Genomic DNA, 72089 nt, shown 5'->3' on the forward strand with positions numbered 1-72089 from the left:
TTACAGAATGACACCAGATTTGCTTCGGAAACTACTACGGGTTTTCCAGAAGTCGATTAAAGCGTGTACACTTTGAGACATTATTCCGATGGAGAATAGCCCACAGGGTGCCTGTTGTATTCAATTCTGATGCGATTTCTGTGTTTCATCAACACTCTGAAGGTCCACAGATTACAGAACGCCTTCAGATGTGCTTCGGAAGCTACTACTGGTCTTCCAGGGAAAGATCAAAGCGTAGACTGTTTCAGACATTACTCCCATGGAGTAAAGTCCGCATGGTGCCTGTTGTATTCATACCCGATGCAATTTCTGTGATTCATCAAGACTCTGAATGTATACAGATTACAGAGCGCCTCCAGATGTGCTTTGGACACTACAACTGGTCTTCCAGAAATCAATCAAAGCGTTGACAGATTGAGACATTACTCCCATGGAGAAAAGTCCACATGGTGCCTGTTGTATTCAATCCCGATGCAATTTCTGTGTCTCATCAACATTCTGAAGGTCCACAGATTACAGAACACCTACAGATGTGCTTCGGAAACTACTATTCGTCCACCAGAAATCAATCAAAGCGTAGACAGATTGAGACATGACTCCCATGCGGAAAGGTCCGCGTCGTGCCTGTTGTATTCAATCCCGATGTAAATTCTGTGTTTCATCAACACTCTGAAGGTCCACAGATTTCAGAATGCCTCCAGATGTGCTTCAGAAACTACTACTGGTCTTCCAGAAATCAATTAAAGCGTACTCAGATTGAGACATTAATCACATGGAGAAAGTTACCCATGGTGCCTGTTGTGATCAATCCCGGTGCAATTTCTGTGTTTCTTCAACACTCTGAAGGTCCACAGATTAGAGAATGACTCTAGATGTGCTTCGGAAACTACTACTGATCTCCCATTGAACGATCAAAGCGTAGACAGTTTGAGACATTACTCCCTTGGAGAAATGTCCACATGGTGCCTGTTGTATTCAATTCCGATGGAACTTCTGTGTTCCATCAATACTATGAAGGTCGACAGATTACAGAATGCCTCCAGATGTGCTTCAGAAACTTCTACTGGTCTTCCAGAAATCAATCAAAGCGTAGACAGATTGAGACGTTACTCTCATGGAGAAAGGTCCGCATGGTGCGTGTTGTCTTCAATCCCATTGCAGTTTCTGTGTTCCATCAACACTCTGAAGGTCCACAGATTACAGAAAGCCTCCAGATGTGCTTCGGAAACTACTACGGGTTCTCCAGAAATAGATCAAACCGTATACAGTTTGAGACATTACTCCCAGAGAAAAAAGTCAGCATAGTGGCTGTTGTATTAAATCCCGATGCATTTTCTGTGTTTCATGAACACTGTGAAAGTCCACAGATTACAGAATGCCTTCGGATGTGCTTCGGAAACTACAACTTGACTTCCAGGGTACGATCAAAGCGGAGACAGTTTGAGACGTTACTCACATGGGGGAATATCCGCATGGTGCCTATTGTATTCAATCCCGATGCAATTTTTGTGTTTCATGAACACTGTGAAAGTCCACAGATTACAGAATGCCTCCAGATGTGCTTTGGAAACTACTACGGGTTTTCCAGAAATCGATTAAAGCGTATACAGTTTGAGACATTACCCCCAGGGAGAAAAGTAAGAATGGTGCCTGTTGTATTCAATCCCCATGCATTTTCTGTGTTTCATCAACACTCTGAACTTCCACAGATTACAGAATGATCCAGATGTGCTTCAGAAACTTCTACTGGTCTTCCAGAAATCAATCAAAGCGTAGACAGATTGAGACATTACTCCCATGCGGAAAGGTCCGCGTGGTGCCTGTTGTATTCAATCCCGATGTAAATTCTGTGTTTCATCAACACTCTGAAGGTCCACAGATCTCAGAATGCCTCCAGATGTGCTTCAGAAACTACTACTGGTCTTCCAGAAATCAATTAAAGCGTAGGCAGATTGAGACATTAATCACATGGAGAAAGTTATCCATGGTGCCTGTTGTGTTCAATCCCGGTGCAATTTCTGTGTTTCTTCAACACTCTGAAGGTCCACAGATTAGAGAATGACTCTAGATGTGCTTCGGAAACTACTACTGATCTCCCATTGAACGATCAAAGCGTAGACAGTTTAAGACATTACTCCCTTGGAGAAATGTCCACATGGTGCCTGTTGTATTCAATTCCGATGGAACTTCTGTGTTCCATCAATACTATGAAGGTCGACAGATTACAGAATGCCTCCAGATGTGCTTCAGAAACTTCTACTGGTCTTCCAGAAATCAATCAAAGCGTAGACAGATTGAGACGTTACTCACATGGAGAAAGGTCCGCATGGTGCCTGTTGTCTTCAATCCCGATGCAATTTCTGTGTTCCATCAACACTCTGTAGGTCCGCAGATTACAGAACGCCTCCAGATGTGCTTCGGAAACTACTACTGGTCTCCCATTGAATGATCAAAGCGTAGACAGTATGAAAAATTACTCCCATGGAGAAAAGTCCACATGGTGCCTGTTGTATTCAATCGTGGTGCAATTTCTGTGTTTCATCAACACTCAGAATGTCCAAAGGTTACAGAATGCCTCCAGATGTGCTTCGGAAACTACTACTGGTCTTCCAGATGACGATCTAATCGTATACAGTTTGAGACATTTCTCTCAGGGGGAAAAGTCAGCCTGGTGCCTGTCTTATTCAATCCCGATGCATTTTCTGTGTTTCATGAACACTGTGAAAGTCCACAGATTACAGGATGCCTCCAGTTGTGCTTCAGAAACTACCACTGGTCTTCCAGAAATCTATCAAAGCGTAGACAGATTGAGACACTACACACAGGGAGTAAGGTCCGCATGGTGCATGTTGTATTCAATCCCGATGCAAATTTTCTGTTTCATCAACACTCTGAAAGTCCACAGATTAAAGAACGCCACCAGATGTGCTTCGGAAGCTACTACTGGTCTTCCAGGGAAAGATCAAAGCGTAGACTGTTTGAGACATTACTCCCATGGAGTAAAGTCCGCATGGTGCCTGTTGTATTCATTCCCGATGCAATTTCTGTGATTCGTCAAGACTCTGAAGGTATACAGGTTATAGAATGCCTCCAGATGTGCATCGGAAACAACTACTGGTCGTCCAGAAATCAATCAAAGTTTAGACAGTTTGAGACATTACTCCCATGGAGATAGGTCCTCATGGTGCCTGTTGTATTCAATCCCGATGCAATTTCTGTGTTCCATCAACACTCTGATAGTCCACAGATTACAGAATGCCTCCAAATGTGTTTCGTAAACTACTACGGGCTTTAGAGATATCGATCAAAGCGTAAACAGTTAGAGACGTTACTCACAGGGAGAAAAGTTAGCATGGTGCCTGTTGTATTCAAACACGATGCATTTTCTGTGTTTCATCAACATTCTGAAGGTACACAGATTACAGAATGCTTCCAGATGTGCACCATAAACTACTACTGGTCTTCCAGAAATCAATCAAAGCGTAGACAGTTTGAGACATTACTCACATTGAGAAAGGTCCGCATGGTGCCTGTTGTATTCAATCCCGATGCAATTTCTGTGTTTCATCAACACTCTGAAGGTCCACAGGTTACAGAACGTCTCCAGATGTGTTTCGGAAGCTACTACTGGTCTTCCAGGGAAAGAACAAAGCGTAGACAGTTTGAGACATTTCTCCCATGGGGATAGGTCCGCATTGACACTCTCAAAGTCCACAGATTACAGAATGCCTTCAGATGTGCTTCGGAAACTACTACTGGTCTCCCACTGAACGATCAAAGCGTAGACAGTTTGAGACATTACTCACATGGAGGAAAGTCCACATGGTGGCTGTTGTATTCAATCCCGATGCAATTTCTGTGTTTCATAAACGTTCTGAAGGTACACAGATTAAAGAACGCCTCCGGATGTGCTTCGCAAACTATTACTGGGCTTCCAGGGAACGAGCATGTCGTAGACAGTTTGCGACATTACTCCCATGGGGAAAATTTCGCATGGTGCCTGTTTTATTCAATCCTGATGCAATTTCTGTGTTTCATCAACACTCTGTAGGTCCACAAATTTCAGAATGCCTCCAGATGTGCTTCGGAAACTATTAGTGGTTTTCCAGAAATCGATCAAACCGTTAACAGTTTAAGACATTACTCACACGCAGAAAAGTCCGCATGGTGCCTGCTGCATTCAATCCCGATGCAATTTCTGTGTTTTATCAACACTCTGAAGGTCCACAGATTACAGAATGACTCCAGATGTGCTTGGGAAACTAGTACTGGTCTGCCATTAATCGATCATATCGTAGACATTTTGAGACATTACTCCGATGGTGAAAAGTCTGCATGGTGAACTTTGTAATCAATCTGGACGCAATTTCGGTGTTTCGCCAACACTCTGAAGGTCCACAGATTACAGAATGAATTCAGATGTGCTTCGGAAACTACTACTGATATTCCAGGGAACGGTCAAAGCGTAGACGGTTTAAGACTTTGCCCCAATGGAGAAAAGTCCGCATGGTGCCTGTTGTATTCAATCGCGATCCAATTTCAGTGTTTCATCAATACTCTGAAGGTCCACAGATTCCAGAATGCCTCCAGATGTGCTTCAGAAACAGCTACTGGTCTACCAGAAATCATTCAAAGCGTAGACAGATTGAGACATTACTCAAATGGAGAAAGGTCCGCATGGTGCCTGTTGTATTCAATCCCGATGCAATTTCTGTGTTTCATCAACACTCTGAAGGACCACAGATTACAGAATGCCTCCGGCTGTGCTTCGGAAGCTACTACTGGTCTTCCACAATACAATAAAAGCGTACACAGATTGAGACATTACTCCTATGGAGGAAGTTCCGTGTGGTGCCTGCTGTATTTAATCCCGATGCATTTTTTGTGTTTCATCAACACTCTGAAGGTCCACAGATTAGAGAATGACTCTAGATGTGCTTCGGAAACTACTACTGATCTCCCATTGAACGATCAAAGCGTAGACAGTTTGAGACATTACTCCCTTGGAGAAATGTCCACATGGTGCCTGTTGTATTCAATTCCGATGGAACTTCTGTGTTCCATCAATACTATGAAGGTCGACAGATTACAGAATGCCTCCAGATGTGCTTCAGAAACTTCTACTGGTCTTCCAGAAATCAATCAAAGCGTAGACAGATTGAGACGTTACTCTCATGGAGAAAGGTCCGCATGGTGCGTGTTGTCTTCAATCCCATTGCAGTTTCTGTGTTCCATCAACACTCTGAAGGTCCACAGATTACAGAAAGCCTCCAGATGTGCTTCGGAAACTACTACGGGTTCTCCAGAAATAGATCAAACCGTATACAGTTTGAGACATTACTCCCAGAGAAAAAAGTCAGCATAGTGGCTGTTGTATTAAATCCCGATGCATTTTCTGTGTTTCATGAACACTGTGAAACTCCACAGATTACAGAATGCCTTCGGATGTGCTTCGGAAACTACTACTTGACTTCCAGGGTACGATCAAAGCGGAGACAGTTTGAGACGTTACTCACATGGGGGAATATCCGCATGGTGCCTATTGTATTCAATCCCGATGCAATTTTTGTGTTTCATGAACACTGTGAAAGTCCACAGATTACAGAATGCCTCCAGATGTGCTTTGGAAACTACTACGGGTTTTCCAGAAATCGATTAAAGCGTATACAGTTTGAGACATTACCCCCAGGGAGAAAAGTAAGAATGGTGCCTGTTGTATTCAATCCCCATGCATTTTCTGTGTTTCATCAACACTCTGAACTTCCACAGATTACAGAATGATCCAGATGTGCTTCAGAAACTTCTACTGGTCTTCCAGAAATCAATCAAAGGGTAGACAGATTGAGACATTACTCCCATGCGGAAAGGTCCGCGTGGTGCCTGTTGTATTCAATCCCGATGTAAATTCTGTGTTTCATCAACACTCTGAAGGTCCACAGATCTCAGAATGCCTCCAGATGTGCTTCAGAAACTACTACTGGTCTTCCAGAAATCAATTAAAGCGTAGGCAGATTGAGACATTAATCACATGGAGAAAGTTATCCATGGTGCCTGTTGTGTTCAATCCCGGTGCAATTTCTGTGTTTCTTCAACACTCTGAAGGTCCACAGATTAGAGAATGACTCTAGATGTGCTTCGGAAACTACTACTGATCTCCCATTGAACGATCAAAGCGTAGACAGTTTAAGACATTACTCCCTTGGAGAAATGTCCACATGGTGCCTGTTGTATTCAATTCCGATGGAACTTCTGTGTTCCATCAATACTATGAAGGTCGACAGATTACAGAATGCCTCCAGATGTGCTTCAGAAGCTTCTACTGGTCTTCCAGAAATCAATCAAAGCGTAGACAGATTGAGACGTTACTCACATGGAGAAAGGTCCGCATGGTGCCTGTTGTCTTCAATCCCGATGCAATTTCTGTGTTCCATCAACACTCTGTAGGTCCGCAGATTACAGAACGCCTCCAGATGTGCTTCGGAAACTACTACTGGTCTCCCATTGAATGATCAAAGCGTAGACAGTATGAAAAATTACTCCCATGGAGAAAAGTCCACATGGTGCCTGTTGTATTCAATCGTGGTGCAATTTCTGTGTTTCATCAACACTCAGAATGTCCAAAGGTTACAGAATGCCTCCAGATGTGCTTCGGAAACTACTACTGGTCTTCCAGATGACGATCTAATCGTATACAGTTTGAGACATTTCTCTCAGGGGGAAAAGTCAGCCTGGTGCCTGTCTTATTCAATCCCGATGCATTTTCTGTGTTTCATGAACACTGTGAAAGTCCACAGATTACAGGATGCCTCCAGTTGTGCTTCAGAAACTACCACTGGTCTTCCAGAAATCTATCAAAGCGTAGACAGATTGAGACACTACACACAGGGAGTAAGGTCCGCATGGTGCATGTTGTATTCAATCCCGATGCAAATTTTCTGTTTCATCAACACTCTGAAAGTCCACAGATTAAAGAACGCCACCAGATGTGCTTCGGAAGCTACTACTGGTCTTCCAGGGAAAGATCAAAGCGTAGACTGTTTGAGACATTACTCCCATGGAGTAAAGTCCGCATGGTGCCTGTTGTATTCATTCCCGATGCAATTTCTGTGATTCGTCAAGACTCTGAAGGTATACAGGTTATAGAATGCCTCCAGATGTGCATCGGAAACAACTACTGGTCGTCCAGAAATCAATCAAAGTTTAGACAGTTTGAGACATTACTCCCATGGAGATAGGTCCTCATGGTGCCTGTTGTATTCAATCCCGATGCAATTTCTGTGTTCCATCAACACTCTGATAGTCCACAGATTACAGAATGCCTCCAAATGTGTTTCGTAAACTACTACGGGCTTTAGAGATATCGATCAAAGCGTAAACAGTTAGAGACGTTACTCACAGGGAGAAAAGTTAGCATGGTGCCTGTTGTATTCAAACACGATGCATTTTCTGTGTTTCATCAACATTCTGAAGGTACACAGATTACAGAATGCTTCCAGATGTGCACCATAAACTACTACTGGTCTTCCAGAAATCAATCAAAGCGTAGACAGTTTGAGACATTACTCACATTGAGAAAGGTCCGCATGGTGCCTGTTGTATTCAATCCCGATGCAATTTCTGTGTTTCATCAACACTCTGAAGGTCCACAGGTTACAGAACGTCTCCAGATGTGTTTCGGAAGCTACTACTGGTCTTCCAGGGAAAGAACAAAGCGTAGACAGTTTGAGACATTTCTCCCATGGGGATAGGTCCGCATTGACACTCTCAAAGTCCACAGATTACAGAATGCCTTCAGATGTGCTTCGGAAACTACTACTGGTCTCCCACTGAACGATCAAAGCGTAGACAGTTTGAGACATTACTCACATGGAGGAAAGTCCACATGGTGGCTGTTGTATTCAATCCCGATGAAATTTCTGTGTTTCATAAACGTTCTGAAGGTACACAGATTAAAGAACGCCTCCGGATGTGCTTCGCAAACTATTACTGGGCTTCCAGGGAACGAGCATGTCGTAGACAGTTTGCGACATTACTCCCATGGGGAAAATTTCGCATGGTGCCTGTTTTATTCAATCCTGATGCAATTTCTGTGTTTCATCAACACTCTGTAGGTCCACAAATTTCAGAATGCCTCCAGATGTGCTTCGGAAACTATTAGTGGTTTTCCAGAAATCGATCAAACCGTTAACAGTTTAAGACATTACTCACACGCAGAAAAGTCCGCATGGTGCCTGCTGCATTCAATCCCGATGCAATTTCTGTGTTTTATCAACACTCTGAAGGTCCACAGATTACAGAATGACTCCAGATGTGCTTGGGAAACTGGTACTGGTCTGCCATTAATCGATCATATCGTAGACACTTTGAGACATTACTCCGATGGTGAAAAGTCTGCATGGTGAACTTTGTAATCAATCTGGACGCAATTTCGGTGTTTCGCCAACACTCTGAAGGTCCACAGATTACAGAATGAATTCAGATGTGCTTCGGAAACTACTACTGATATTCCAGGGAACGGTCAAAGCGTAGACAGTTTAAGACTTTGCCCCCATGGAGAAAAGTCCGCATGGTGCCTGTTGTATTCAATCGCGATCCAATTTCAGTGTTTCATCAATACTCTGAAGGTCCACAGATTCCAGAATGCCTCCAGATGTGCTTCAGAAACAGCTACTGGTCTACCAGAAATCATTCAAAGCGTAGACAGATTGAGACATTACTCAAATGGAGAAAGGTCCGCATGGTGCCTGTTGTATTCAATCCCGATGCAATTTCTGTGTTTCATCAACACTCTGAAGGACCACAGATTACAGAATGCCTCCAGATGTGCTTCGGAAGCTACTACTGGTCTTCCACAATACAATAAAAGCGTACACAGATTGAGACATTACTCCTATGGAGGAAGTTCCGTGTGGTGGCTGCTGTATTTAATCCCGATGCATTTTTTGTGTTTCATCAACACTCTGAAGGTCCACAGATTAGAGAATGACTCTAGATGTGCTTCGGAAACTACTACTGATCTCCCATTGAACGATCAAAGCGTAGACAGTTTGAGACATTACTCCCTTGGAGAAATGTCCACATGGTGCCTGTTGTATTCAATTCCGATGGAACTTCTGTGTTCCATCAATACTATGAAGGTCGACAGATTACAGAATACCTCCAGATGGGCTTCAGAAACTTCTACTGGTCTTCCAGAAATCAATCAAAGCGTAGACAGATTGAGACGTTACTCACATGGAGAAAGGTCCGCATGGTGCCTGTTGTCTTCAATCCCGATGCAATTTCTGTGTTCCATCAACACTCTGTAGGTCCGCAGATTACAGAACGCCTCCAGATGTGCTTCGGAAACTACTACTGGTCTCCCATTGAATGATCAAAGCGTAGACAGTATGAAAAATTACTCCCATGGAGAAAAGTCCACATGGTGCCTGTTGTATTCAATCGTGGTGCAATTTCTGTGTTTCATCAACACTCAGAATGTCCAAAGGTTACAGAATGCCTCCAGATGTGCTTCGGAAACTACTACTGGTCTTCCAGATGACGATCTAATCGTATACAGTTTGAGACATTTCTCTCAGGGGGAAAAGTCAGCCTGGTGCCTGTCTTATTCAATCCCGATGCATTTTCTGTGTTTCATGAACACTGTGAAAGTCCACAGATTACAGGATGCCTCCAGTTGTGCTTCAGAAACTACCACTGGTCTTCCAGAAATCTATCAAAGCGTAGACAGATTGAGACACTACACACAGGGAGTAAGGTCCGCATGGTGCATGTTGTATTCAATCCCGATGCAAATTTTCTGTTTCATCAACACTCTGAAAGTCCACAGATTAAAGAACGCCACCAGATGAGCTTCGGAAGCTACTACTGGTCTTCCAGAGAAAGATCAAAGCGTAGACTGTTTGAGACATTACTCCCATGGAGTAAAGTCCGCATGGTGCCTGTTGTATTCAATCCCGATGCAATTTCTGTGTTCCATCAACACTCTGAAGTTCCACAGATTACAGAATGCCTCCAAATGTGTTTCGGAAACTACTACGGGCTTTAGAGATATCGATCAAAGCGTAAACAGTTAGAGACGTTACTCACAGGGAGAAAAGTTAGCATGGTGCCTGTTGTATTCAAACACGATGCATTTTCTGTGTTTCATCAACATTCTGAAGGTACACAGATTACAGAATGCTTCCAGATGTGCACCATAAACTACTACTGGTCTTCCAGAAATCAATCAAATCGTAGACAAATTGACACATTACTCACATGGAGAAAGGTCCGCATGGTGCCTTTTGTGTTCAATCCCGGTGCAATTTCTGTGGTTCATCAAACCTATGACGGTCAACAGGTAATAGAATGCCTTCGGATGTCCTTCGGAATCTACTACAAATCTACCATTGAACGATCAAAGCGTAGACAGTTTGAGACATTACTCCCGTGGAGTGAACTCCACATGTTGCCTGTTGTATTCAATCTCGATGCAATTTCTGTGTTTCATCAACATTCTGATGGTCCACAGATTACAAAATGCCTCGGGATGTGCATCAGAAACTACTACTGGTCTTCCAGAAATCAATAAAATCGAAGACAGATTGAGACATTACTCACATGGAGAAAGGTTCCCATGGTGCCTGTTGTGTTCAATCCCGGTGCAATTTCTGTGTTTCATCAGACCTCTGATGGTCAACAGATTATAGAATGCCTCCAGATGTCCTTCGGAACCTACTACTGATCTACCATTGAACGATCAAAGCGTAGACAGATTGAGACGTTACTCCCGTGGAGAAAAGTCCACATGTTGCCTGTTGTATTCAATCCCGATGCAATGTCTGTGTTTCATCAACATCCTGATGGTCCAAAGATTACAGAATGCATCCGGATGTGCATCAGAAACTACTATTGTTCTTCCAGAAAACAATCAAATCGTAGACAGATTGCGACATTACTCACATGGAGAAAGGTCCGCATGGTGCCTGTTGTGTTCAATCCCGGTGCAATTTCTGTGTTTCATCAACACTCTGAAGGTCCAAAGATTACAGAACGCCTACGGATGTGCTTCGGAAACTACTACTGGTCTTCCAGATGACGATCAAATCGTATACAGTGTGAGACATCCTCCCAGGGGGAAAAGTCAACCTGGTGCCTCTTTTATTCAATCCCGATGAATTTTCTGTGTTTCATGAACACTGTGAAAGTCCACAGATTACAGAATGCCTCCAGTTGTGCTTCAGAAACTACCACTGGTCTTTCAGAAATCAATAAAAGCGTAGAAAGATTGAGACATTACTCACAGGGAGTAAGGTCCGCATGGTGCCTGTTGTATTCAATCCCGATGCAAATTCTGTGTCTCATCAACACTCTGAAGGTCCATGGATTACAGAACGCCTCAGGATGTGCTTCGGAAGCTACTACTGGTCTTCCAGGGAAAGATCAAAGCGTAGACTGTTTGAGACATTACTCCCATGGAGTAAAGCCACATCGTGCCTGTTCTATTCAAACCCGATGCATTTTCTGTGTTTAATCAACATTCTGAAGGTATACACATTACACAATGCCTCCAAATGTGCATCATAAACTACTACTGGTCTTCCAGAAATCAATCAAATCGTAGACAGATTGAGACATTACTCACATGGAGAAAGGTCCGCATGGTGCCTGTTGTGTTCAATCCCGGTGCAATTTCTGTGTTTCATCAAACCTCTGAGGGTGAACAGATTATAGAATGCCTCCAGATGTGCTTCGGAAACTACTACTGATCTCCCATTGAACGATCAAAGCGTAGACAGTTTGAGACATTACTCTCATGGAGAAGAGTTTACATGATGCCTGTTGAATTCAATCCCGATGCAATTTCTGTGTTTCATCAACATTCTGATGGTCCACAGATTACAGAATGCCTCCGGATGTGCATCAGAAACTACTACTGGTCTCCCAGAAATCAATCAAAGCGTAGACAATTTGAGACATTACTCACATTGAGAAAGGTCCGCATGGTGCCTGTTGTATTCAATCCCGATGCAATTTCTGTTTTTCATCAACACTCTGAAGGTCCACAGATTGCAGAATGCCTCCAGATGTGCCTCGGTACTACTACTAGTGGACTCCCATTGAAATATCACATCGTAGACAGTTTGAGACATTACTCCCATGGAGAAAAGTCCACACGGTGCCTGTTGGTTTCAATCCCGATGCAATTCCTGTGTCTCATCAACACTCTGAAGGTCCACAGATTACAGAACGCCAATAGATGTTCTTCAGAAACTACTACTAGTCTTCCTGAAATAGATCAAAGCGTATACAGTTTGAGACATTACTCCCATGGAGAAGAGTCCACATGTTGCCTTCTCTATTCAATCCCGATGCATTTTCTGTGTTTCATGAACACTGTGAAGGTCCAGAGATTTCAGATTGCCTCAGGATGTGCATGAGAAACTACTACTGGTCTTCCAGAAATCAATCAAACCGTCGACAGATTGAGACATTACTCACATGGAGAAATGTCCGCATGGTGCCTGTTGTGCTCAATCCCGGTGCAATTTCTGTGTTTCATCAACACTCTGAAGGTTCACAGATTACAGAATGCCTCCTGATGTGCTTCAGAAACTACTACTGGTCTTCCAGAAATCGATCAAAGTGTAGACAGATTGAGACATTACTCACATGGAGAAAGATCCACATTGTACCTGTTGTGTTAAATCCCGGTGCAGTTTCTGTGTTTCATCAACACTCTGAAGGTCAACAAATTAGAGAATGCCTCCAGATGAGCTTCGGAAACTACTAATGATCTCCCATTGAACGATCAACGCGTTGACAGTTTGAGACATTACTCCCATGGAAAAGAGTCCACATGGTGCCTGTTGTATTCAATCCCGATGCAATTTCTGTGTCTCATCAACACTCTGAAGGTCCACAGATTACAGAACACCTTCAGATGTGCTTCGGAAACTACTACACGTCTTCCAGAAATCCTTCAAAGCGTAGACATATTGGAACATTACTCCCATGGAGATAGGTCCGCATGGTGCCTGTTGTATTCAATCGCGATGCAATTTCTGTGTTCCATCTACACTCTGAAGGTCCACAGATTACAGAATGACACCAGATTTGCTTCGGAAACTACTACGGGTTTTCCAGAAGTCGATTAAAGCGTGTACACTTTGAGACATTATTCCGATGGAGAATAGCCCACAGGGTGCCTGTTGTATTCAATTCTGATGCGATTTCTGTGTTTCATCAACACTCTGAAGGTCCACAGATTACAGAACGCCTTCAGATGTGCTTCGGAAGCTACTACTGGTCTTCCAGGGAAAGATCAAAGCGTAGACTGTTTCAGACATTACTCCCATGGAGTAAAGTCCGCATGGTGCCTGTTGTATTCATACCCGATGCAATTTCTGTGATTCATCAAGACTCTGAATGTATACAGATTACAGAGCGCCTCCAGATGTGCTTTGGACACTACAACTGGTCTTCCAGAAATCAATCAAAGCGTTGACAGATTGAGACATTACTCCCATGGAGAAAAGTCCACATGGTGCCTGTTGTATTCAATCCCGATGCAATTTCTGTGTCTCATCAACATTCTGAAGGTCCACAGATTACAGAACACCTACAGATGTGCTTCGGAAACTACTATTCGTCCACCAGAAATCAATCAAAGCGTAGACAGATTGAGACATGACTCCCATGCGGAAAGGTCCGCGTCGTGCCTGTTGTATTCAATCCCGATGTAAATTCTGTGTTTCATCAACACTCTGAAGGTCCACAGATTTCAGAATGAATTCAGATGTGCTTCAGAAACTACTACTGGTCTTCCAGAAATCAATTAAAGCGTACTCAGATTGAGACATTAATCACATGGAGAAAGTTACCCATGGTGCCTGTTGTGATCAATCCCGGTGCAATTTCTGTGTTTCTTCAACACTCTGAAGGTCCACAGATTAGAGAATGACTCTAGATGTGCTTCGGAAACTACTACTGATCTCCCATTGAACGATCAAAGCGTAGACAGTTTGAGACATTACTCCCTTGGAGAAATGTCCACATGGTGCCTGTTGTATTCAATTCCGATGGAACTTCTGTGTTCCATCAATACTATGAAGGTCGACAGATTACAGAATGCCTCCAGATGTGCTTCAGAAACTTCTACTGGTCTTCCAGAAATCAATCAAAGCGTAGACAGATTGAGACGTTACTCTCATGGAGAAAGGTCCGCATGGTGCGTGTTGTCTTCAATCCCATTGCAGTTTCTGTGTTCCATCAACACTCTGAAGGTCCACAGATTACAGAAAGCCTCCAGATGTGCTTCGGAAACTACTACGGGTTCTCCAGAAATAGATCAAACCGTATACAGTTTGAGACATTACTCCCAGAGAAAAAGGTCAGCATAGTGGCTGTTGTATTAAATCCCGATGCATTTTCTGTGTTTCATGAACACTGTGAAAGTCCACAGATTACAGAATGCCTTCGGATGTGCTTCGGAAACTACTACTTGACTTCCAGGGTACGATCAAAGCGGAGACAGTTTGAGACATTTCTCTCAGGGGGAAAAGTCAGCCTGGTGCCTGTCTTATTCAATCCCGATGCATTTTCTGTGTTTCATGAACACTGTGAAAGTCCACAGATTACAGGATGCCTCCAGTTGTGCTTCAGAAACTACCACTGGTCTTCCAGAAATCTATCAAAGCGTAGACAGATTGAGACACTACACACAGGGAGTAAGGTCCGCATGGTGCATGTTGTATTCAATCCCGATGCAAATTTTCTGTTTCATCAACACTCTGAAAGTCCACAGATTAAAGAACGCCACCAGATGTGCTTCGGAAGCTACTACTGGTCTTCCAGGGAAAGATCAAAGCGTAGACTGTTTGAGACATTACTCCCATGGAGTAAAGTCCGCATGGTGCCTGTTGTATTCATTCCCGATGCAATTTCTGTGATTCGTCAAGACTCTGAAGGTATACAGGTTATAGAATGCCTCCAGATGTGCATCGGAAACAACTACTGGTCGTCCAGAAATCAATCAAAGCTTAGACAGTTTGAGACATTACTCCCATGGAGATAGGTCCTCATGGTGCCTGTTGTATTCAATCCCGATGCAATTTCTGTGTTCCATCAACACTCTGATAGTCCACAGATTACAGAATGCCTCCAAATGTGTTTCGTAAACTACTACGGGCTTTAGAGATATCGATCAAAGCGTAAACAGTTAGAGACGTTACTCACAGGGAGAAAAGTTAGCATGGTGCCTGTTGTATTCAAACACGATGCATTTTCTGTGTTTCATCAACATTCTGAAGGTACACAGATTACAGAATGCTTCCAGATGTGCACCATAAACTACTACTGGTCTTCCAGAAATCAATCAAAGCGTAGACAGTTTGAGACATTACTCACATTGAGAAAGGTCCGCATGGTGCCTGTTGTATTCAATCCCGATGCAATTTCTGTGTTTCATCAACACTCTGAAGGTCCACAGGTTACAGAACGTCTCCAGATGTGTTTCGGAAGCTACTACTGGTCTTCCAGCGAAAGAACAAAGCGTAGACAGTTTGAGACATTTCTCCCATGGGGATAGGTCCGCATTGACACTCTCAAAGTCCACAGATTACAGAATGCCTTCAGATGTGCTTCGGAAACTACTACTGGTCTCCCACTGAACGATCAAAGCGTAGACAGTTTGAGACATTACTCACATGGAGGAAAGTCCACATGGTGGCTGTTGTATTCAATCCCGATGCAATTTCTGTGTTTCATAAACGTTCTGAAGGTACACAGATTAAAGAACGCCTCCGGATGTGCTTCGCAAACTATTACTGGGCTTCCAGGGAACGAGCATGTCGTAGACAGTTTGCGACATTACTCCCATGGGGAAAATTTCGCATGGTGCCTGTTGTATTCAATCCTGATGCAATTTCTGTGTTTCATCAACACTCTGTAGGTCCACAAATTTCAGAATGCCTCCAGATGTGCTTCGGAAACTATTAGTGGTTTTCCAGAAATCGATCAAACCGTTAACAGTTTAAGACATTACTCACACGCAGAAAAGTCCGCATGGTGCCTGCTGCATTCAATCCCGATGCAATTTCTGTGTTTTATCAACACTCTGAAGGTCCACAGATTACAGAATGACTCCAGATGTGCTTGGGAAACTAGTACTGGTCTGCCATTAATCGATCATATCGTAGACACTTTGAGACATTACTCCGATGGTGAAAAGTCTGCATGGTGAACTTTGTAATCAATCTGGACGCAATTTCGGTGTTTCGCCAACACTCTGAAGGTCCACAGATTACAGAATGAATTCAGATGTGCTTCGGAAACTACTACTGATATTCCAGGGAACGGTCAAAGCGTAGACAGTTTAAGACTTTGCCCCCATGGAGAAAAGTCCGCATGGTGCCTGTTGTATTCAATCCCGATGCAATTTCTGTGTTTCATCAACACTCTGAAGGACCACAGATTACAGAATGCCTCCAGATGTGCTTCGGAAGCTACTACTGGTCTTCCACAATACAATAAAAGCGTACACAGATTGAGACATTACTCCTATGGAGGAAGTTCCGTGTGGTGCCTGCTGTATTTAATCCCGATGCATTTTTTGTGTTTCATCAACACTCTGAAGGTCCACAGATTAGAGAATGACTCTAGATGTGCTTCGGAAACTACTACTGATCTCCCATTGAACGATCAAAGCGTAGACAGTTTGAGACATTACTCCCTTGGAGAAATGTCCACATGGTGCCTGTTGTATTCAATTCCGATGGAACTTCTGTGTTCCATCAATACTATGAAGGTCGACAGATTACAGAATGCCTCCAGATGGGCTTCAGAAACTTCTACTGGTCTTCCAGAAATCAATCAAAGCGTAGACAGATTGAGACGTTACTCACATGGAGAAAGGTCCGCATGGTGCCTGTTGTCTTCAATCCCGATGCAATTTCTGTGTTCCATCAACACTCTGTAGGTCCGCAGATTACAGAACGCCTCCAGATGTGCTTCGGAAACTACTACTGGTCTCCCATTGAATGATCAAAGCGTAGACAGTATTAAAAATTACTCCCATGGAGAAAAGTCCACATGGTGCCTGTTGTATTCAATCGTGGTGCAATTTCTGTGTTTCATCAACACTCAGAATGTCCAAAGGTTACAGAATGCCTCCAGATGTGCTTCGGAAACTACTACTGGTCTTCCAGATGACGATCTAATCGTATACAGTTTGAGACATTTCTCTCAGGGGGAAAAGTCAGCCTGGTGCCTGTCTTATTCAATCCCGATGCATTTTCTGTGTTTCATGAACACTGTGAAAGTCCACAGATTACAGGATGCCTCCAGTTGTGCTTCAGAAACTACCACTGGTCTTCCAGAAATCTATCAAAGCGTAGACAGATTGAGACACTACACACAGGGAGTAAGGTCCGCATGGTGCATGTTGTATTCAATCCCGATGCAAATTTTCTGTTTCATCAACACTCTGAAAGTCCACAGATTAAAGAACGCCACCAGATGTGCTTCGGAAGCTACTACTAGTCTTCCAGAGAAAGATCAAAGCGTAGACTGTTTGAGACATTACTCCCATGGAGTAAAGTCCGCATGGTGCCTGTTGTTTTCAATCCCGATGCAATTTCTGTGTTCCATCAACACTCTGAAGTTCCACAGATTACAGAATGCCTCCAAATGTGTTTCGGAAACTACTACGGGCTTTAGAGATATCGATCAAAGCGTAAACAGTTAGAGACGTTACTCACAGGGAGAAAAGTTAGCATGGTGCCTGTTGTATTCAAACACGATGCATTTTCTGTGTTTCATCAACATTCTGAAGGTACACAGATTACAGAATGCTTCCAGATGTGCACCATAAACTACTACTGGTCTTCCAGAAATCAATCAAATCGTAGACAAATTGACACATTACTCACATGGAGAAAGGTCCGCATGGTGCCTTTTGTGTTCAATCCCGGTGCAATTTCTGTGGTTCATCAAACCTATGACGGTCAACAGGTTATAGAATGCCTTCGGATGTCCTTCGGAATCTACTACAAATCTACCATTGAACGATCAAAGCGTAGACAGTTTGAGACATTACTCCCGTGGAGTGAACTCCACATGTTGCCTGTTGTATTCAATCTCGATGCAATTTCTGTGTTTCATCAACATTCTGATGGTCCACAGATTACAAAATGCCTCGGGATGTGCATCAGAAACTACTACTGGTCTTCCAGAAATCAATAAAATCGAAGACAGATTGAGACATTACTCACATGGAGAAAGGTTCCCATGGTGCCTGTTGTGTTCAATCCCGGTGCAATTTCTGTGTTTCATCAGACCTCTGATGGTCAACAGATTATAGAATGCCTCCAGATGTCCTTCGGAATCTACTACTGATCTACCATTGAACGATCAAAGCGTAGACAGATTGAGACGTTACTCCCGTGGAGAAAAGTCCACATGTTGCCTGTTGTATTCAATCCCGATGCAATGTCTGTGTTTCATCAACATCCTGATGGTCCAAAGATTACAGAATGCATCCGGATGTGCATCAGAAACTACTATTGTTCTTCCAGAAATCAATCAAATCGTAGACAGATTGCGACATTACTCACATGGAGAAAGGTCCGCATGGTGCCTGTTGTGTTCAATCCCGGTGCAATTTCTGTGTTTCATCAACACTCTGAAGGTCCAAAGATTACAGAACGCCTACGGATGTGCTTCGGAAACTACTACTGGTCTTCCAGATGACGATCAAATCGTATACAGTGTGAGACATCCTCCCAGGGGGAAAAGTCAGCCTGGTGCCTCTTTTATTCAATCCCGATGAATTTTCTGTGTTTCATGAACACTGTGAAAGTCCACAGATTACAGAATGCCTCCAGTTGTGCTTCAGAAACTACCACTGGTCTTCCAGAAATCAATAAAAGCGTAGAAAGATTGAGACATTACTCACAGGGAGTAAGGTCCGCATGGTGCCTGTTGTATTCAATCCCGATGCAAATTCTGTGTCTCATCAACACTCTGAAGGTCCATGGATTACAGAACGCCTCAGGATGTGCTTCGGAAGCTACTACTGGTCTTCCAGGGAAAGATCAAAGCGTAGACTGTTTGAGACATTACTCCCATGGAGTAAAGCCACATCGTGCCTGTTCTATTCAAACCCGATGCATTTTCTGTGTTTAATCAACATTCTGAAGGTATACACATTACACAATGCCTCCAAATGTGCATCATAAACTACTACTGGTCTTCCAGAAATCAATCAAATCGTAGACAGATTGAGACATTACTCACATGGAGAAAGGTCCACATGGTGCCTGTTGTGTTCAATCCCGGTGCAATTTCTGTGTTTCATCAAACCTCTGAGGGTGAACAGATTATAGAATGCCTCCAGATGTGCTTCGGAAACTACTACTGATCTCCCATTGAACGATCAAAGCGTAGACAGTTTGAGACATTACTCTCATGGAGAAGAGTTTACATGATGCCTGTTGAATTCAATCCCGATGCAATTTCTGTGTTTCATCAACATTCTGATGGTCCACAGATTACAGAATGCCTCCGGATGTGCATCAGAAACTACTACTGGTCTCCCAGAAATCAATCAAAGCGTAAACAATTTGAGACATTACTCACATTGAGAAAGGTCCGCATGGTGCCTGTTGTATTCAATCCCGATGCAATTTCTGTTTTTCATCAACACTCTGAAGGTCCACAGATTGCAGAATGCCTCCAGATGTGCCTCGGTACTACTACTAGTGGGCTCCCATTGAAATATCACATCGTAGACAGTTTGAGACATTACTCCCATGGAGAAAAGTCCACACGGTGCCTGTTGGTTTCAATCCCGATGCAATTTCTGTGTCTCATCAACACTCTGAAGGTCCACAGATTACAGAACGCCAATAGATGTTCTTCAGAAACTACTACTGGTCTTCCTGAAATAGATCAAAGCGTATACAGTTTGAGACATTACTCCCATGGAGAAGAGTCCACATGTTGCCTTCTCTATTCAATCCCGATGCATTTTCTGTGTTTCATGAACACTGTGAAGGTCCAGAGATTACAGATTGCCTCAGGATGTGCATGAGAAACTACTACTGGTCTTCCAGAAATCAATCAAACCGTCGACAGATTGAGACATTACTCACATGGAGAAATGTCCGCATGGTGCCTGTTGTGCTCAATCCCGGTGCAATTTCTGTGTTTCATCAACACTCTGAAGGTTCACAGATTACAGAATGCCTCCTGATGTGCTTCAGAAACTACTACTGGTCTTCCAGAAATCGATCAAAGTGTAGACAGATTGAGACATTACTCACATGGAGAAAGATCCATATTGTACCTGTTGTGTTAAATCCCGGTGCAGTTTCTGTGTTTCATCAACACTCTGAAGGTCAACAAATTAGAGAATGCCTCCAGATGAGCTTCGGAAACTACTACTGATCTCCCATTGAACGATCAACGCGTTGACAGTTTGAGACATTACTCCCATGGAGAAGAGTCCACATGGTGCCTGTTGTATTCAATCCCGATGCAATTTCTGTGTTTCATCAACACTCTGAAGGTCCACAGGTTACAGAACGTCTCCAGATGTGTTTCGGAAGCTACTACTGGTCTTCCAGGGAAAGAACAAAGCGTAGACAGTTTGAGACATTTCTCCCATGGGGATAGGTCCGCATTGACACTCTCAAAGTCCACAGATTACAGAATGCCTTCAGATGTGCTTCGGAAACTACTACTGGTCTCCCACTGAACGATCAAAGCGTAGACAGTTTGAGACATTACTCACATGGAGTAAAGTCCACATGGTGGCTGTTGTATTCAATCCCGATGCAATTTCTGTGTTTCATAAACGTTCTGAAGGTACACAGATTAATGAACGCCTCCGGATGTGCTTCGCAAACTATTACTGGGCTTCCAGGGAACGAGCATGTCGTAGACAGTTTGCGACATTACTCCCATGGGGAAAATTTCGCATGGTGCCTGTTGTATTCAATCCTGATGCAATTTCTGTGTTTCATCAACACTCTGTAGGTCCACAAATTTCAGAATGCCTCCAGATGTGCTTCGGAAACTATTAGTGGTTTTCCAGAAATCGATCAAACCGTAAACAGTTTAAGACATTACTCACACGCAGAAAAGTCCGCATGGTGCCTGCTGCATTCAATCCCGATGCAATTTCTGTGTTTTATCAACACTCTGAAGGTCCACAGATTACAGAATGACTCCAGATGTGCTTGGGAAACTAGTACTGGTCTGCCATTAATCGATCATATCGTAGACACTTTGAGACATTACTCCGATGGAGAAAAGTCTGCATGGTGAATTTTGTAATCAATCTGGATGCAATTTCGGTGTTTCGCCAACACTCTGAAGGTCCACAGATTACAGAATGAATTCAGGTGTGCTTCGGAAACTACTACTGATATTCCAGGGAACGGTCAAAGCGTAGACAGTTTAAGACTTTGCCCCCATGGAGAAAAGTCCGCATGGTGCCTGTTGTATTCAATCCCGATCCAATTTCAGTGTTTCATCAATACTCTGAAGGTCCACAGATTCCAGAATGCCTCCAGATGTGCTTCAGAAACAGCTACTGGTCTACCAGAAATCATTCAAAGCGTAGACAGATTGAGACATTACTCAAATGGAGAAAGGTCCGCATGGTGCCTGTTGTATTCAATCCCGATGCAATTTCTGTGTTTCATCAACACTCTGAAGGTCCACAGATAACAGAATGCCTCCAGATGTGCTTCGGAAACTACTACTGGTCTTCCAGATAACGATCAAAGCGTAGACAGTTTGAGACATTACTCCCACGGAGAAAAGTCATCATGGTTCCTGTTGTATTCAATCCCGATGCAATTTCTGTGTTTCATCAACACTCTGAAGGACCACAGATTACAGAATGCCTCCAGATGTGCTTCGGAAGCTACTACTGGTCTTCCACAATACAATAAAAGCGTACACAGATTGAGACATTACTCCTATGGAGGAAGTTCCGTGTGGTGCCTGCTGTATTTAATCCCGATGCATTTTTTGTGTTTCATCAACACTCTGATTGTCCACAGATTACAGAATGCCAGCAGATGTGCTTCGAAAACTGCTACGGATTTTCCAGAAATCGATCAAACCTTAGATAGTTTAAGATATTACTACCATGGTGTAAAGTCCGCATGGTGAATTTTGTAATCAATTACGATGCAATTACTGTGATTCGTCAACACTCTGTAGGTCCACAAATTACAGAATGCATCGAGATGTGCTTCGGAAACTACTACGGGTATTCCAGAAATCGATCAAAGCGTATACAGTTTGAGACATTACTCCTAGGGAGAAAAGTCAGCATAGTGCCTGCTGTATTCAATCCCTATGCATTTAATGTGTTTCATGAACAATGTGAAAGTACACAGATTACAGAATGCCTCCAGATGTGCTTCGGAAACTACTACTGATCTCCCATTGAACGATCAAAGCGTAGACAGTTTGAGACATTACTCTCATGGAGAAGAGTTTACATGATGCCTGTTGAATTCAATCCCGATGCAATTTCTGTGTTTCATCAACATTCTGATGGTCCACAGATTACAGAATGCCTCCGGATGTGCATCAGAAACTACTACTGGTCTCCCAGAAATCAATCAAAGCGTAAACAATTTGAGACATTACTCACATTGAGAAAGGTCCGCATGGTGCCTGTTGTATTCAATCCCGATGCAATTTCTGTTTTTCATCAACACTCTGAAGGTCCACAGATTGCAGAATGCCTCCAGATGTGCCTCGGTACTACTACTAGTGGGCTCCCATTGAAATATCACATCGTAGACAGTTTGAGACATTACTCCCATGGAGAAAAGTCCACACGGTGCCTGTTGGTTTCAATCCCGATGCAATTTCTGTGTCTCATCAACACTCTGAAGGTCCACAGATTACAGAACGCCAATAGATGTTCTTCAGAAACTACTACTGGTCTTCCTGAAATAGATCAAAGCGTATACAGTTTGAGACATTACTCCCATGGAGAAGAGTCCACATGTTGCCTTCTCTATTCAATCCCGATGCATTTTCTGTGTTTCATGAACACTGTGAAGGTCCAGAGATTACAGATTGCCTCAGGATGTGCATGAGAAACTACTACTGGTCTTCCAGAAATCAATCAAACCGTCGACAGATTGAGACATTACTCACATGGAGAAATGTCCGCATGGTGCCTGTTGTGCTCAATCCCGGTGCAATTTCTGTGTTTCATCAACACTCTGAAGGTTCACAGATTACAGAATGCCTCCTGATGTGCTTCAGAAACTACTACTGGTCTTCCAGAAATCGATCAAAGTGTAGACAGATTGAGACATTACTCACATGGAGAAAGATCCACATTGTACCTGTTGTGTTAAATCCCGGTGCAGTTTCTGTGTTTCATCAACACTCTGAAGGTCAACAAATTAGAGAATGCCTCCAGATGAGCTTCGGAAACTACTACTGATCTCCCATTGAACGATCAACGCGTTGACAGTTTGAGACATTACTCCCATGGAGAAGAGTCCACATGGTGCCTGTTGTATTCAATCCCGATGCAATTTCTGTGTTTCATCAACACTCTGAAGGTCCACAGGTTACAGAACGTCTCCAGATGTGTTTCGGAAGCTACTACTGGTCTTCCAGGGAAAGAACAAAGCGTAGACAGTTTGAGACATTTCTCCCATGGGGATAGGTCCGCATTGACACTCTCAAAGTCCACAGATTACAGAATGCCTTCAGATGTGCTTCGGAAACTACTACTGGTCTCCCACTGAACGATCAAAGCGTAGACAGTTTGAGACATTACTCACATGGAGTAAAGTCCACATGGTGGCTGTTGTATTCAATCCCGATGCAATTTCTGTGTTTCATAAACGTTCTGAAGGTACACAGATTAATGAACGCCTCCGGATGTGCTTCGCAAACTATTACTGGGCTTCCAGGGAACGAGCATGTCGTAGACAGTTTGCGACATTACTCCCATGGGGAAAATTTCGCATGGTGCCTGTTGTATTCAATCCTGATGCAATTTCTGTGTTTCATCAACACTCTGTAGGTCCACAAATTTCAGAATGCCTCCAGATGTGCTTCGGAAACTATTAGTGGTTTTCCAGAAATCGATCAAACCGTAAACAGTTTAAGACATTACTCACACGCAGAAAAGTCCGCATGGTGCCTGCTGCATTCAATCCCGATGCAATTTCTGTGTTTTATCAACACTCTGAAGGTCCACAGATTACAGAATGACTCCAGATGTGCTTGGGAAACTAGTACTGGTCTGCCATTAATCGATCATATCGTAGACACTTTGAGACATTACTCCGATGGAGAAAAGTCTGCATGGTGAATTTTGTAATCAATCTGGATGCAATTTCGGTGTTTCGCCAACACTCTGAAGGTCCACAGATTACAGAATGAATTCAGGTGTGCTTCGGAAACTACTACTGATATTCCAGGGAACGGTCAAAGCGTAGACAGTTTAAGACTTTGCCCCCATGGAGAAAAGTCCGCATGGTGCCTGTTGTATTCAATCCCGATCCAATTTCAGTGTTTCATCAATACTCTGAAGGTCCACAGATTCCAGAATGCCTCCAGATGTGCTTCAGAAACAGCTACTGGTCTACCAGAAATCATTCAAAGCGTAGACAGATTGAGACATTACTCAAATGGAGAAAGGTCCGCATGGTGCCTGTTGTATTCAATCCCGATGCAATTTCTGTGTTTCATCAACACTCTGAAGGTCCACAGATAACAGAATGCCTCCAGATGTGCTTCGGAAACTACTACTGGTCTTCCAGATAACGATCAAAGCGTAGACAGTTTGAGACATTACTCCCACGGAGAAAAGTCATCATGGTTCCTGTTGTATTCAATCCCGATGCAATTTCTGTGTTTCATCAACACTCTGAAGGACCACAGATTACAGAATGCCTCCAGATGTGCTTCGGAAGCTACTACTGGTCTTCCACAATACAATAAAAGCGTACACAGATTGAGACATTACTCCTATGGAGGAAGTTCCGTGTGGTGCCTGCTGTATTTAATCCCGATGCATTTTTTGTGTTTCATCAACACTCTGATTGTCCACAGATTACAGAATGCCAGCAGATGTGCTTCGAAAACTGCTACGGATTTTCCAGAAATCGATCAAACCTTAGATAGTTTAAGATATTACTACCATGGTGTAAAGTCCGCATGGTGAATTTTGTAATCAATTACGATGCAATTACTGTGATTCGTCAACACTCTGTAGGTCCACAAATTACAGAATGCATCGAGATGTGCTTCGGAAACTACTACGGGTATTCCAGAAATCGATCAAAGCGTATACAGTTTGAGACATTACTCCTAGGGAGAAAAGTCAGCATAGTGCCTGCTGTATTCAATCCCTATGCATTTAATGTGTTTCATGAACAATGTGAAAGTACACAGATTACAGAATGCCTCCAGATGTGCTTCGGAAACTAATACCGGTCTGTCAGCAATCGATCAAAACGTTGACACTTTGAGACATTACTGCCATGGTGAAAAGTGCGCATGGTGAATTTTGTAATCATTCCCAATGCAATTTCTGTGTTTTTTCAACACTCTGAAGGTCCGCAGATTACAGAAAGAATCCAGATGTGCTTCGGAAACTACTACTGATATTCAAGGGAACGATCAAAGCGTAGACAGTTTAAGACGTTGCCCCCATGGAGAAAAGTCCGCACGGTGTCTGTTGTATTGAATCCTGATGCAATTTCTTTGTGTCATCAACACTCTGAAGGTCCACAGATTACAGAATGCATCAAGATGTGCTTCGGAAACTTCTACTGGTCTTCTTTAAATCAATCAAAGCGTAGACAGATTGAGACATTACTCTCATGGAGAAAGGTCTGGGTGGTGGCTGTTGTATTCAGTCCCGATGCAATTTCTGTGTTTCATCAACACTCTGAATGTCCACAGATTACAGAATGCCTCCAGATGTGCTTCGGAAACTTCTACTGGTCTTCCAGAGAACGATCAAATCGTAGACCATTTGAGTCATTACTCCCATGGAGAAGAGACCACATGGTGCCTGTTGTATTCAATCCCGATGCAATTTCTGTGTTTCATCAACACTCAGAGGGACCAAAAATTACAGAGAGCCTCCAGATGTGCTTCTTAGACTTCTACTGGTCTTCCTTAAATCAATCAAAGCGTAGACAGATTGAAACATTACTCCCATGGAGAAAGGTCCGGGTGGTGGCTGTTGTATTCAGTCCCGATGCAATGTCTGTGTTTCATCAACACTCTGATGGTCCACAGATTAGAGAATGCCTCCAGATGTGCTTCAGAAGCTGCTACTGGTTTCCCAGAAATCATTCAAAGCGTAGACAGTTTGAGACATTACTCAAATCGAGAAAGGTACGCATGGTGCCTTTTGTATTCAATCCCGATGCAATTTCTGTTTTTCATCAACACTATGAAGGTCCACAGATTACAGAGTGCCTCCATATGTGCTTCGGAAACTACTAATGGTCTTCCAGAAATCAATCAAAGCGTAGACAGATTGAGACAATACTCACATGGAGAAAGGTTCGCATGGTGCCTGTTGTATTGAATCCCGATGCAATTATGTGTTTCATCAACAGTCTGAAGGTCCACAGATTACAGAATTTGTCTAGATGTGCTTCGTATACTATTACTGGTCTCCCAGGAATCGATCAAAGCGTAGATAGTTTGAGACATTACTCCCATGTAGAAAAGTACGAATGGTGCCTTGTTGTATTCAATCCCTATTCAATGTCTGTGTATCATCAACACTCTGAAGGTTCACAGATTACAGAATTTGTCTAGATGTGCTTCGTATACTACTAATGGCTTTCCAGGAATCGATCAAAGCGTAGACAGTTTGAGACATTACTCCCATGGAGAAACGTCTGCATGGTGCCTGTTGTATTCAATCCCGAAGCAAATTCTGTGTTTCATCAACACTCGGAAGGTCCACAGAATCCAGGAAGCTTCCAAAAGTGCTTCGGCACTACTACTGGTCTCCCAGGGAACGATAAAAGCGTAGACGGTTTGAGACATCACTCCCATGGAGAAAAGTTCGCATGGTGCCTGTTGAATTCAATCCGGATGCAATTTCTGAGTTTCATCAACAATGTGAATGTTTACAGATTACATGAAGCCTCCAGATGCGCTTCGGAAACTACTGCTGGTTTCCCAGGGATTAATCAAGTCGTAGACTGTTTCATACATTACTCCCATGGAGAAAAGCCTGCATGGTGGCTGTCGTATTCAATCGCGCTGTAATTACTTTGTTTCATCAGACTCTGAACGTCCACAGATTACAGGAAAAATTCAGATGTGCTTGGGAAACCACTACTGGACTCCAAGAGAACGATCAAAGCGTAGACAGTATGAGACATTACTCCCATGGGGAAAAATCCTCATGGTTCATATTGTGTTCAATCCCGATGCAATTTCTTTGTTTCATCAACACTCTGAAGGTCCACAGATTACAGAAAGCCTGAAGATGTGCTTCCGAAACTACTACTGGTCTCCCAGGGAATGATCAAAGCGTAGACGGTTTGAGAGACTACTCCCATGAAGAAAAGTCCGCATGGTGCCTGTTGTGTTCAATCCCGATGCAATTTATGTGTTTTATCTACACTCTGATCGTCCACAGATTACAGGAAGCCTCCAGATGTGCTTCGGAAACTACTACTGGTCTACCAGGAATCGATCAAAGCGTAGACAGTTTGAGACATTACTACCATGGACAAATGTCGGCATACAGCCTGTTGTATTCAATCCATATAAAATTTCTGTGTTTCATCAACACTCTGAAGGTCCACAGATTACTAAAATGCCTCCAGATGTGCTTCGGAAACTACTACTGGTCTACCAGGTATTGATCAAATCGTTGATAGTTTGAGACATTACTCCCATGGAGAAATGACCGCATGGTGCTTGTTGTATCCAATCCCGATTCAATATCTGTGTTCAACAACGCTCTGGACGTCCACAGATTACAGGAAGATAATAGATGTGCTTCAGAAACTACTACTGGTTTCCCAGCAAACGATCCAGGCGTAGACAGTTTGAGACATTACTCCCATGGATAAAAGTCCACATGGTGCTTGTTGTATTCAATACCGATGCAATTTTTGTGTTTCATCAACACTCTGAAGGTCACAGATTATAGAATGCCTCCAGATGTGCTTCGGAAACTACTACTGGTCTCCCAGGGAACGATCAAATCGTAGACAATTTGAGACATTACTCCAAAGGAGAAAAGTCCTCATGGTGTCTGTTGTATTCAATCCCGATGCCATTTCTGTGTTTCATCAACACTCTGAAGGTCCACAGATTACAGGATGCCTTCAGATGCGCTTCGGAAACTACTACTCGTCTCTCTGGGTACAATCAAAGCGTAGACAGATTGAGATATTACTCCCATGGAGAAAAATCCGCATGGTCACTCTTGTATTCAATCCCGATGCAATTTCTGCTTTTCATCAACACTCTCAACGTCCAAAGATTACAGAATGCCTCCAGATGTGTTTCGAAAACTACTACTGGTCTCCCAGGAGACGATCAAACCGTAGTCAGTTTTAGACAATACTGCCATTGAGCAAAGTCCGTACGGTGCCTGTTGTATTCAATCACGATGCAAATTCTGTGTTTTAAGACTCAGAAGGTCCACAGATTATAGAATGCCTCCAAATGTGCTTCGGAAACTACTACTGGTCTCCCAGGAATCGATCAAACCGTAGACAGTTTGAGACATTACTCCCATCGAGAAAAGTCCGCATGGTGCCTGTTGTATTCAATCCCGATGCAATTTCTGTGTTTCATCAACATTCCCTAGGTCCACAGATTACAGGATGCCTCCAGATATGCTTCGGAACCTACTAAAGATCTCCAAGGAATCGATCAAATCGCAGACAGTTTGAGACATTACTCCCATGGACAAATGTCCGCATTAGGCCTGTTGTATTCAATCCCGATGCAAATTCTGTGTTTCATCATCACTTTGATCGTCCACAGATTACAGCAAGCTCCCAGATGTGTTACTTAAAATACTACTGGTCTCCCAGGGTACGATCAAAGCGTAGACAGTTTGAGACATTACTCCAATTTATAAATGTCCGCATAGTGCTTGCATTTAATCCCGATGCAATTTCTGTGTTTCATTAACACTGTGAAGGACCATAGATTGCAGGATGACTCCAGATGTGCTTTACAAGCTACTACTAGTCTCCCAAGAATCGATCAAAGCGTAGACAGTTTGAGACATTAGTCCCATTGAGCAATGTCCGCATGGTGCCTGTTGTATTTAATCCCGATGCAATTTCTGTCTTTCATCAACACTCTTTAGGTCCACAGATTACATAATGCCTCCAGATGTGCTTCGAAAACAACTACTGGTCTCCCAGGAATTGATCAAAGCGTAGACTGTTTGAGACATTACTCCCATGGAGAAAAGTCTGCATTTGGCCCTTATTTTCAATCCCGATTCAATTTCTGTGTTTCATCAATATTCTAATCGTCCACAGATTACAGGAAGCCTCCAGATATGCTTCGGAAACTACTACTGGTCTCAAAGGGAACAATCAAAGCGTAGACAGTTTGAGACATTACTCCCATGGAGAAAAATCCGCATGGTGACTGGTGTATTCAATCGCGATGCAATATCTGTGTTTCATCAACACTGAAAACGTCCACAGATTACATAATGCCTCCAGATGTGCTTCGAAAACTACTACTGGTCTCCCAGGAATTGATCAAAGCGTAGACTGTTTGGGACATTACTCCCATGGAGAAAAGTCATCATTTGTCCTTTTGTTTTCAATCCCGATTCAATTTCTGTGTTTCATCTATATTCCAAACGTCCACAGATTACAAGAAGATCCCAGATGTGCTTCGGAAGCTACTACTGGTCTCCCAGGTATCGACCAATGTGTAGACAGTTTGAAACGTAACTCCCATTGGGAAAAGACCGCATGGTGCCGGTTGTATTCAATCCCGATGAAATATCTGTGTTTCATCAACACACTGAACGTCCATATATTACACAATGCCACCAGATATGCTTCGGAAAGTACTACTGTTCTCTCAGGATTGGATTAAAGCGTGGAGAGTTTGTGACTTTACTCCCTATGACAAAAGTCTTCATGGTGTCTGTTGTATTCAATCCCGATGCAATCTCTGTGTTTCACCAACACTCTGAACGTGCACAGATTACAGGAAGCTTCGAGATGTGCTGCGGAAACTACTACCGGTCTTCGAGATGTCGATCGAAGCGTAGACAGTTTGAGACATTACTCCCATTTAGAAATATCCGCATAGTGCTTGTATTCAATCCCGATGCAATTTCGGTGTTTCATCAACACTCTGCCCGTCCACAGATTACAGGAAGCCCCCCGATGTCCTTTGGAAACTTCAACTGGTCTCCCAAACGACGATCTAAGTGTAGACAGCTTGTGACATTACTCCCATAGGGGAACGTTCGCATGGTGCCTATTCTATTCAATCCCGATGCAATTTTTGTGTTTAATCAACACTCTGAACGTCGACAGATTATAGGATGAATCCAGATTTGCTTCAGAAACTACTTGTGGTCTCAAAGGGAACAATCAAAGCGTAGACAGTTAGAGACATTACTGCCATGGAGAAAAGTCCCCATTGTGCCAGTTGTATTCAATCCCGTTGCAATTTCTGTCTTTCATCAACACTCTTTAGGTCCACAGATTACATCATTCCTCCAGATGTGCTTCGAAAACTACTACTGGTCTCCCAGGAATCGATGAAACCATATGGAGAAAAGTCATCATTTGTCCTTTTGTTTTCAATCCCGATTCAATTTCTGTGTATCATCGATATTCCAAACGTCCACAGATTACAAGATGATCCCAGATGTGCTTCGGAAGCTACTACTGGTCTCCCAGGTATCGACCAAAGTGTAGACCGTTTGAAACGTAACTCCCGTTGGAAAAAGGCCGCATGGTGCCTGTTGTATTCAATCCCGATGAAATATGCTTGGGATGCTACTACTAGTCTCCCAGGAATCGATCAAATCGTAGATAGTTTGAGACTTTAGTCCAATTGAGCAATGTCCGCATGGTGCCTGTTGTATTTAATACCGATGCAATTTCTGTCTTTCATCAACACTCTTTAGGTCCACAGATTACATAATGACTCCATATGTGTTTCGAAAACTACTACTGGTCTCCCAGGAATCGATCAAAGCGTAGACTGATTGAGACATTACTCCCATGGAGAAAAGTCCGCATTTGGCCCTTTGTTTTCAATCCCGATTCAGTTTCTGTGTTTCATCAACACTCTGAACGTCCACAAATTTCAGGAAGCCTTCAGATGTGCTTCGGAAGCTACTACTGGTTTCCCAGGGAACGATAAAAGTGTAGACAGTTTGAGACATTACTCCCATGGAGAAAATTCCGCATGGTGATTGTTGTATTCAATCCCGATGCAATTTCTGTGATTTATTAACACTCTGATCGGCCATAGATTATATGAAGCCTCCAGAAGTGCTTCGGAAACTACTGCTGGTCTCCCAGGAATCTATCAACGCGTAGACAGTTTCGGACATTACTCAAATGCAGAAATTTCCACATGGTGCCTGTTGTATTCAATCCCGATGCAATTTCTGTGTTTCATCAACATTCTGGACGTCCACAGATTACAGGAAGCATTCAGATGTGCTTTGGAAACTACTACTGGTCTCCCAGGGAACGATCAAGGCGTAGACAGAATGAGATTATCACTCTGCAGCGGATTGTGCGCTGATACGAATTTTCCTGGCAGATTACAACTGTGTGCCTGACAGAGACTCGTACTAGGGACATTTGGATTTTGCTGGCAAGTGCTCTACCATCTGAGCTACCGAAGCACGACTCTCGCCCGTTACTCACAGCTTTACTTCTGCCAGAAACTCGTGTCCTACCTTCCAAACTTTACAGAAGCTCTAATTCTTTAAACATCCCCTAGGCTGTGGCAAAGCCGTGTAGCGGCTATATCCTTTCTTTAAGGGGTGCAAGATCTGCAAGTTTCTCTTTAGAGCTTCTGTAAAGTTTGGAAGGTAGGAGACGAGATACTGGCAGAAGTAAAGCAATGAGTACCGATCGTGAGTTGTGCTTCGGTAGCTCAGATGGTAGAGCGCTTGCCAGCGAAAGGCAAAGGTCCCGAGTTCAAGTTTCGGTCGGGCACACAGTTTTAATCTGCCAGGAAGTTTCAAAGTGTAGACAGTTTGAGACTTTATTCCCGTGGAGGATAGTCCGCATGGTGACTGTTGTATTCAATCCCGATGCAATTTTATTGTTTCATCAACACTCTAAAAGTCGACAGATTACAGGATGCCTCCAGATTTGCTTCAGAAACTACTACTGGTCTCAAAGGGAACAATCAAAGCGTAGACAGTTTGAGACATAATTCCCATGGAGAAAGGCCGCATGGTGACTGTTGTACTCAATCCCGATGCAATTTCTGTGTTTCATCTACACCCTGAACGTCCACAGATTACAGAATGCCTCCATATGAGCTTCGGAAACTACTACTGGTCTCCCAGGGTACGATCAAAGCGTAGACAGTTTGAGACATTACACCCATATAGAAATGTCCGCATAGTGCTTGTATTTAATCCCGATGCAATTTCTGTGTTTCATCAACACCGTGAAGGACCACAGATTGCAGGATGCCTCCAGTTGTGCTTGGGAAGCTACTAATAGTCTCCCAGGATTCGATCAAAGCGTAGATAGTTTGAGACATTAGTCCCATTGAGCAATGTCCGCATGGTGCCTGTTGTATTTAATACCGATGCAATTTCTGTCTTTCATCTACACTCTTTAGGTCCACAGACTACATAATTACTCCAGATGTGCTTCGAAAACTACTACTGGTCTCCCAGGAGTCGATTAAAGCGTAGACAGATTGAGACATAACTCCCATGGAGAAAAGTCCGCTTTTGGCCCTTTGTTTTCAATCCCGATTCAATTTCTGTGTTTCATCAATATTCTAAACGTCCACAGATTACAGGATGCCTCCAGATGTGCTTTGGAAACTACTAATGGTCTTCCAGGTATCGACCAAAGCGTAGACAGTTTGAGACATTACTCCCATGGAGAAAAGACTGCATGGTGCCTATTGTATTCAATCACGATGCAATTTCTCTCTTTCATCAATACTGTGAAAGTCCACAGATCACAGAAAGCCTCCAGATGTGCTTCGGAAACTACTACTGGTCTCCCAGTGAACGATCAAAGCGTAGACAGTTTGAGACATTACTCCCATGGAGAAAAGTCCGCATTAGGCCTGTTGTATTCAATCCCGATGCAATTTCGGTGTTTCATCAACACTCGGAACGTCCTCAGATTGCATGAAGCCTCCAGATGTGCTTCTTAAACTACTACTGGTCTCCCACGGTACGATCAAAGCGTAGACAGTTTGAGACATTACTCCCATTGATAGAACTCCGCATGGAGCCTGTTGTATTCAATCCCGATGCAATTTCTGCGTTTCATCAACACTCTGAACGTCTACAGATTACAGGAAGCCTTCAGATGTGGTTCGGAAACTACTACTGGTCTCCCAGGGAACGATCAAAGCGTAGACAGTTTGAGACATTACTCCAATGGAGACAAGTCCGCATGGTGCCTATTGTATTCAATCACGATGCAACTTCAGTGTTTCATTAACACTCTGAACGTCCATAGATTACATAAAGCCTCCAGATGTGCTTCGGAAACTACTACTGGTCTCCCAGGGACGATCAAAGCGTAGACAGTTTGAGACATTACTGCCATGGGGAAAAGACTGCATGGTTCCTGTTGTATTCAATCCCGATGCAATTTCTCTGTTTTATCAACACTTTGAACGTCCACAGATCACAGGAAGCCTCCAGATGTGCTTCGGAAACTACTACAGGTCTCCCAGGTAACGATCAAAGCGTAGACAGTTTTAGACATTACTCCCATGGAGAAAAGTCCTCAGTTGGCGTGTTGTATTCAATCCCGATGCAATCTCTGTGTTTCATAAACACTCTGAATGACCACAGATTACAGAATGCCTCCAGATGTGCTTCGGAAAATAGTACTGGTCTCCCAGGAGTCGACCAAAGTGTAGACAGTTTGAGACATAACTCCCATTGAGAGAAGACTGCATGGTGCCTGTTGTATTCAATCCCGATGCAATATCTGTGTTTCATCAACACTCTGAACGTCCATATACTACAGAATGCCTCCAGATATGCTTCGGAAACTACTGTAAGTAGGCTGTTTACGTTTTCTTATTGGTAACGCCACGTAGCGCTCTGTATGAAAAATCACTGGCTGCTGTGCGCAGACTGTGGGTAGTTTGCATTGTTGTCTGCCATTGTAGTGTTGGGCAGCGGCAGCTGGATGGTAACAGCGCGTAGCGTTGCGCAGTTGGAGGTGAGCCGCCAGCAGTGGTGGACGTGGGGAGAGAGATGGCAGAGTTTGAAATTTGTAAGAATTGGTGTCATGAACTGCTATATATATTGTGACTAGTGAGGTAAATACATTGTTTGTTCTCAATTAAAATCTTTCATTTGCTAACTATGCCTATCAGTAGTTAGTGCCTTCAGTAGTTTGAATCTTTTATTTAGCAGGCAGTAGTGGCGCTCGCTGTATTGCAGTAGCTTGAGTAACGAAGATTTTTGTGAGGTAAGTGATTTGTGAAACGTATAGGTTAATGCTAGTCAGGGCCACTGTTTCGTAGGGATTTTTGGAAGTCAGATTGCGTTGCGCTAAAAATATTGTGTGTCAGCTTAAGCACAGTCGTGTATAATTGTTCAGAGAGGACGTTTCACATAGACCAGTCTTGTATAATTTTTCTAAGGGGACGTTTCATATGGCGACTACACGATTATATCACGACGCTACTAATGAGTGACAATTTACAATGTTGCTTTTGCGGTGTATCTGTTTTATATCTGCAGTTTCTCTGAATAATTGTGGAAAGTAAAACATGTTTTACAAGTAACTTTTGTGGTGTAGCTACAATGAGACAGCCTTTTCTGTAGCACAAAAGTACGTACAGTACAGTACTTATTTCATCATGGCAATAAGCGTAATAACTAAGATATCTATACGCAAAGCATTTCCATTTCGTTTATCATGAGGTTAGTACATTGACTTCTGCAGAACGTAGCTTTCGGAGGACAATAACTACGACACTTCCACAGAGATTGTCTTACAGCAAGACGCACATTTAGCGCTACAGGACACGCATTAAACTATTTATTTTTCAACATATTTGAATTACAAAGAAAGTTTTCCGTGATACATTTCATTCCATTGCTGTAATCTGTAACACCTGAGGATATAATTACATTAATCCTCAGGGGGGTACACGCCTACTTTGTGTACCATATGTTTGGCAAGCACAAGGAGCCCTAGCTAATATGGTATTTGCTTATACAACTCTACACATTGGTACCATATTTCTGTAACACAGAATTACACAGCTATGTGATCACTTAACTGAGAGAGACATACATTTTTTTTTTTACTACGTCAGTGACAGATGTTTACGCAATTACACAGCTGGATAACTTCACACTTATGAAATTGTATTTTGTCTGTACTTTGTGAACTGTTCATATTTTTTCAGAAGCATTGTGATACTATGAGAGCTTTGAATGATGTATTTGGTATGGGGTCATGATTTTTAAAGTACGTTTGAAGTAGATGACACTTTTGACATGAGCACAGATTTTTTTTAGGTTTTGACATAGGAAGCCACGACGATTTTGAGATTTGGCTGAGGTTTTATGATGTTATGATGAAGATGTGTGTTACGCTGTTGTGGTATGTTTATGTTCAACAGGCTGATGCTATGTGAGGAATTTGATTATGCTATGTATTTCTTATGATTAAATATTGAAGAAGTGTCGACAAATATGTATATGTGTAATAAAGCAAGAAATAATGAGTAGTGGTTAGGGACTCTAGTTTGTGAAAAAGGTTGTTGGAAACCAAGAATCGTACTTTAAGAGTTATGAAATGTATGTAAATGTGTGAATGTATTACAATGCCGACGAAAATTTTTTGGACACTCTTATATTTATAGGATTTTATTTTCTACACATTTATAACGCAAATTCTCAACCTGTGAAAATATTTTTATAAGAGACTGTCACTGTAGCGGAAACTGATGTCGCAAAATTTTTCAGTAAGAAAGGTAAGTGACCACCTGCACGTAATGCGTCGTGGGCACCCAGCTGCGCGACAGGCGCCTGGAAAAAAAGCCTTTAGTGTGTGCCTGTCAGAGGCACAGTTGGAAAAAAAGAGGTCATTATACTCGCTATTGACATTCCTTTGTAGAAAGCATCGTAAATACGACACCCTCAAACTTGAAAACATGATTACACTGTAGAGTTCTTAATTTATGATATTTACTGAAATGAAATGATGAGAAACGTTTCATGTCTATTGTCTTGCTAGCTGGAAGATTGTTTACTGCATTATGAAATGCCTTATGGCTAGCGAATGACGTTTCACGCCTTGCTTTGCCTATTTTGTTTAATATCTAGTTTCTTGTTGCAATGCAGCATCGTTTAAATTAAAATTTAATACATGTACTAATATAACTACTTTCTGTTTACAGACCCAGTAAAGAATCATTTTATGATGTACTTCCTTAGAAAAGAGAGCACAAATAGACATTTCCCTTCACAGGACTTACAAAAATAATTTTTTTTTTACGATTTGGTAACTTATCTGCTAGCGTATGTTCTAGTGATGCATCACTCTAGTGTTAAGATGTGACATAGGTATTACACATTTTGACTGTAATATTTTTTCTGTTTCAGCTTTGTCATGTTATTATTTTTTATTATTACATTTATTGCTGCTCGCTATGCTTACTTGCATTTTTTTCATTTCTGTTTGTGTTAATTGTTTTGTGCTGCTGCATTCCCTCGTCCCTTAGTTTAGCATTAGAGCTCAGTAGATTTTAAGTTAGCTTAGGAGGGGGTAGACTATATAAGAAAATAACTATGATGAATTGGAAGAAATGCATTGAGAAGCTATAAGAAAATGGTTTGGCCAAAAAAGTAGTGTATAGTGGAGAAAAACTATTTTTGAAAGAGGATGTGAGCATAATACAGAAAGCAGGCTTCGATATGACTTTTTGGAAATAATGAAGAATGAAGGGAGATCTCCGAGAAGTAAAGAAAGTTTTGTTTACAAAATACTGCAATAAAACAAACCCTATCCTTTCCTTGTGTTATCCCACTATGTGTTTGTGTACCCTTGTGTATTTATGTTCGTCCTGTCTTTATATGTTTATCTGATAAGACTTATGTTGCAGAATTTTTCTAATACTCAGCTACATGAACTATGATGAGGAATACTGTTATCCTCAAATATAATTTGCATTAATAACATGTTATTTACTTTGTAAAGATGTTTACACATTATTTATTCTGTTTTGTTCTAATGCTCATGTGTGAAGTTGATGTTTCAAAAGTTATTCTGACCTTTTATGTATGTACTTATGACGTAATTTTTGTAACACTGATGTATTTGCTATTTCGATTCTTTTGTAAAGCCTGTAATACTACAAATGTTATCTGTATTGTTATGTTCTTTAAAGATGTATTTTGTACCTTCATTATTGTATTCTGATGTTATAAAATTGTAATTGACACCAGTTCATCAAACTAAGTAACTTGTAAATTACATTTCACTGCACACATTTCTGTTGGTCATAGTATATGGACAATATGTGAGAAGTAGGGACTGATAGCGTTTGCATGTGTGTTAATAACTCAGTAAGAGACTGGATAACAGCATTGCTGGTTCTAAGGACATTTCAAAAACAATTTTTCTGAGTGCACAAGTGGTTGTTATGGACTTGCTGTATTCTCTGCAAGACTCTTCGATGGTGATTGTGCACCTGGCAGTCGCAACAGATGGCTGCTGGCCATCTCTACAAGGACTACAGTGGATCTGCATCTTTGATGGCCCATCAATACCATTATTTCTACAAGGACTGCAGTGGGTCTGCATCTCTGGTGGCCCACCAATACCCTAATCTCTACCAGGACTACTATGGGTCTGCTCTGTGATGACCTAAGTACCATTAGTCTTCAACTTCGACTGACTCTGCTATGGGTTTGCTCTGTTGTGGCCCATTACCTGTCTGCATGTCAAGAGTCAGCACTGTCTTTCCGTTGGAAGTACAACACTACTTCTTCAAGACTGCATGGAAATCCACTACTTCCATGTGCATTTTCTTTTACTACTCAGACTTTGAGAAAAACACAGCAATTTTACTTTGATGAATGATCAGGACTGTCTTTATGAACTGGTGAAAATTTTAGCTTTTGACCAACATTTTATCGATAAGTGTGTGCATTTCATTTCTTTGTCATCGTAATTATGAAAAAATTTTTCAAATCTGTATTGGCCACTGCCCAAAACAATTTGTAAATTTTTTTGTGGGGAGCATAGGGGCTATGTAAGTAGGCTGTTTACGTTTTCTTATTGGTAACGCCACGTAGCGCTCTGTATGAAAAATCACTGGCTGCTGTGCGCAGTCTGTGGGTAGTTTGCATTGTTGTCTGCCATTGTAGTGTTGGGCAGCGGCAGCTGGATGCTAACAGCGCGTAGCGTTGCGCAGTTGGAGGTGAGCCGCCAGCAGTGGTGGACGTGGGGGGAGAGATGGCAGAGTTTTGAAATTTGTAAGAATTGGTGTCATGAACTGCTATATATATTATGACTAGTGAGGTAAATACATTGTTTGTTCTCTATTAAAATCTTTCATTTGCTAACTATGCCTATCAGTAGTTAGTGCCTTCAGTAGTTTGAATCTTTTATTTAGCTGGCAGTAGTGGCGCTCGCTGAATTGCAGTAGCTTGAGTAACGAAGATTTTTGTGAGGTAAGTGATTTGTGAAACGTATAGGTTAATGCTAGTCAGGGCCATTCTTTCGTAGGGATTTTTGGAAGTCAGATTGCGTTGTGCTAAAATATTGTGTGTCAGCTTAAGCCCAGTCGTGTATAATTGTTCAAAGAGGACGTTTCACATAGAACAGTCTTGTATAATTTTTCTAAGGGGACGTCTCACTACTACTGGACTCCCAGGAATCGATTAAAGCGTAGAGAGTTTGTGACTTTACTCCCTATGACAAAAGTCTTCATTGTGTTTGTTGTATTAAATCCCGATGCAATCTCTGTGTTTCATCAACACTCTGAACGTGCACAGATTACAGGAAGCTTCAAGAGTTGGTGCGGAAACTACTACTGCTCTTCGAGGAATCGATCAAAGCGTAGACAGTTTGAGACATTACTCCCATTTAGAAATATCCGCATAGTGCTTGTATTCAATCCCCATGCAACTTCAGTGTTTCATTAACACTCTGAACATCCATAGATTACATATAGCCTCCAGATGGGCTTCGGAAACTACTACTGGTCTCCCAGGGAACAATCAAAGCGTAGACAGTTTGAGATATTACTGCCATGGAGAAAAGACTGCATGGTTCCAGTTGTATTCAATCCCGATGCAATGTCTGTGTTTCATCAACACTCTGAACGTCTACAGATTACAGGAAGCCTTCAGATGTGCTTCGGAAACTACTATAGATCTCCCAGGGAACGATCAATGAGTAGACAGTTTGAGACATTACTCCCACGGAGAAAAGTCCGCATGATGCCTGCTGTATTGAATCTAGATGCAATTTCTGTGATTAATTATCACTCTGAACGTCCATAGATTACATGAAGCCTCCGAGTGTGCTTCGGAAACAACTGCTGGTCTCCCAGGAATCTATCAAAGCGTAGACAGTTTGGGACATTACTAAATGCAGAAATTTCCGCATGGTGCCTGTTGTATTCAATCCCGATGCAATTTCTGTGTTTTATCAACATTCGGAACGTCCACAGATTACATGAAGCCACCAGATGTCATTCGGAAAGTAATACTGGTCCCCCATGGAATGATCAAAGCGTAGACAGTTTGAAACATTACTCCCATGGAGAAAAGACTGCATGGTGCTTGTTGCATTCAATCCCGATGCAATTTCTGTGCTTCATCAACACTCTGAACGTCCACAGATCACAGGAAGCCTCCAGATGTGCTTCGGAAACTACTGCTGGTCTCCCAGGGAACGATCAAATCGTAGAAAGTTTGAGACATTACTGCCAAGGAGAAAAGTCCGCAATTGGCGTGTTGTATTCAATCCCGATGCAATCTCTGTTTTTCATAAACACTCTGAATGTCCACAGATTACAGAATGCCTCCAGATGTGCTTCGGAATCTAGTACTGGTCTCCCAGGAATCGACCAAATTGGTGACAGTTTGAAACGTAACTCCCATTGAGAAAAGACCGCATAGTGCCTGTTGTATTCAATCCCGATTCAATTTCTGTGATTCATCAACACTCTGCACGTAGACAGATTAAAGGAAGCCTTCAGATGTGCTTCGGAAACTGTAACTGGTTTCCCAGGGAACGATAAAAGTGTAGACATTTTGAGACATTACTCCAATGGAGAAAAGTCCGCATAGTGCCTGTTGTATTCAATCCCGATGCAATTTCTTTGATTAATTATCACTCTGAACGTCCATAGTTTATATGAAGCATCCAGATGTGCTTCGGAAACTACTGCTGGTCTCCCAGGAATCTATCAAAGCGTAGACAGTTTGGGATATTACTCCCATGCAGAAATTTCCGCATGGTGCCTATTGTATTCAATCCCGATGAAATTTCTCTGTTTCGTCAATATTCTGAACGTCCACAGATTACAGGAAGCCTTCATATGTGCTTTGGAAACTACTACTGGTCTCCCAGGGAACGATCAAAGCGTAGACAGAATGAGATTTTCACTCTGCTGCGGATTGTGCGCTGATATGAATTTTCCTGGCGGATTACAACTGTGTGCCCGACCGAGACTCGAACTAGGGACATTTGCCTTTTGCGGGCAAGTGCTCTACCATCTGAGCTACCGAAGCACGACTCTCGCCCGGTACACACAGCTTTACTTCTGCCAGTATCTCGTCTCTTACCTTCCAAACCTTACAGAAGCTCTAATTCTGGAAACATCCCCCAGGCTGTGGCTAAGCCATGTCTCGGCTACATCCTTTCTTTCAGGGGTGCTAGATCAGCAAGTTTCGCATTACAGCTTCTGTAAAGTTTGGAAGGTAGGAGACGAGATACTGGCAGAAGTAAAGCAATGAGTACCGGGCATGAATTGTGCTTCGGTAGCTCAGATGGTAGAGCACTTGCCCGCGAAAGGCAAAGGTCCCGAGTTCGAGTTACGGTCGGGCATACAGTTTTAATCTGAGAGGAAGTTTCAAAGTGTAGACAGTTTGAGACTTTATTCCCGTGCAGGATAGTCCGCATGGTGACTGTTGTATTCAATCCCGCCGCAATTTCTGTGTTTCATCTACACCCTGAACATCCACAGATTACCGAATGCCTCCATATGTGCTTCGGAAACCACTACATGTCTCCCAGGAATCGATCAAAGCTTAGACAGTTTGAGACATTACTCATATGGAGAAATGTCCGCATAGTGCCTGTTGTATTCAATCCCGATGCAATTTCTGTGTTTCATCAGCACTCTGAAGGTCCACAGATTACAGGATGCCTCTAGACGTGCTTCGGAACCTACTACCGATCTCCAAGGAATCGATCAAATCGTAGACAGTTTGAGACATTACTCCCATGGAGAAAAGTACGCATCTGGCCTGTTGTATTCAATCCCGATGCAAATTCTGTGTTTCATCATCACTCTGAACGTCCACAGATTACAGCAAGCTCCCAGATTTGTTACTTAAAATACTACTGGTCTCCCAGGGTACGGTCAAAGCGTAGACAGTTTGCGACATTACTCCCATTTAAAAATGTCCGCATAGTGCTTGTATTTAATCCCGATGCAATTTCTGTGTTTCATCAACACTGTGAAGGACCACAGATTGCAGGATCCCTCCAGATGTGCTTGGGAAGCTACTACTAGTCTCCCAAGAATCGATCAAAGTGTAGACAGTTTGAGACATTAGTCCCATTGAGCAATATCCGCATGGAGCCTGTAGTATTTAATCCCGATGCCATTTCTGTCTTTCATCAACACTATTTAGGTCCACAGATTACATAATGCCTCCAGATGTGCTTCGAAAACTACTACTGGTCTCCCAGGAATCGATCAAAGCGTAGACTGTTTGAGACATTACTCCCATGGAGAAAAGTCCGCATTTGGCCCTTTGGTTTCAATCCCGATTCAATTTCTGTGTTTCATCAATATTCTAAACGTCCACAGATTACAGAAAGCCTCCAGATATGCCTCGGAAACTACTACTTGTCTCCCAGGGAACGATCAAAGCGTTGACAGTTTGAGACATTACTCCCATGGCGAAAAGTCCGCATGGTTAGTTTTGTAAACAGTGCCGATGAAATTTCTGTGTTTCATCAACACTCTGAAATTCAACAGATTACAGGAAGCCTTCCCATGTGCTTCGAAAACTACTACTGGTTTCCCAGGAATCTATGAATCCATAGACTGTTTGGGACATTACTCCCATGGAGAAAAGTCATCATTTGACCTTTTGTTTTCAATCCCGATTCAATTTCTGTGTTTCATCTATATTCCAAACGTCCACAGATTACAAGAAGATCCCAGATGTGCTTCGGAAGCTACTACTGGTCTCCCAGGTATCGACTAAAGTGTAGACAGTTTGAAACGTAACTCCCAATCGGAAAAGACCGCATGGTGCCGGTTGTATTCAATCCCGATGAAATATCTGTGTTTCATCAACACACTGAACGTCCATATATTACACAATGCCACCAGATATGCTTCGGAAAGTACTACTGTTCTCCGAGGATTGGATTAAAGCGTGGAGAGTTTGTGGCTTTACTCCCTATGACAAAAGTCTTCATTGTGTCTGTTGTATTCAATCTCGATGCAATCTCTGTGTTTCACCAACACTCTGAACGTGCACAGATTACAGAAAGCTTCGAGATGTGCTGCGGAAACTACTACTGGTCTTCGAGGAGTCGATCAAAGCGTAGACAGTTTGAGACATTACTCCCATTTAGAAATATCCGCATAGTGCTTGTATTCAATCCCGATGCCATTTCGGTGTTTCATCAACACTCTGCACGTCCACAGATTACAGGAAGCCTCCCGATGTGCTTTGGAAACTTCAACTGGTCTCCCAAACGACGATCTAAGCGTAGAAAGCTCGTGACATTACTCCCATAGGGAAACGTTCGCATGGTGCCTATTCTATTCAATCCCGATGCAATTTTTGTGTTTAATCAACACTCTGAACGTCGACAGATTATAGGATGCCTCCAGATTTGCTTCAGAAACTACTTGTGGTCTCAAAGGGAACAATCAAAGCGTAGACAGTTTGAGACACTACTGCCATGGAGAAAACTCCCCATTGTGCCTGTTGTATTCAATCCCGATGCAATTTCTGTCTTTCATCAACACTCTTTAGGTCCACAGATTACAGCATTCCTACAGATGTGCTTCGAAAACTACTACTGGTCTCCCAGGAATCGATGAAACCATATGGAGAAAAATCATCATTTGTCCTTTTGTTTTCAATCCCGATTCAATTTCTGTGTTACATCGATATTCCAAACATTCACAGATTACAAGATGATCACAGATGTGCTTCGGAAGCTACTACTGGTCTCCCAGGTATCGACCAAAGTGTAGACAGTTTGAAACGTAACTCCCATTGGAAAAAGACCGCATGGTGCCTGTTGTATTCAATCCCGATGAAATATGCTTGGGAAGCTACTACTAGTCTCCCAGGAATCGATCAAAGCGTAGATAGTTTGAGACATTAGTCCAATTGAGCAATGTCCGCATGGTGGCTGTTGTATTTAATACCGATGAAATTTCTGTCTTTCATCAACACTCTTTAGGTCCACAGATTACATAATGACTCCAGATGTGCTTCGAAAACTACTACTGGTCTCCCAGGAATCGATCAAAGCGTAGACTGATTGAGACATTACTCCCCTGGAGAAAAGTCCGCATTTGGCCCTTTGTTTTCAATCCCGATTCAATTTCTGTGTTTCATCAACACTCTGAACGTCCACAGATTACAGGAAGCCTTCAGATGTGCTTCGGAAGCTACTACTGGTTTCCCAGGGAACGATAAAAGTGTAGACAGTTTGAGACATTACTCCCATGGAGAAAAGTCCGCATGGTGTCTGTTGTATTCAATCCCGATGCAATTTCTGTGATTTATTAACACTCTGAACGTCCATAGATTATATGAAGCCTCCAGAAGTGCTTCGGAAACTACTGCTGGTCTCCCAGGAATGTATCAAAGCGTAGACAGTTTCGGACATTACTCAAATTCAGAAATTTCCGCATGGTGCCTGTTGTTTTCAATCCCGATGCAATTTCTGTGTTGCATCAACATTCAGGACGTCCACAGATTACAGGAAGCATTCAGATGTGCTTTGGAAACTACTACTGGTCTCTCAGGGAACGATCAAAGCGTAGACAGAATGAGATTTTCACTCTGCAGGATTGTGCGCTGATACGAATTTTCCTGGCAGATTACAACCGTGTGCCTGACAGAGACTCGTACTAGGGACATTTGGGTTTTGCGGGCAAGTGCTCTACCATCTGAGCTACCGAAGCACGACTCTCGCCCGTTACTCACAGCGTTACTTCTGCCAGAATCTTGTGTCCTACCTTCCAAACTTTACAGAAGCTCTAATTCTTTAAACATCCCCTAAGCTGTGGCTAAGCCATGTAGCGGCTATATCCTTTCTTTCAGGGGTGCAAGATCTGCAAGTTTCTCTTTAGAGCTTCTGTAAAGTTTGGAAGGTAGGAGACGAGATACTGGCAGAAGTAAAGCAATGAATACCGATCGTGAGTTGTGCTTCGGTAGCTCAGATGGTAGAGCACTTGCCCGCGAAACGCAAAGGTCCCGAGTTCAACTTTCGGTCGGGCACACACTTTTAATCTGCCAGGAAGTTTCAAAGTGTAGACAGTTTGAGACTTTATTCCCGTGGAGGATGGTCCGCATGGTGACTGTTGTATTCAATCCGGATGCAATTTTTGTGTTTCATCAACACTCTAAAAGTCGACAGATTACAGGATGCCTCCAGATTATTTGCTTCAGAAACTACTACTGGTCTTAAAGCGTAGACAGTTTGGGACATTACTCCTATGCAGAAATTTCCGCATGGTGCCTCTTGTATTCAATCCCGATGCAATTTCTGTGTTTCATCAACATTCTGAACGTCCACAGATTACATGAAGCCACCAGAAGTGCTTCGGAAACTACTACTGGTCTCCCAGGGAACGATCAAAGCGTAGACAGTTTGAGACATTACTCCCATGGAGAAAAGACTGCATGGTGGCTGTTGCACTCAATCCCGATGTAATTTCTGTGTTTCATCAACACTTTGAACGTCAACAGATCACAGGAAGCCTCCAGATGTGCTTCGGAAACTACTGCTGGTCTCCCAGGGAACGATCAAATCGTAGACAGTCTGACACATTACTGCCATGGAGAAAAGTCCGCATTTGGCGTGTTGTATTTAATCCCGATGCAATCTCTGTGTTTCATAAACACTCTGAATGTCCACAGATTACAGAATGCCTCCAGATGTGCTTCGGAACCTAGTACTGATCTCCCAGAATCAACCAAAGTGTAGAAACTTTGAAACGTAACTCAAATTGAGAAAAGACCGCATAGTGCCTGTTGTATTCAATCCTGATTCAATTTCTGTGATTCATCAACACTCTGAACGTCCACAGATTACAGGAAGCCTTCAGATGTGCTCCGGAAACTGTAACAGGTTTCCCAGGAAACGATAAAATTGTAGACAGGTTGAGACATTACTCCCATGGAGAAAGGTCCGCATGGTGCCTGTTGTATTCAATCCCGATGCAATTTCTGTGATAAATTAACTCTCTGATCGTCCATAGTTTATATGAAGCCTTCAGATGTGCCTCGTAAACTACTGCTGGTCTTCCAGGAATCTATCAAAGCGTAGAAAGTTTGAGACATTACTCCCATTGAGCAAAGTCCGCATGGTGCTCTTGTATTCAATCCCAATGCAATTTCTGTGTTTCATCAACACTCTGAAGGTCCACAGATTACAGATTGCCTCCAGATGTGCTTCGGAAACTACTACTGGTCTCCCAGGAATCAATCAAACCTTAGAAAGTTAGAGACATTACTCCCATGGAGATATGTCCGCATAGTGACTGTTGTATACAATCCCGATGCAATTTCTGTGTTCCATCAACTCTCTGAACGTCCACAGATTACAGCAAGCCCTCAGATGTGTTACCTAAAATACTACTGGTCGCCCAGGGTACGATCAAAGCGTAGACAGTTTGAGACATTACTCCCATTGTGAAAAAACCGCATGGTGCCTGTTGTGTTCGATCCCGATTCAATTTCTGTGCTTCATCAACACTCTGATCCTCCACAGATTACATGAAGCCTCCAGTTGTGCTTCGGAAACTACTACTGGTCTCCCAGGAATCGACCAAAGTGTAGAAAGTTTGAGACATAACTCCCATTGAGAAAAGTCCGCATGGTGCCTGTTGTATTCAATCCCGATGCAATTTCTGTGTTTCATCAACACACTGAACGTCCAAAGATCACAGGAAGCCTACAGATGTGCTTCGGAAACTACTACTGGTATCCCAGGGAACGATCAAAGCATAGACAGTTTGAGACATTAGTCAAATTTCGAAAATTCCGCATTTTGCGTGTTGTATTGAGTCCCGATGCAATCTGTGTGTTTCATAAACACTCTGCATGTCCACAGATTACAGAATGCCTCCCGATGTGCTTCGGAACCTAGTGCTGGTCTCCTAGGAATCGACCAAAGTGTAGACAGTTTGAGACATTACTCCCATTGAGAAAAGTCCGCATAGTGCCCGTTGTATTCAATCCCGATGCAATATCTACGTTTCATCAACACACTGAACGTCCATATATTACAGAATAATTCCAGATATGCTTCGGAAACTACTACTGGTCTCCCAGGAATCGATTAAACAGTAGAGAGTTTGAGACATTACTCGACCTGACAAGAGTCTACATGGTGTCTGTTGAATTCAATCCCGATGCAATTTCTGTGTTTCATCAACACTCTGAACGTCCACAGATTACAGGAAGCTTCGAAATGTGCTGCGGAAACTACTACTGGTCTCCCAGGTTTTGATCAAAGCGTAGACAGTTTGAGACATTACTCCCATTTAGAAATATCCGCATAGTGCTTGTATTCAATCCCGATGCAATTTCTGTGTTTCATCAACACTCTGAAGGACCACAGATTACAGGATGCCTCCAGATGTGCTTGGGAGCGTACTACTGGTCTCCCAGGAATCGAACAAAGCACAGACAATTTGAGACAGTACTCCCACGGATAAAAGTCCTCATGGTGCCTGTTGTATGCTATTCCAATTCAATTTCTGTGTTTCATCAACACTCAGAACGTACACAGATTACAGGAAGCCTTCAGATGTGCTTCGGAAACTACTACTGGTCTCCCAGGGAACGATCAATTTAAACAGTTAGAGACATTACTTCTATGGAGAAAAGTCCGCATGGTGCCTGTTGTATTCAATCCCGATTCAATTTCTGTGCTTCATCAACCCTCTGATCGTCCACAGATTACATGAAGCCTCCAGTTGTGCTTCGGAAACTACTACTGGTATCTCAGGCGTCGATCAAATCGTATACAGTTAGAGACATTACTCCCATGGAGAAAAGTCAGCATGGTGCCTGTTGTATTCAATCCCGATGCAATTTCTGTGTTTGATCAACACTCTGAACGTCCACAGATTACAGGAAGCTTCAGATGTGCTTCGGAAACTACTACTGGTATTCCAGGGAACGATCGAAGAATAGACATGGAGAAAAGTCCGCATGATGCCTGTTGTATTCAATCCCGATGCAATTTCTGTGTTTTATCAACATTCGGAACGTCCACAGGTTACATGAAGTCACCAGATGTCATTCGGAAAGTAATACTGGTCCCCCATGGAACGATCAAAGCGTAGACAGTTTGAGACATTACTCCCATGGAGAAAAGACTGCATGGTGCTTGTTGCATTCAATCCCGATGCAATTTCTGTGCTTCATCAACACTCTGAACGTCCACAGATCACAGGAAGCCTCCAGATGTGCTTCGGAAACTACTGCTGGTCTCCCAGGGAACGATCAAATCGTAGAAAGTTTGAGACATTACTGCCAAGGAGAAAAGTCCGCAATTGGCGTGTTGTATTCAATCCCGATGCAATCTCTGTTTTTCATAAACACTCTGAATGTCCACAGATTACAGAATGCATCCAGATGTGCTTCGGAATCTAGTACTGGTCTCCCAGGAATCGACCAAATTGGAGACAGTTTGAAACGTAACTCCCATTGAGAAAAGACCGCATAGTGCCTGTTGTATTCAATCCCGATTCAATTTCTGTGATTCATCAACACTCTGCACGTAGACAGATTAAAGGAAGCCTTCAGATGTGCTTCGGAAACTGTAACAGGTTTCCCAGGGAACGATAAAAGTGTAGACATTTTGAGACATTACTCCAATGGAGAAAAGTCCGCATAGTGCCTGTTGTATTCAATCCCGATGCTATTTCTGTGATTAATTATCACTCTGAACGTCCATAGTTTATATGAAGCATCCAGATGTGCTTTGGAAACTACTGCTGGTCTCCCAGGAATCTATCAAAGCGTAGACAGTTTAGGATATTACTCCCATGCAGAAATTTCCGCATGGTGCCTATTGTATTCAATCCCGATGAAATTTCTCTGTTTCGTCAATATTCTGAACATCCACAGATTACAGGAAGCCTTCATATGTGCTTTGGAAACTACTACTGGTCTTCCAGGGAACGATCAAAGCGTAGACAGAATGAGATTTTCACTCTGCTGCGGATTGTGCGCTGAAATGAATTTTCCTGGCGGATTACAACTGTGTGCCCGACCGAGACTCGAACTAGGGACATTTGCCTTTTGCGGGCAAGTGCTCTACCATCTGAGCTACCGAAGCACGACTCTCGCCCGGTACTCACAGCTTTACTTCTGCCAGTATCTCGTCTCCTACCTTCCAAACCTTACAGAAGCTCTAATTCTGGAAACATCCCCCAGGCTGTGGCTAAGCCATGTCTCGGCTACAACCTTTCTTTCAGGGGTGCTAGATCTGCAAGTTTCGCATTAGAGTTTCTGTAAAGTTTGGAAGGTAGGAGACGAGATACTGGCAGAAGTATAGCAATGAGTACCGGGCATGAGTTGTGCTTCGGTAGCTCAGATGGTAGAGCACTTGCCCGCGAAAGGCAAAGGTCCCGAGTTCGAGTTACGGTCGGGCATACAGTTTTAATCTGCCAGGAAGTTTCAAAGTGTAGACAGTTTGAGACTTTATTCCCGTGCAGGATAGTCCGCATGGTGACTGTTGTATTCGATCCCGCCGCAATTTCTGTGTTTCATCTACACCCTGAACATCCACAGATTACCGAATGCCTCCATATGTGCTTCGGAAACCACTACATGTCTCCCAGGAATCGATCAAAGCTTAGACAGTTTGAGACATTACTCCCATGGAGAAAAGTACGCATTAGGCCTGTTGTATTCAATCCCGATGCAAATTCTGTGTTTCATCATCACTCTGAACGTCCACAGATTACAGCAAGCTCCCAGATTTGTTACTTAAAATACTACTGGTCTCCCAGGGTACGGTCAAAGCGTAGACAGTTTGCGACATTACTCCCATTTAGAAATGTCCGCATAGTGCTTGTATTTAATCCCGATTCAATTTCTGTGTTTCATCAACACTGTGAAGGACCACAGATTGCAGGATCCCTCCAGATGTGCTTGGGAAGCTACTACTAGTCTCCCAAGAATCGATCAAAGTGTAGACAGTTTGAGACATTAGTCCCATTGAGCAATATCCGCATGGAGCCTGTAGTATTTAATACCGATGCAATTTCTGTCTTTCATCAACACTATTTAGGTCCACAGATTACATAATGCCTCCAGATGTGCTTCGAAAACTACTACTGGTCTCCCAGGAATCGATCAAAGCGTAGACTGTTTGAGACATTACTCCCATGGAGAAAAGTCCGCATTTGGCCCTTTGGTTTCAATCCCGATTCAATTTCTGTGTTTCATCAATATTCTAAACGTAAACAGATTACAGAAAGCCTCCAGATATGCCTCGGAAACTACTACTGGTCTCCCAGGGAACGATCAAAGGGTTGACAGTTTGAGACATTACTCCCATGGCGAAAAGTCCGCATGGTTAGTTTTGTAAACAATGCCGATGAAATTTCTGTGTTTCATCCATACTCTGAACTTCAACAGATTACAGGAAGCCTCCCCATGTGCTTCGAAAACTACTACTGGTTTCCCAGGAATCTATGAATCCATAGACTGTTTGGGACATTACTCCCATGGAGAAAAGTCATCATTTGACCTTTTGATTTCAATCCCGATTCAATTTCTGTGTTTCATCTATATTCCAAACGTCCACAGATTACAAGAAGATCCCAGATGTGCTTCGGAAGCTACTACTGGTCTCCCAGGTATCGACTAAAGTGTAGACAGTTTGAAACGTAACTCCTATTGGGAAAAGACCGCATGGTGCCGGTTGTATTCAATCCCGATGAAATTACTGTGTTTCATCAACACACTGTTCGTCCATATATTACACAATGCCACCAGATATGCTTCGGAAAGTACTACTGTTCTCCGAGGTTTGGATTAAAGCGTGGAGAGTTTGTGACTTTACTCCCTATGACAAAAGTCTTCATTGTGTCTGTTGTATTCAATCTCGATGCAATCTCTGTGTTTCACCAACACTCTGAACGTGCACAGATTACAGGAAGCTTCGAGATGTGCTGCGGAAACTACTACTGGTCTTCGAGGAGTCGATCAAAGCGTAGACAGTTTGAGACATTACTCCCATTTAGAAATATCCGCATAGTGCTTGTATTCAATCCCGATGCCATTTCGGTGTTTCATCAACACTCTGCACGTCCACAGATTACAGGAAGCCTCCCGATGTGCTTTGGAAACATCAACTGGTCTCCCAAACGACGATCTAAGCGTAGACAGCTCGTGACATTACTCCCATAGGGAAACGTTCGCATGGTACCTATTCTATTCAATCCCGATGCAATTTTTGTGTTTAATCAACACTCTGAACGTCGACAGATTATAGGATGCCTCCAGATTTGCTTCAGAAACTACTTGTGGTCTCAAAGGGAACAATCAAAGCGTAGACAGTTTGAGACACTACTGCCATGGAGAAAAGTCCCCATTGTGCCTGTTGTATTCAATCCCGATGCAATTTCTGTCTTTCATCAACACTCTGAACGTCCACAGATTACAGGAAGCCTTCAGATGTGCTTCGAAAACTACTACTGGTCTCCCAGGAATCGATGAAACCATATGGAGAAAAATCATCATTTGTCCTTTTGTTTTCAATCCCGATTCAATTTCTGTGTTACATCGATATTCCAAACAACAACAGGTTACAAGATGATCCCAGATGTGCTTCTGAAGCTACTACTGGCCTCCCAGGTATCGACCAAAGTGTAGACAGTTTGAAACGTAACTCCCATTGGAAAAAGACCGCATGGTGAATGTTGTATTCAATCCCGATGAAATACGCTTGGGAAGCTACTACTAGTCTCCCAGGAATCGATCAAAGCGTAGATAGTTTGAGACATTAGTCCAATTGAGCAATGTCCGCATGGTGGCTGTTGTATTTAATACCGATGCAATTTCTGTCTTTCATCAACACTCTTTAGGTCCACAGATTACATAATGACTCCAGATGTGCTTCGAAAACTACTAGTGGTCTCCCAGGAATCGATCAAAGCGTAGACTGATTGAGACATTACTCCCCTGGAGAAAAGTCCCCATTTGGCCCTTTGTTTTCAATCCCGATTCAATTTCTGTGTTTCATCAACACTCTGAACGTCCACAGATTACAGGAAGCCTTCAGATGTGCTTCGGAAGCTACTACTGGTTTCCCAGGGAACGATAAAAGTGTAGACAGTTTGAGACATTACTCCCATGGAGAAAAGTCGCATGGTGTCTGTTGTATTCAATCCCGATGCAATTTCTGTGATTTATTAACACTCTGAACGTCCACAGATTACAGGAAGCCTTCAGATGTGCTCCGGAAACTGTAACAGGTTTCCCAGGAAACGATAAAATTGTAGACAGGTTGAGACATTACTCCCATGGAGAAAGGTCCGCATGGTGCCTGTTGTATTCAATCCCGATGCAATTTCTGTGATTAATTAACTCTCTGAACGTGCATAGTTTATATGAAGCCTTCAGATGTGCCTCGGAAACTACTGCTGGTCTCCCAGGTATCTATCAAAGCGTAGAAAGTTTGAGACATTACTCCCATTGAGCAAAGTCCGCATGGTGCTCTTGTATTCAATCCCAATGCAATTTCTGTGTTTCATCAACACTCTGAAGGTCCACAGATTACAGATTGCCTCCAGATGTGCTTCGGAAACTACTACTGGTCTCCCAGGAATCAATCAAACCTTAGAAATTTAGAGACATTACTCCCATGGAGATATGTCCGCATAGTGACTGTTGTATTCAATCCCGATGCAATTTCTGTGTTTCATCAACTCTCTGAACGTCCACAGATTACAGCAAGCCCTCAGATGTGTTACCTAAAATACTACTGGTCGCCCAGGGTACGATCAAAGCGTAGACAGTTTGAGACATTACTCCCATTGTGAAAAAACCGCATGGTGCCTGTTGTATTCGATCCCGATTCAATTTCTGTGCTTCATCAACACTATGATCCTCCACAGATTACATGAAGCCTCCAGTTGTGCTTCGGAAACTACTACTGGTCTCCCAGGAATCGACCAAAGTGTAGAAAGTTTGAGACATAACTCCCATTGAGAAAAGTCCGCATGGTGCCTGTTGTATTCAATCCCGATGCAATTTCTGTGTTTCATCAACACACTGAACGTCCAAAGATCACAGAAAGCCTACAGATGTGCTTCGGAAACTACTACTGGTATCCCAGGGAACGATCAAAGCATAGACAGTTTGAGACATTAGTCAAATTTCGAAAATTCCGCATTTGGGGTGTTGTATTGAGTCCCGATGCTATCTGTGTGTTTAATAAACACTCTGCATGTCCACAGATTACAGAATGCCTCCCGATGTGCTTCGGAACCTAGTGCTGGTCTCCTAGGAATCGACCAAAGTGTAGACAGTTTGAGACATTACTCCCATTGAGAAAAGTCCGCATAGTGCCCGTTGTATTCAATCCCGATGCAATATCTACGTTTCTTCAACACACTGAACGTCCATATATTACAGAATAATTCCAGTTATGCTTCGGAAACTACTACTGGTCTCCCAGGAATCGATTAAACAGTAGAGAGTTTGAGACATTACTCGACCTGACAAGAGTCTACATGGTGTCTGTTGTATTCAATCCCGATGCAATTTCTGTGTTTCATCAACACTCTGAACGTCCACAGATTACAGGAAGCTTCGTAATGTGCTGCGGAAACTACTACTGGTCTCCCAGGTTTTGATCAAAGCGTAGACAGTTTGAGACATTTAGAAATATCCGCATAGTGCTTGTAATCAATCCCGATGCAATTTCTGTGTTTCATCAACACTCTGAAGGACCACAGATTACAGGATGCCTCCAGATGTGCTTGGGAGCGTACTACTGGTCTCCCAGGAATCGAACAAAGCACAGACAATTTGAGACAGTACTCCCACGGATAAAAGTCCTCATGGTGCCTGTTGTATGCAATTCCGATTCAATTTCTGTGTTTCATCAACACTCAGAACGTACACAGATTACAGGAAGCCTTCAGATGTGCTTCGGAAACTACTACTGGTCTCCCAGGGAACGATCAATTTAAACAGTTAGAGACATTACTTCTATGGAGAAAAGTCCGCATGGTGCCTGTTGAATTCAATCCCGATTCAATTTCTGTGCTTCATCAACGCTCAGATCGTCCACAGATTACATGAAGCCTCCAGTTGTGCTTCGGAAACTACTACTGGTATCTCAGGCGTCAATCAAATCGTAGACATTTAGAGACATTACTCCCATGGAGAAAAGTCCGCATGGTGCCTGTTGTATTCAATCCCGATGCAATTTCTGTGTTTGATCAACACTCTGAACGTCCACAGATTACAGGAAGCTTCGTAATGTGCTGCGGAAACTACTACTGGTCTCCCAGGTTTTGATCAAAGCGTAGACAGTTTGAGACATTTAGAAATATCCGCATAGTGCTTGTAATCAATCCCGATGCAATTTCTGTGTTTCATCAACACTCTGAAGGACCACAGATTACAGGATGCCTCCAGATGTGCTTGGGAGCGTACTACTGGTCTCCCAGGAATCGAACAAAGCACAGACAATTTGAGACAGTACTCCCACGGATAAAAGTCCTCATGGTGCCTGTTGTATGCAATTCCGATTCAATTTCTGTGTTTCATCAACACTCAGAACGTACACAGATTACAGGAAGCCTTCAGATGTGCTTCGGAAACTACTACTGGTCTCCCAGGGAACGATCAATTTAAACAGTTAGAGACATTACTTCTATGGAGAAAAGTCCGCATGGTGCCTGTTGTATTCAATCCCGATTCAATTTCTGTGCTTCATCAACGCTCAGATCGTCCACAGATTACATGAAGCCTCCAGTTGTGCTTCGGAAACTACTACTGGTATCTCAGGCGTCGATCAAATCGTAGACATTTAGAGACATTACTCCCATGGAGAAAAGTCCGCATGGTGCCTGTTGTATTCAATCCCGATGCAATTTCTGTGTTTGATCAACACTCTGAACGTCCACAGATTACAGGAAGCTTCGTAATGCCTGTTGTATTCAATCCCGATGCAATTTCAGTGTTTCATTGACACTCTGAACGTCTACAGACTACAGGAAACCTCCAGGTGTGCTTCGTAACCTACTACCCTACTAATGGTCTCCCAGGAATCGAACAAAGTGTAGAAAGTGTGAGACATAACTCCCATTGAGAAAAGTCCGCATAGTCACTGTTGTATTCAATCCCGATGCGCAATGTGTGTTTATCAACACACTGAACGTTCATAGAATACAGAATGCCTCCAGATGCACTTCGGTAACCACTACTGGTTTCCCAGGGAACAATCAAAGCATAGACAGTTTGAGACATTACTCCCATGGAGTATAGTCCTCATGGTGACTGCTGTATTCAATCCCGTTGCAATATGTGTGTTTCACCAACACTCTAAACGTCCACAGATTACAGAATGCCCCAAGATGTGCTTCGTAAACTACTACTGGTCTCCCAGGAATCGATCAAAACGTAGACAGTTTGAGACGTTACTCCCATTGAGCAAAGTCAACATGGTGCTGTTGTATTCAATCCCAATGCAATTTCTGTGTTTCATCAACACTCTGAAGGTCCACAGATTACAGATTGCCTCCAGATGTGCTTCGGAAACTAGTACTGGTCTCCCAGTAAACAAACAAAGCGTAGACAGTTTGAGACATTACTCCCATGGACAAAAGTCCGCATTTAGCGTGTTGTATTAAATCCCGATGCAATTTCAGTGGTTCATCAACACTCTGAATGTCCACAGATTACAGAATGATTCCAGTTGTGCTTCGGAATCTAGTACTGGTCTCCCAGGAATCTACCAAAGCGTAGACAGTTTGAGACGTAACTCCCATTGAGAACAGTCCACATGGTGCCTGTTGTATTCAATCCCGTTGCAATTTCCGTGTTTCATCAACACTCTGAACGTCCATAGATTCAGAATGCCTCCAGATGTGCTTCGGAAACTACTACTGGTCTCAAAGGAATCTATCAAAGCGTAGACAGTTTGGGACATTACTGCTATGCAGAAATTTCCCCATGGTGCCTGTTGTATTCAATCTCGATGCAAGTTCTGTGCTTCATCAGCACTCTGAACGTCCATAGATTACAGGAAGCCTTCAGATGTGCTTTGGAAACTACTACTGGTCTCCTAGGGTACGATCAAAGCGTAGACACAATGAGATTTTCACTCTTCAGCGGAGTGTGCGCTGATATGAATCATCCTGGCGGATTACAACTGTGTGCCCCACCGAGACTCAAACTAGGGACATTTGCCTTTTGCGGGCAAGTGCTCTACCATCTGAGCTACCGAAGCCCGACTCACGCCCGGTACCCAAAGCTTTACTCCAGCCACTATCTAGTCTCCTACCTTCCAAACTTTACAGATGCTCTAATTCTGGAAACTTCCCCCAGGCTGTGGCCAAGCCATGTCTCCGCTATATCCTTTCTTTCAGGGGTGATAGATCTGCAAGTTTCGCATTAGAGCTTCTGTAAAGTTTGGAAGATAGGAGATGAGATACTGGCACAAGTTAAAATCTGAGTACTGGGCGGGAGTCGTGGTTCGGTAGCTCAGATGGTAGAGCAGTCGCCCGCGAAAGGCAAAGGTTCCGAGTTCAAGTTTCGAACGAGCACACAGTTTTAATCAGCCAAGAAGTTTAAAAGCGTAGACAGTTTGAGACCTTATTCCGTGGAGAAAAGTCCCCTAGGTGCCTGTTGTATTCAATCAAGATGCAATTTCTGTGTTTCATCTACACTCTGAACGTTCACAGTTTACAGAATGCCTCCATATGTGCTTTGGAAATTACTACTGGTCTCCCAGAAATCGAACAAAGCTTAGACGGTTTGAGACATTACTCCCATGGAGAAATCTCCGCATAGTGGCTCTTGTATTCAATGGCGGGTCAATTTCTGTGTTTCATCAACACTCTGATCGTCCACAGATTACATGAATCCTCCAGTTGTGCTTCTGAAACAACTACTGGTATCTCAGGAGTCGATCAAATCGTAGACAGTTTGAGACATTACTCCCATGGAGAAAAGTCTGCATGGTGCCTGTTGTATTCAATCCCGATACAATTTCTGTGCTTCATGAACGCTCTGATCGTCCACAGATTACATGAAGCCTCCAGTTGTGCTTCGGAAACAACTACTGGTATCCCAGGAGTCGATCAAATCGTAGACAGTTTGAGACATTACTCCCATGGAGAAAAGTCCCCTAGGTGCCTGTTGTATTCAATCCCGATGCAATTTCTGTTTTTTTTTTTCAACACTGAGAGAGACCACAGATTACAGGATGCCTCCAGATGTGCTTGGGAAGCTGCTACTGGTCTCCCATTAATCGATCAACTCGTAGACAGTTTGAGACATTACTCTCACGGAGAAAAGTCCGCATGGTGCCTGTTGTATTCAATCCCGATACAATTTCTGTGCTTCATGAACGCTCTGATCGTCCACAGATTACATGAAGCCTCCAGTTGTGCTTCTGAAACAACTACTGGTATCTCAGGAGTCGATCAAATCGTAGACAGTTTGAGACATTACTCCCATGGAGAAAAGTCTGCATGGTGCCTGTTGTATTCAATCCCGAAGCAATTTCTGTGTTTTATCAACACTCTGAATGTCCACAGATTAAATTAAGCCTCCAGATGTGCTTCGGAAACTACTACTGGTCTCCCATTAATAGATCAACGCGTAGACACTTTGAGATATTACTCCCATGGAGAAAAGTCCGCAGGGTGCCTGTTGTATTCAATCCCGATACAATTTCTGTGCTTCATGAACGCTCTGATCGTCCACAGTTTACATGAAGCCTCCAGTTGTGTTTCGGAAACAACTACTGGTATCCCAGGAGTCGATCAAATCGTAGACAGTTTGAGACATTACTCCCATGGAGAAAAGTCCCCTAGGTGCCTGTTGTATTCAATCCCGATGCAATTTTTTTTTTCAACACTGAGAGAGACCACAGATTACAGGATGCCTCCAGATGTGCTTGGGAAGCTGCTACTGGTCTCCCATTAATCGATCAACTCGTAGACAGTTTGAGACATTACTCTCACGGAGAAAAGTCCGCATGGTGCCTGTTGTATTCAATCCCGATACAATTTCTGTGCTTCATGAACGCTCTGATCGTCCACAGATTACATGAAGCCTCCAGTTGTGTTTCGGAAACAACTACTGGTATCCCAGGAGTTAATCAAATCGTAGAAAGTTTGAGACATTACTCCCATGGAGAAAAGTCTGCATGGTGATTGTTGTATTCAATCCCGAAGAAATTTCTGTGTTTTATCAACACTCTGAATGTCCACAGATTACATTAAGCCTCCAGATGTGCTTCAGAAACTACTACTGGTCTCCCAGGAATCGATCAAATGGTAGAGAGATGAGAAATTACTCCCATGGTTAAAAGTCCGCATTTGGCCTGCTCTATCCAATTGCGATAAATTTTCTGTGTTTCAACCATACTCTGAACGTCCACAGATTACCTGAAGCCTCCAGATGTGCTTCTTAAACTAGTAATGATCTTCCAGGGAACGTTCAAAGCGTAGACAGTTTGAGACATTACTCCCATGGAGAAAAGTAATTATGTGCCTGTTGTATTCAATCCCTATGGAATTTCTGTATTTCATCAACACTCTGAAAGTCCACCGATTGCAGAATGCCCCCCAGATGTGCCTCGCATACTATTACTGGTCTCCTAGGAATCGATCAAATCGTAGACAGTTTGAGACATTACTCCTATGGAGAAAAGTCCGCATTTGCCCTGTTGTATTCAATCCCGATGCAATCTCTGTGTTTCATCAACACTCTGAACATCTACAGATTACAGCAAGCCTCCAGATGTGTTTCCTAAAATACTACTTTTCTACCAGGGTACGATCAAAGCGTAGACAGTTTGAGACATTACTCCCATTTAGAAATGTACGCATAGTGTTTCTATTCAATCCCGATGCAATTTATGTGTTTCATCAACACTGTGAACGTCCACTGATTACAGAATGCCTCCAGATGTGCTTGGGAAACTGCTACTGGTCTCCCACGAATCGATAAAAGCGTAGACTGTTTGAGACATTACTAGAATTGAGAAAAGACCGCATCAATCCTGTTGCATTCAATCCCGATGCAATTACTGTGTTTCATCAACACTCTGAAGGTCCACAGATTACAGGAAGCTGCCAGATATGCTGCGAAATCTACTACTGGTCTCCCAGGAATCGATGAAAGCGTAGTGAGTTTGAGACATTACTCCCATTTAGTAATGTCCGCATAGTGCTTGTATTCAACCCCGATGCAATTTCTGTGTTTCATGAACACTCTAAACGCCCAAAGATTACAGGAAGCTTCCAGATGTGCTTCGGAAACTACTACTGGTCTCCCAGGAATCGATCAAAGCGTAGACCGTTTGAGACATTACTCCCATGGAGGAAAGTCCGCATGGTGCCTGTTGTATTCAATCCCGAAGCAAATTCTGTGTTTTATCAACACTCTGAATGTCCACAGATTACATTAGGACTCCAGATGTGTTTCGGAAACTACTACTGGTCTCCCAGGAATCGAACAATTGGTAGACAGTTTGAGAAATTACTCCCATGGTTAAAAGTCCGAATTTGGACTGCTCTATTCAATTACGATGAATTTTCTGTGTTTCAACCATACTCTGAACGTCCACAGATTACATGAAGCCTCCACATGTACTTCTTAAACTACTACTGATCTTCCAGGAAACGTTCAAAGCGTCGACAGTTTGAGACATGACTCCCATGGAGAAAAGTAATCATGATGCCTGTTGTATTCAATCCCTATGGAATTTCTGTATTTCATCAACACTCTGAAAGTCCCCCGATTACAGAATGCCCCCCAGATGTGCTTCGGAATCTATTACTGGTCTCCCAGGAATCGATCAAATCGTAGACAGTTTGAGACATTACTCCCAATGAGAAAAGTGCGCATTTGCCCTGTTGTATTCAATCCCGATGCAATCTCTGTGTTTCATCAACACTCTGAACATCTACAGATTACAGCAAGCCTCCAGATGTGTTTCCTAAGTACTACTGTTCTAACAGGGTACGATCAAAGCGTACACAGTTTGAGACATTACTCCCAAAGTGAAAAGTTCGCATGGTGCACTTTGTATTCAATCCCGATGCAATTTCTGTGTTTCATCAACACTCTGAACTTCCACAGATTACAGAATGCCTCCAGATGTGCTGTGGAAACTACTACTGTCTCCCAGGAATCGATAAAAGCGTTGAGAGTTTGAGACATTACTCACTATGACAAAAGTTTTCATGGTGTCTGTTATATTCAATCCCGATGTAATTTCAGTGTTTCATTAACACTCTGAACGTCCACAGATTACAGGAGGCCTCCAGATGTGCTTCGGATTCCACTACCGGTCTCCCAGGAAACAATCAAATCGTAGACCGTTTGAGACATTACACCCATGGTGAAAAGTCCACATGGTGACTGTTGTATTCAATCCCGATGCAATATCTGTGTTTCATCAACACTCTGAACGTCCACAGATTACAGGAAGCCTCCAGATGTGCTTCGGATTCCACTACCGGTCTCCCAGGGAAAGATCAGAGCGTAGACAGTTTGAGACATTACTCCCATGGAGCACAGTCCGCAAGGTCCCTGTTGTAATCAATGCTGATTCAATTTCTGAGTTTCATCAACACTCTGAATGTCCACAGATTACTGAATGCCTCCAGATGTGCTTCGGAAACTACTAATGGTCTCCCAGGAATAGACCAAAGTGTAGACAGTTTGAGACATAACTCCCATTGAGAAAAGTCCGCATGGTGCTTATTGTATTCAATCCCGATGCAATATCTGTGTTTCATCAACATACTGAATGTCCATAGATTACAGAATGCCTCCAGATGTGCTTCGGAAACTACTACTTTGCTCCCAGAAATCTATCAAAGCGTTGACAGTTTGGGACACTACTCCCATGCAGAAATTTCCGCATGGTGCCTGTTGTATTCAATCCCGAACCAATTTCTGTGTTTCATCAACACGCTGAACGTCCACAGATTACATGAAGCTCCCAGATGTCCTTCGGAAACTACTACTGGCCTCCCAGGAATCGATCAAAGCGTAGACAGTTTGAGACATTACTCCCATGGAGAAATGTCCGCATAGTGGCTGTTGTATTCAATGCCGGTGTAATTTCTGTGTTTCATCAACACTCTGAACATCTACAGATTACAGCGAGCCTCCAGATGTGTTTCTTAGAATACTACTGGTCTACCATTGTACGATCAAAGCGTAGACAGTTTGAGACATTACTCCCATGGAGAAAAGTCCGCATAGTGCCTGTTGTATTCAATCCCGATGCAATTTCTGTGTTTCATCAACACTCTGAAGAGCCACAGATTACAGGAAGCTGCCAGATGTGGTGCGAAATCTACTACTGGTCTCCCAGGAATCGATCAAAGTGTAGACAGTTTGAGACATTACTCCCATTTAGTAATATCCGCATAGTGCTTGTATTCAAACCCGATGCAATTTCTGTGTTTCATCAACACTCTAAACGCCCACAGATTACAGGAAGCTTCCAGATGTGCTTCGGAAACTACTAATGATCCCCCAGGAATCGATCAAAGCGTAGACCGTTTGAGACATTACTCCCATTTATAAATGTCCGTATAGTGCTTGTATTCAATCCCGATGCAATTTCTGTTTTTTATCAACACTGAGAAGGACCACAGATTACAGGATGCTCCAGATGTGCATGTGAAGCTGCTTCTGGTCTCCCATTAATCGATCAACGCGTAGACAGTTTGAGACATTACTCCCATGGAGAAACGTCCGCATGGTGCCTGTTGTATTCAATCCCGATACAATTTCTGTGCTTCATGGACGCTCTGATCGTCCACAGATTACATGAAGCCTCCAGTTGTGCTTCGGAAACAACTACTGGTATCCCAGGAGTCGATCAAAACGTAGACAGTTTGAGACATTACTCCCATGGAGAAAAGTCTGCATGGTGCCTGTTGTATTCAATCCCGAAGAAATTTCTGTGTTTTATCAACACTCTGAATGTCCACAGATTACATTAATCCTCCAGATGTGCTTCGGAAACTACTACTGGTCTCCCAGGAATCGATCAAATGGTAGACAGTTTGAGAAATTACTCCCATGGTTAAAAGTCCGCATTTGGCCTGCTCTATTGAATTACGATGAATTTTCTGTGTTTCAACCATACTCTGAACGTCCACAAATTACATAAAGCCTCCAGATGTGCTTCTTAAACTACTACTGATCTTCCAGGGAACGTTCAAAGCGTAGACAGTTTGAGACATTACTCCCATGGAGAAAAGTAATCATGATGACTGTTGTATTCCATCCCTATGGTATTTCTGTATTTCACCAACACTCTGAAAAGTCACCGATTACAGAATGCTCCCCAGATGTGCTTCGGAAACTATTACTGGTCTCCCAGGAATCATTCAAATCGCAGACAGTTTGAGACATTACTCCCATGGAGAAATGTCCGCATTTGCCATGTTGTATTCAATCCCAATGCAATCTCTGTGTTTCATCAACACTCTGAACAAATACAGATTACAGCAAGCCTCCAGATGTGTTTCTTAAAATACTACTGTTCTACCAGGGTACGATCAAATCGTAGACAGTTTGAGACATTACTCCCATTTAGGAATGTCCGCATTGTGCTTCTATTCAATCCCGATGCAATTTATGTGTTTCATCAACACTGTGAACGTCCACTGATTACAGAATGCCTCCAGATGTGCTTGGGAAACTGCTACTGGTCTCCCAGGAATCGATCAAATCGAAGACTGTTTGAGACATTACTCGAATTGAGAAAAGTCCGCATGAATCCTGTTGTATTCAATCCCGATGCAATTTCTGTGTTTCATCAACACTCTGAAGGTCCACAGATTACAGGAAGCTGCCAGATGTGCTGCGAAATCTACTACTGGTCTCCCAGGAATCGATGAAAGCGTAGACAGTTTGAGACATTACTCCCATTTAGTAATGTCCTCATAGTGCTTGTATTCAACCCCGATCCAATTTCTGTGTTTCATCAACACTCTAAACGCCCACAGATTACAGGAAGCTTCCAGATGTGCTTCGGAGTATAATACTGGTCTCCCAGGAATCGATCAAATCGTAGACAGTTTGAGATATTACTCCCATGGAGAAATGTCCGCATTTGCCCTGTTGTATTCAATCCCGATACAATCTCTGTGTTTCATCAACACTCTGTACATCTACAGACTGCAGCAAGCCTCCAGATGTGTTTCTTAAAATACTACTGTTCTACCAGGGTACGATCAAAGCGTAGACAGTATGAGACATTACTCCCATTTAGAGATGTCCGCATTGTGCTTCTATTCAATCCCGATGCAATTTATGTGTTTCATCAACACTGTGAACGTCCACTGATTACAGAATGCCTCCAGATGTGCTTGGGAAACTGCTACTGGTCTCCCAGGAATCGATCAAATCGTAGACTGTTTGAGACATTACTCGAATTGAGAAAAGTCCGCAAGAGTCCTGTTGTATTCAATCCCGATGCAATTTCTGTGTTTCATCAACACTCTGAAGGTCCACAGTTTACAGGAAGCTGCCAGATGTGCTGCGAAATCTACTACTGGTCTCCCAGGAATCGATGAAACCGTAGACAGTTTGATTCATTACTCCCATATAGTAATGTCCTCATAGTGCTTGTATTCAACCCCGATCCAATTTCTGTGTTTCATCAACACTCTAAACGCCCAGACATTACAAGAAGCTTCCAGATGTGCTTCGGAGTATACTACTGGTCTCCCAGGAATCGATCAAAGCGTAGAGCGTTTGAGACATTACTCCCTATGACAAAAGTTTTCATGGTGGCTGTTGTATTCATTCCCGATGTAATTTCTTTGTTCCATCAACACTCTGAACGTCCACAGATTACAGGAAGACTCCAGATGTACTTCGGAAACTACTTCTTGTCTCCCAGGTATCGATCAAAGCGTAGACAGTTTGAGACATTAGTCCCATTGAGCAATATCCGCATGGAGCCTGTAGTATTTAATCCCGATGCAATTTCTGTCTTTCATCAACACTATTTAGGTCCACAGATTACATAATGCCTCCAGATGTGCTTCGAAAACTACTACTGGTCTCCCAGGAATCGATCAAAGCGTAGACTGTTTGAGACATTACTCCCATGGAGAAAAGTCCGCATTTGGCCCTTTGGTTTCAATCCCGATTCAATTTCTGTGTTTCATCAATATTCTAAACGTCCACAGATTACAGAAAGCCTCCAGATATGCCTCGGAAACTACTACTTGTCTCCCAGGGAACGATCAAAGCGTTGACAGTTTGAGACATTACTCCCATGGCGAAAAGTCCGCATGGTTAGTTTTGTAAACAGTGCCGATGAAATTTCTGTGTTTCATCAACACTCTGAAATTCAACAGATTACAGGAAGCCTCCCCATGTGCTTCGAAAACTACTACTGGTTTCCCAGGAATCTATGAATCCATAGACTGTTTGGGACATTACTCCCATGGAGAAAAGTCATCATTTGACCTTTTGTTTTCAATCCCGATTCAATTTCTGTGTTTCATCTATATTCCAAACGTCCACAGATTACAAGAAGGTCCCAGATGTGCTTCGGAAGCTACTACTGGTCTCCCAGGTATCGACTAAAGTGTAGACAGTTTGAAACGTAACTCCCATTGGGAAAAGACCGCATGGTGCCGGTTGTATTCAATCCCGATGAAATATCTGTGTTTCATCAACACACTGAACGTCCATATATTACACAATGCCACCAGATATGCTTCGGAAAGTACTACTGTTCTCCGAGGATTGGATTAAAGCGTGGAGAGTTTGTGACTTTACTCCCTATGACAAAAGTCTTCATTGTGTCTGTTGTATTCAATCTCGATGCAATCTCTGTGTTTCACCAACACTCTGAACGTGCACAGATTACAGAAAGCTTCGAGATGTGCTGCGGAAACTACTACTGGTCTTCGAGGAGTCGATCAAAGCGTAGACAGTTTGAGACATTACTCCCATTTAGAAATATCCGCATAGTGCTTGTATTCAATCCCGATGCCATTTCGGTGTTTCATCAACACTCTGCACGTCCACAGATTACAGGAAGCCTCCCGATGTGCTTTGGAAACTTCAACTGGTCTCCCAAACGACGATCTAAGCGTAGACAGCTCGTGACATTACTCCCATAGGGAAACGTTCGCATGGTGCCTATTCTATTCAATCCCGATGCAATTTTTGTGTTTAATCAACACTCTGAACGACGACAGATTATAGGATGCCTCCAGATTTGCTTCAGAAACTACTTGTGGTCTCAAAGGGAACAATCAAAGCGTAGACAGTTTGAGACACTACTGCCATGGAGAAAACTCCCCATTGTGCCTGTTGTATTCAATCCCGATGCAATTTCTGTCTTTCATCAACACTCTTTAGGTCCACAGATTACAGCATTCCTACAGATGTGCTTCGAAAACTACTACTGGTCTCCCAGGAATCGATGAAACCATATGGAGAAAAATCATCATTTGTCCTTTTGTTTTCAATCCCGATTCAATTTCTGTGTTACATCGATATTCCAAACATCCACAGATTACAAGATGATCACAGATGTGCTTCGGAAGCTACTACTGGTCTCCCAGGTATCGACCAAAGTGTAGACAGTTTGAAACGTAACTCCCATTGGAAAAAGACCGCATGGTGCCTGTTGTATTCAATCCCGATGAAATATGCTTGGGAAGCTACTACTAGTCTCCCAGGAATCGATCAAAGCGTAGATAGTTTGAGACATTAGTCCAATTGAGCAATGTCCGCATGGTGGCTGTTGTATTTAATACCGATGCAATTTCTGTCTTTCATCAACACTCTTTAGGTCCACAGATTACATAATGACTCCAGATGTGCTTCGAAAACTACTACTGGTCTCCCAGGAATCGATCAAAGCGTAGACTGATTGAGACATTACTCCCCTGGAGAAAAGTCCGCATTTGGCCCTTTGTTTTCAATCCCGATTCAATTTCTGTGTTTCATCAACACTCTGAACGTCCACAGATTACAGGAAGCCTTCAGATGTGCTTCGGAAGCTACTACTGGTTTCCCAGGGAACGATAAAAGTGTAGACAGTTTGAGACATTACTCCCATGGAGAAAAGTCCGCATGGTGTCTGTTGTATTCAATCCCGATGCAATTTCTGTGATTTATTAACACTCTGAACGTCCATAGATTATATGAAGCCTCCAGAAGTGCTTCGGAAACTACTGCTGGTCTCCCAGGAATGTATCAAAGCGTAGACAGTTTCGGACATTACTCAAATTCAGAAATTTCCGCATGGTGCCTGTTGTATTCAATCCCGATGCAATTTCTGTGTTGCATCAACATTCAGGACGTCCACAGATTACAGGAAGCATTCAGATGTGCTTGGGAAACTACTACTGGTCTCTCAGGGAACGATCAAAGCGTAGACAGAATGAGATTTTCACTCTGCAGGATTGTGCGCTGATACGAATTTTCCTGGCAGATTACAACCGTGTGCCTGACAGAGACTCGTACTAGGGACATTTGGCTTTTGCGGGCAAGTGCTCTACCATCTGAGCTACCGAAGCACGACTCTCGCCCGTTACTCACAGCGTTACTTCTGCCAGAATCTTGTGTCCTACCTTCCAAACTTTACAGAAGCTCTAATTCTTTAAACATCCCCTAAGCTGTGGCTAAGCCATGTAGCGGCTATATCCTTTCTTTCAGGGGTGCAAGATTTGCAAGTTTCTCTTTAGAGCTTCTGTAATGTTTGGAAGGTAGGAGACGAGATACTGGCAGAAGTAAAGCAATGAGTACCGATCGTGAGTTGTGCTTCGGTAGCTCAGATGGTAGAGCACTTGCCCGCGAAACGCAAAGGTCCCGAGTTCAACTTTCGGTCGGGCACACACTTTTAATCTGCCAGGAAGTTTCAAAGTGTAGACAGTTTGAGACTTTATTCCCGTGGAGGATGGTCCGCATGGTGACTGTTGTATTCAATCCCGATGCAATTTTTGTGTTTCATCAACACTCTAAAAGTCGACAGATTACAGGATGCCTCCTGATTTGCTTCAGAAACTACTACTGGTCTCAAAGCGTAGACAGTTTGGGACATTACTCCCATGCAGAAATTTCCGCATGGTGCCTCTTGTATTCAATCCCGATGCAATTTCTGTGTTTCATCAACATTCTGAACGTCCACAGATTACATGAAGCCACCAGAAGTGCTTCGGAAACTACTACTGGTCTATCAGGGAACGATCCAAGCGTAGACAGTTTGAGACATTACTCCCATGGAGAAAAGACTGCATGGTGGCTGTTGCACTCAATCCCGATGCAATTTCTGTGTTTCATCAACACTTTAAACGTCAACAGATCACAGGAACCTTCAGATGTGCTTTGGAAACTACTGCTGGTCTCCCAGGGAACGATCAAATCGTAGACAGTCTGACACATTACTGCCATGGAGAAAAGGCCGCATTTGGCGTGTTGTATTTAATCCCGATGCAATCTCTGTGTTTCATAAACACTCTGAATGTCCACAGATTACAGAATGCCTCCAGATGTGCTTCGGAACCTAGTACTGATCTCCCAGAATCAACCAAAGTGTAGAAACTTTGAAACGTAACTCAAATTGAGAAAAGACCGCATAGTGCCTGTCGTATTCAATCCTGATTCAATTTCTGTGATTCATCAACACTCTGAACGTCCACAGATTACAGGAAGCCTTCAGATGTGCTCCGGAAACTGTAACAGGTTTCCCAGGAAACGATAAAATTGTAGACAGGTTGAGACATTACTCCCATGGAGAAAGGTCCGCATGGTGCCTGTTGTATTCAATCCCGATGCAATTTCTGTGATTAATTAACTCTCTGAACGTCCATAGTTTATATGAAGCCTTCAGATGTGCCTCGGAAACTACTGCTGGTCCTCCAGGAATCTATCAAAGCGTAGAAAGTTTGAGACATTACTCCCATTGAGCAAAGTCCGCATGGTGATCTTGTATTCAATCCCAATGCAATTTCTGTGTTTCATCAACACTCTGAAGGTCCACAGATTACAGATTGCCTCCAGATGTGCTTCGGAAACTACTACTGGTCTCCCAGGGAACGATCAAAGCATAGACAGTTTGAGACATTAGTCAAATTTCGAAAATTCCGCATTTTGCGTGTTGTATTGAGTCCCGATGCAATCTGTGTGTTTCATAAACACTCTGCATGTCCACAGATTACAGAATGCCTCCCGATGTGCTTCGGAACCTAGTGCTGGTCTCCTAGGAATCGACCAAAGTGTAGACAGTTTGAGACATTACTCCCATTGAGAAAAGTCCGCATAGTGCCCGTTGTATTCAATCCCGATGCAATATCTACGTTTCATCAACACACTGAACGTCCATATATTACAGAATAATTCCAGATATGCTTCGGGAACTACTACTGGTCTCCCAGGAATCGATTAAACAGTAGAGAGTTTGAGACATTACTCGACCTGACAAGAGTCTACATGGTGTCTGTTGAATTCAATCCCGATGCAATTTCTGTGTTTCATCAACACTCTGAACGTCCACAGATTACAGGAAGCTTCGAAATGTGCTGCGGAAACTACTACTGGTCTCCCAGGTTTTGATCAAAGCGTAGACAGTTTGAGACATTACTCCCATTTAGAAATATCCGCATAGTGCTTGTATTCAATCCCGATGCAATTTCTGTGTTTCATCAATACTCTGAAGGACCACAGATTACAGGATGCCTCCAGATGTGCTTGGGAGCGTACTACTGGTCTCCCAGGAATCGAACAAAGCACAGACAATTTGAGACAGTACTCCCACGGATAAAAGTCCTCATGGTGCCTGTTGTATGCAATTCCGATTCAATTTCTGTGTTTCATCAACACTCAGAACGTACACAGATTACAGGAAGCCTTCAGATGTGCTTCGGAAACTACTACTGGTCTCCCGGGGAACGATCAATTTAAACAGTTAGAGACATTACTTCTATGGAGAAAAGTCCGCATGGTGCCTGTTGTATTCAATCCCGATTCAATTTCTGTGCTTCATCAACGCTCTGATCGTCCACAGATTACATGAAGCCTCCAGTTGTGCTTCGGAAACTACTACTGGTATCTCAGGCGTCGATCAAATCGTATACAGTTAGAGACATTACTCCCATGGAGAAAAGTCAGCATGGTGCCTGTTGTATTCAATCCCGATGCAATTTCTGTGTTTGATCAACACTCTGAACGTCCACAGATTACAGGAAGCTTCAGATGTGCTTCGGAAACTACTACTGGTATTCCAGGGAACGATCGAAGTATAGACATAGAGAAAAGTCCGCATGATGCCTGTTGTATTCAATCCCGATGCAATTTCTGTGTTTTATCAACATTCGGAACGTCCACAGATTACATGAAGCCACCAGATGTCATTCGGAAAGTAATACTGGTCCCCCATGGAACGATCAAAGCGTAGACAGTTTGAGACATTACTCCCATGGAGAAAAGACTGCATGGTGCTTGTTGCATTCAATCCCGATGCAATTTCTGTGCTTCATCAACACTCTGAACGTCCACAGATCACAGGAAGCCTCCAGATGTGCTTCGGAAACTACTGCCTGTCTCCCAGGGAACGATCAAATCGTAGAAAGTTTGAGACATTACTCCCATTTAGAAATGTCCGCATTGTGCTTCTATTCAATCCCGATGCAATTTATGTGTTTCATCAACACTGTGAACGTCCACTGATTACAGAATGCCTCCAGATGTGCTTGGGAAACTGCTACTGGTCTCCCAGGAATCGATCAAATCGAAGACTGTTTGAGACATTACTCGAATTGAGAAAAGTCCGCATGAATCCTGTTGTATTCAATCCCGATGCAATTTCTGTGTTTCATCAACACTCTGAAGGTCCACAGATTACAGGAAGCTGCCAGATGTGCTGCGAAATCTACTACTGGTCTCCCAGGAATCGATGAAAGCGTAGACAGTTTGAGACATTACTCCCAATTAGTAATGTCCTCATAGTGCTTGTATTCAACCCCGAACCAATTTCTGTGTTTCATCAACACTCTAAACGCCCACAGATTACAGGAAGCTTCCAGATGTGCTTCGGAGTATAATACTGGTCTCCCAGGAATCGATCAAATCGTAGACAGTTTGAGATATTACTCCCATGGAGAAATGTCCGCATTTGCCCTGTTGTATTCAATCCCGATACAATCTCTGTGTTTCATCAACACTCTGTACATCTACAGACTACAGCAAGCCTCCAGATGTGTTTCTTAAAATACTACTGTTCTACCAGGGTACGATCAAAGCGTAGACAGTATGAGACATTACTCCCATTTAGAGATGTCCGCATTGTGCTTCTATTCAATCCCGATGCAATTTATGTGTTTCATCAACACTGTGAACGTCCACTGATTACAGAATGCCTCCAGATGTGCTTGGGAAACTGCTACTGGTCCCCCAGGAATCGATCAAATCGTAGACTGTTTGAGACATTACTCGAATTGAGAAAAGTCCGCAAGAATCCTGTTGTATTCAATCCCGATGCAATTTCTGTGTTTCATCAACACTCTGAAGGTCCACAGATTACAGGAAGCTGCCAGATGTGCTGCGAAATCCACTACTGGTCTCCCAGGAATCGATGAAACCGTAGACAGTTTGATTCATTACTCCCATATAGTAATGTCCTCATAGTGCTTGTATTCAACCCCGATCCAATTTCTGTGTTTCATCAACACTCTAAACGCCCAGACATTACACGAAGCTTCCAGATGTGCTTCGGAGTATACTACTGGTCTCCCAGGAATCGATCAAAGCGTAGAGCGTTTGAGACATTACTCCCTATGACAAAAGTTTTCATGGTGGCTGTTGTATTCATTCCCGATGTAATTTCTTTGTTCCATCAACACTCTGAACGTCCACAGATTACAGGAAGACTCCAGATGTACTTCGGAAACTACTTCTTGTCTCCCAGGTATCGATCAAAGCGTAGACAGTTTGAGACATTAGTCCCATTGAGCAATATCCGCATGGAGCCTGTAGTATTTAATCCCGATGCAATTTCTGTCTTTCATCAACACTATTTACGTCCACAGATTACATAATGCCTCCAGATGTGCTTCGAAAACTACTACTGGTCTCCCAGGAATCGATCAAAGCGTAGACTGTTTGAGACATTACTCCCATGGAGAAAAGTCCGCATTTGGCCCTTTGGTTTCAATCCCGATTCAATTTCTGTGTTTCATCAATATTCTAAACGTCCACAGATTACAGAAAGCCTCCAGATATGCCTCGGAAACTACTACTTGTCTCCCAGGGAACGATCAAAGCGTTGACAGTTTGAGACATTACTCCCATGGCGAAAAGTCCGCATGGTTAGTTTTGTAAACAGTGCCGATGAAATTTCTGTGTTTCATCAACACTCTGAAATTCAACAGATTACAGGAAGCCTCCCCATGTGCTTCGAAAACTACTACTGGTTTCCCAGGAATCTATGAATCCATAGACTGTTTGGGACATTACTCCCATGGAGAAAAGTCATCATTTGACCTTTTGTTTTCAATCCCGATTCAATTTCTGTGTTTCATCTATATTCCAAACGTCCACAGATTACAAGAAGATCCCAGATGTGCTTCGGAAGCTACTACTGGTCTCCCAGGTATCGACTAAAGTGTAGACAGTTTGAAACGTAACTCCCATTGGGAAAAGACCGCATGGTGCTGGTTGTATTCAATCCCGATGAAATATCTGTGTTTCATCAACACACTGAACGTCCATATATTACACAATGCCACCAGATATGCTTCGGAAAGTACTACTGTTCTCCGAGGATTGGATTAAAGCGTGGAGAGTTTGTGACTTTACTCCCTATGACAAAAGTCTTCATTGTGTCTGTTGTATTCAATCTCGATGCAATCTCTGTGTTTCACCAACACTCTGAACGTGCACAGATAACAGAAAGCTTCGAGATGTGCTGCGGAAACTACTACTGGTCTTCGAGGAGTCGATCAAAGCGTAGACAGTTTGAGACATTACTCCCATTTAGAAATATCCGCATAGTGCTTGTATTCAATCCCGATGCCATTTCGGTGTTTCATCAACACTCTGCACGTCCACAGATTACAGGAAGCCTCCCGATGTGCTTTGGAAACTTCAACTGGTCTCCCAATCGACGATCTAAGCGTAGACAGCTCGTGACATTACTCCCACAGGGAAACGTTCGCAT

This window comes from Schistocerca gregaria, unplaced genomic scaffold, assembly GCF_023897955.1.
Source record: "Schistocerca gregaria isolate iqSchGreg1 unplaced genomic scaffold, iqSchGreg1.2 ptg000066l, whole genome shotgun sequence".
NCBI lineage: Eukaryota > Metazoa > Arthropoda > Insecta > Orthoptera > Acrididae > Schistocerca > Schistocerca gregaria.